Source organism: Amblyomma mixtum, chromosome 7 (genome assembly GCF_055824585.1).
Source record: "Amblyomma mixtum isolate Tamu chromosome 7, ASM5582458v1, whole genome shotgun sequence".
Lineage (NCBI taxonomy): Eukaryota > Metazoa > Arthropoda > Arachnida > Ixodida > Ixodidae > Amblyomma > Amblyomma mixtum.
Window position 1 is genome coordinate 75,128,433 of NC_143018.1, and position 72,089 is coordinate 75,200,521.

Genomic DNA, 72,089 nt, shown 5'->3' on the forward strand with positions numbered 1-72,089 from the left:
GAGCTTCAGTCTTCCATTTGGAACCAACCGTCTCCGACGGGGCACCGCTGGTGCAATAAGGAAGACGAAAGAACCTGTGAAACTTTACTGTCCAGTTTGCTTATAGGCGTTCTCGACATAATCCTTTACTTTGAGTTTCCCGAGCTTCGATATATCCCCAACCTATGCCCCGCTGCACTTCCATATTTGTGGTGTTGCCGTGGGCACCTGGTGCTAATCCGAACTTCTGCCCCGATTGAACTTCTGCCCTTAGGCACAAAACTGCATCCCCAAAAATAAGCCTTGGTGCCCTTATTCCTTTCCAAGTGCCTCTCAGTTCATACCTGTAGTACCCTTATAATTGGTGTTCGTCAAAATTAGGGCCGCATTACCTGCCGGCAGCTACAGCTGGCAGGTGGTTGACTACAGATGGGGGGAGCGTACGCTCATATGTTTTGATTACAACCTACTGGTAGCAATTCACGGACGTAGAAACTGAAACGACCATAGCAGAGTGAATTAAAAGCGTCGGCTACGAACATACTAGTTGCTTAGTTAGTCAACAGACACGGGATAATCGACAGCACAGTGCGCGGTTTGATTACCAACGCGCGTGTAGTTTTTCAGTCAGATCTGGCGCTGAATAAAATACTCTAGAGCGTGACTGCTGCCTACATGCTTTTAAAGATACCTAGTAGCTTACGTGTACGCTTCACGACAGCACACAATAAACCCGAAGGCCACACGCTCGCGTTATCGTCAGCGATCTATACGCGCGTGAGCGCGATCAGCGGCTTGTTCTGCAGTCCATGACTGCAATGAATAACTTCAAGTAGTTTCTTTTGCAGCCGCGGAACCTATTTGAACCTATTTGTCACGGAAGCGGCGAGCTGCTTTTGGTTTTTTGGCGCGTTTCAGGTCTTTGGAAGTGGCGCCTCTGATTTCGGAGAGCTCCATTGCAAAGGCATCATAGCAGTGACGTCATGGCAGTTCATTTTTTTACGGCATCGAGGAAAGAATAACTGAAAAGGTAGCGCGACGACAAGCAGCCAGTCATATCAAGCCACGTGGTCCTGAAGCCACTACCTACCCTCTTTTTCGCTTTCCCACTCAGTCCTTTATGTTTCGGTTCAGGTATGTTTTAGTCTGCGCGGCCCGAGGCGCCGGCGTCTACAGCAAGGAGGTTGATCTACGGTCAGTTTGCCGTGCTGGTCCGCGCATGCGCGCGCGCAGCGGAGATAGATATCACCGCACGCTATCACGTGGCGTGATCACGGGGGACTGACGTTCTCTTTATTACTATCTTTTTTACTTTTAATGGCTGGCTTCAAGGCTGTCGCCAGACGCTCCCACCTTAGCTTTTATTTCCTCCATGCTTCATGGGCTCTTTGAGCGTGGAAGGGCTTCGGGATTTGTGGTTTTAACGCGACAGCGGTGAAAAGCTCGTGTCGCAGAAAAGCCGGTGTCGGCGTGGTTGGCGGGGTAACATGAGAGCGTCTAAATAAAGAGACCTTGTGGGGATGCGGGGGAATCGAACTCAGGTTTTTCAGATTGCGCGGCCAGCAAGCGCAGAACACGCTAAGAGGACTAGTTGGTTCTGGCTGAATAAGAGTGGACCTAGTGAATGCGTTCTGGTCTTTGATTTCGTGATGTGTCAGTGCGTACTGATGCTGGTTTGGTCTGGTTTATGACAGTTTAACGTCCCAAAGCGTATCAGGCTATGAGGGACGCCGTAGTGAAGGAGTGAAGTTCGCGGTGCTGTACATCGTTTGTCGCATCCGGTTCGCGTTAGTGGAATGCCCATTACATTCTTTCTTGCGTAATCCGCACAATCGCAGAGAAGGGGCTGAGCTCAACCCAGCGGGATACGGGGGGCGCCGGCTAGCGGAGTATTACGGGAAAGGTCAAACTCCCTTCAGGGACGTATTCATTAGGTACTTGCGGCGAGGCGGTATCCACGTCACAGTGCGTGGCGTTTGTCCCGTGTCTGCAGCGGCGTGCGTTGACAGCTTCAAGTGCGGTCAACAGGATATTGCCATGCTAGCTGCAGGCATGAGGAGCCACGATCTGGAACAGATGGGCTGAAGCCACTTTCCTTGAACTTGGTTCAACCGGACGTTGGGAAAGTGAAAGGGTTCGCGAAGCTCGCAGCAGGAAAGCATAATTCTCCAAAATCGTGATGGTAGAAAGTGTACATATGTGTACAGGGCTTGTCGTGATAAGTTATCTTCTTTCCCCAATCATTGATTGGTTGTGTTATCCTTTCCGAATTGTTGATTGGTGGTGTTTTCCTTTCCCCAGTAAGTTATTGGGTGGATGTTTCTGCATTACCTGATTGGATATTCTCCCCACCAAGGGTGGGGACATAGGTTTTAAAACCAGCTGTTTCGGCAAGACCGAGGGCTGGTTTCGTCACGTAGAACTACGAGTCAGTCAAGTGTATATATGTTTTCTCCTTGCTTGTATCTTCCTTTGTGCTTTTAATTGTTATAAAAAGTTAACCTCTCCAGAAGTGTCCTCTTGCAATGTGATTGAGCAATTAGAATGTGCAAGACGTCAAGCATCCTCCAACAATTATCATCAACCCAATTTCCCTCTACGAGATTCAGAGTGGGGATATCAACTGGCGCAGTCGAGACAGGATTTGCTACGTCTTTCTGCTCGAGGTATCTGATGGAGGGGCGGAAGATCAATTCGGTGTACAAGCTGCAGAACGGTACGTCCTAAAGGAGGAACGTGAGTCAGCATCACAGAGTGACGTTGGAAGCTTCGGAGACAGCTTGTCAATGTCAACGGGACGTAGGAGGCTCAAGTCAGCGAGGAGCGAAGGAGCCAGGTGACCAACGTGTCGTGGAGGTGCCAAGTCCGTGAGCTGCGGAAGGAACCAGGCGTCCACGTTGAGGTTCAAGACGAGAACCAGGTGACCAGCGAGTCAAACGGGGCAGACGTCAGCAAGCTGCTGAATGAACCGGGCTGTCGCATCGAGAAAGTTCAATCTGCAAGGCGACATCATCAGGGAGGTTCAAGTCAGCGAGCTTGCGTGAGAGCCGGGGCTCAACTCATACACATCGAGGAGCCCGCTGTCGTCACTGAGGGCGTCGAGATTACCGTGGCAGAGGAAAGCAACTAGTGACAACGTAGGAGACCTTTCTGCTTTCTCCGAATTCACCAAAATGATAGCGCGGAAAAGGGAGATGGCTGCCGTACGGTATGATCAGGAGGGCATGATGCGACGTTTGGAGATTAAAGAGGTTGAAAAGCTGCTTGAAATTGAGAATTTGAAACTCGCAATTGAGCTAGAAAAGGTAAAGCTTCCACAGATGCAATCGAAATTAAACCAGGGAGCGAAAGCTGACAGCGAGATCCAATTTGCGACAGTTGAATGTTTTGACTGCATGAAATTTGGCCATTTCATGACTGACTGTCCGAACTCAAAGCAAAAACAGGATGTTCGCGTGGTGAGAAGAGACGTGTGCAAAATAGCAGGTCATGTGGAGATGCCTGACAAGCTGTGTTCCGAATCGAAGATTGTTTATAAGATCAGTGAATCAAATAAGGCGGAGGACCAGGCATGCGGCGACATGTATAGCGAAGTTCAATGTTATGAAGCCTTTGTGGATTCGGGGACCGAAATAACGCTAACGGGAGAAATAATTTATTCACTTTCTAGGGGCCAGTGACCCGATGAACCGAAACAGGAAGGGGTAGTTCTCCAGGCAGCGGACGCTGATCTAACGTGTGTTCCGATGTCTACAGCTGTGGGAGTGGCTTAGGTTAGTCAGTGGGTCCTAATGTTGTGTACCCTGCCAGAAGAGATATCTGAAGGCATAGGGGCGTTAGTCACGCCTGTGAAACACTGCCTGTCACAGCAAGCTGACATAGAGCAGGCCCGTGAGGCACATGAATATACTGCTCGTGAACAAGAGCTCAGCTCCGTGCCACAGCTCGTGTGCGCTAACTCAAAGGCAGCCGTAAGGGTCGAGGACCAGAAGAAGGATCTGTTAGCGGGAACACTATATGCAAGTGAGGGTAAACCGGCGGCCAAAGATGAGATGGTTGGGCAGCCGGTGCTGACATGGTGCGCAGTGATGGCAGACCTAGCTGAAGGTGTAGGGAAGCTGGTGACCCACGAAACGCACTCGCTGATAGAACCGCCAGATAGGGAGCAGCTGCTGGAAACGCGATGCAAAGCTGCACGTGAGATATCCGATGACAGGCGTAAACCTAATGTGAATTCCAAAGGGGCGGTCGCAAACGCGACGTCAGCAGTTTGCGTAGAGCGCATGCAGCAAGTGACCTCTGTCAATTTTGAGGAAAGTGAGAAGGTGGACCGAATAGCGGCGGCTCCCTTTGCAACCGGCGCTGTGCCGGACAATCCGGAATTTTGGTCCAGCCTTCTGGACAAAGCCCAAAAGAAACAAGTTTTTTTCGAGATGTAGGCGTCTAGAAGTTATTTCTGCCAGTTTGGGGCACCGATCTGACATGGTGGATTCTGGAATGTGCAGATTGGTTTCCAGCCTTGTGTGTTCGGGTTGAAATAACCGCTGTGTGCGGCACGTGTGCGCGCTGGTGTACTGAATGGAGAGCCGGCGCACGCGTGCGTGTGTGCGTATGTAGTTTTGTTGTCGGACACCGAGGCTCAACTTTAATGTCCCACTGACAACAAGTGCCCGTGTGACATTCTTGGTTGGGAGGAGTGAAGTTCGCGGTGCTGTACATCGTTTGCCGCATCCGGTTTGCGTTAGTGCAATGCCCATTACGTTTTTCTTGGGCCCTCCGCACAATCGCAGAGGAGCGGGTGAGCTCAACCCAGCGGGATACGGAGGGCGCCGGATAGCGGAGGATTACGAGAAAGGTCAAACTCCCTTCAGGGACGTATTGATTAGATGCTTGCGGCGAGGTGGTATCCGCGTCACAGTGCGTGGCTTTTGTCCCATGTCTTCAGCGGCGTGCGTTGACAACTTCAAGGGCGGTCAACAGGATATTGCCGAGCTGGCTGCAAGCATGAGGAGCCACGATGGGGAACAGATGGGTTGAAGCGACTTTCCTTGAACTTGGGTCCACCGTACGTTGGGAAAGTGAAAGGGTTGGCAAAGCTCGCAGCAGGAAAGCATAATTCTCCAAAATCGTGATGGTAGAAAGTGTATACATATGTATACAGTGCTTGTCGCGATGAGTTGCCTACTTTCTCCAATCATTGATTGGCTGTGTTATCCTTTCCGAATTGTTGATTGGTGGTGTTTTCCTTTCCCCAATAAGTTATTGGGTGGATGTTAGTGCATTACCTGTTTGGTTATTCTCCGCACCGAGGGTGGGGACAGAGGTTTTAAAACCAGCTGTTTCGGCAGGTCCGAGGGCTGGTTTCGTCACGTAGAACTACCAGTCAGTCAAGTGTAAATATGTTTTCTCCTTGCTTGTATCTTCCTTTGTGCTTTTAATTGTTATGAAAAGTTAACCTCTCCAGAAGTGTCCTCTTGCAATGTAATCGAGCAATTCGAATGTGCAAGACGTCAAGCATCCTCCAACAATTACCATCAACCCAATTTCCCTCTACCAGATCCAGTGTGGGGATATCAACTGAAGGGCTCCGGAAATTTACCCAAGCACCTGGGGTTCTTTAACATGCACTCACATCGCACAGTACACGGTCCTCTAGAATTTCGCCTCCATCGAAATTCGACTGCCGCGGCCAATATCGAACCCGCGTTTTTCGGGTCAGCAGCCGAGCACCATAGCCACTGAGCCACCGCGGCGGCAACGTACTGATGCATACATGAGTAATTATTAGTATGTGAATTTTGAAACGGGACCCGATAACAATCGCGTTCTGCTCTATAAAGCATTTCAGTTGACTGCCATTAGCTGTGGCAGATCAGCGCCATCTATGTTGTAGATTAAAGTAAATGTGAAAAGGTTGCGCTGAGGTACGATATGTGGTGTTATGACCGTGTTAGGTTTGAGTTCGAATTTAGGGAGTTCCACGTTCTAAAGTGACTTAGGCTATGCGGGACGCCGTAGTGAAGGGCTCCGGTAATTTCGGTGGCATAGGGTTCTTAACGTGCAGTGACGCCGCACAGGGGTTTTAGATTTGACTTTGGAGAACCGGCAGACGAAACCTTTGAAGGCCTCAACTGGTCCGAACGCGGACCCCGGTAATAACTCGACGGTATCGCCCCTGCGAGCGACAGCGTAGGTGCAACCCTTCACGACCTCCTCGGGCTTCAGACGGGCGGGCAGCGGCAACGGAACCTGCATGCGTCATGTTTTGTGCGGGTGTCAAGCATTGCGATGTCACTGAACCCTTACCGCCCGAGCGCCTGTGACGTACACGTCCGCGTGCTGTTGAGGTCAACGAATGCGACGCCAACGGAGACGCACACCTCCATTACGGCCTCTCTTTCTGACTCTTCTCTTTCACTCAAAACTTCCTCCCTTCCCTCACGGCGTGTTTGCGGTGTCCACCGATATGTGAGAGTCTTTAACACTGTGGTTCAGGTCACTGGAGGCATTTCATAGTTCACATTATTACCCCATGTGTCTCGTATTCAGTATCTGTCGCAATTTGCGCTTCTCGAAGTTTTTCAAAATCTTTCACAGGGTACAATATAGGAGTATCTTTATAATCACATGCTCAAAGTCCAGAGTAAGTTCTTTAGTTATGAACTCGGTATTCCAAATAAAACGCGAAATAAATGACCATGCCCAGAAACCGGCTTACCTTTCCTGAGCCTGCTGACTCCATGGTTCCGTCCCCGCTGTCTCCGGCACCTCCTAAGTCAGCGGAAAGAGGAGCAGTAGTGGGAGTAACAGTCAGTAAAAGACAAATGAAACAGACCAGTCGTCTCAGAGCTGTAATATCAGTGACCTATGATCGCCATTCGAAGCCAGAAGAAGAGCTTGAATTTATACCACGCGGGCGTTGCAGGAGTGCAGTTGCACAGAGGCACTAAGCCCTATTCGCATTTGAAACACACGCACGCGAAATAAACGTCCAAGTGTTCCTTATGCACGCAGACGTTAGCTGTGGGCAGGCAACTGGAAGGAGCTTGCGGGACAAAAATGGCGGAGGCTTAACTTGGTTAAGCCTGGAGAACGCGAAGCATCATCGTGTCGCGTAATTTGGAGGCGCACAACCACAGCGACGGCGCGAGGTGGGCCCCCGTTTCTCCACTGTCGTGACGTCATCGTGTCACGCGGGGTGACGTCATGTATCACGTGATTTGGAGGCGCACAACCACAGCGACGGCGCGAGGTGGGCTCCCGTTTCTCCACTGCCGTGACGTCATCGTGTCACGTGGTGTGGCATCATCGTGTCACGTGATTTAGAGGCGCACAACCACAGCGACGGCGCGATGGGGGCCCCCGTTTCTCCACTGTCGTGACGTCATCGTGTCACGTGGTGTGACGTCATGTATGACGTGATTTGGAGGCCCACAACCACAGCGACGGCGCAAGGTGGGCCCCCGTTTATCCACTGTCGTGACGTCATCGTGTCACGTGGTGTGACGTTATGTATCACGTGATTTGGAGGCGCATAACCACGGTGAAGGGCTGAAGTGGTAGCTAAAGTAGTATGCTTCGCATAAAACAGCAGCCAGTTCGTGCCCAAAATTTCTCCCTGTTTAACAGTTCTGGATCTGAATATGTTGGGATGGCGGTCTTCAGTTGCCTGCAATCTCCGAACCCACTGTCCGCGTGTTCTCCGCAGAACACCGGCGGCTGACCGCAACGTATATGCCTAACCGTGTTCCGCTTAGCCAGATATGAACTAAGTAGCGCGACAAGCGGATCCGGTAGAAGCCTGCAAGTTTCCAAAATCTGTTGCTCACACACAAAAAAAACTGTAAAAACAGCGTTCCACTCCATTATTTCATGGCTGGGTAGAGTTCCAAGTGGTATGCTTGGCTTGGTCACAGTGCAGCGTAAATGGCTACCACCCATCAGAAAATGCGATTTTGGAACACGTGTCTTGTACGCCAGAGTTAGACACTTCACAAGTGAACGGAAAGTGTCTGGAACACATTGCACTGCGAACATATAAGACAAAAAATCAGGATAGTTAGTGCCGCCGCTATGCGCTGCTAAAACAGCACGCCATCGCACGCACAGGTACCCCTTCGGTGGAAATTGGCTTTGTAATTTTACGGAATATCAATGACGTCAGATAGGCGATAACCCAGTGCAGGAACCCAAGCCTATTTGCCGCGCCACTGACGGCAAAGTTCTGCACGCAGACTTAAATAATTCTGTGGAACAGCAGCTTTGCAAACTACAGAAGCGAAGCCTCTCCAGGTAAAGAATCATCGAAGCCTCCGATGCCGTTGATGTGCATAGCGGCTGGTGCTGGTAAGGTACCGGAGGCTCCTTTCCCTGGCACCGCCTGCCTGGGAGGCGATCCACGGCTGGCGGAAGCCTTGCGTGCTGGCTCTTGCTTCGCGTATACTCTGACGTATGAAACGGCAGCTCACAGCAACCAAAACTTGGCACGAGCAAGTGCCATACTTCGCTCACTTCGGCGTCTGAAGAGCAGGTTGTGGTTTAGTTTTTTTTATGTAAACAGCAGATGAGTTTGGAGCCGCAATCGCTCCCGACTGCAAGTGGCAGTTGTGTGATCTACCGCCCTTAACAGCCTCTCGTTCATCCACGCTGTTGTCTTACAACCGTGAGCCACGACTCTAGGACGAGGTTGAGTCTACGGTGACTATATGGGTGCTCTAATAATAGGCTCCGCAGTTTCAGCCGCCGAGTGACTCGAGTACTAAAGTCTCGGTTGGGCTGACGCTCTTCTGGCAAACTGTAAATTCTTCTGGGAGGAATGGTGCGGCATGGGAGGAATGGTGCGGAGGAATACGCGGCGAAATCATGCGCTCAGTGTTACGAAAAAGAACCTGCGTTTGTTACCAGGTGAAGTGAAACCAACCTGGACATGAATCCATCGCAGATTGCCAATGGATAACTGGCTGTAGCTTGGAGGGCCTCTGCGAGAAAAAAATGGTCAGGTTATCGACACACCGCTTTCCCTCGCGTCAAGAAAAGACTGCTTTTAATTATTCGTGTATTGCAAGGAGGCGATCTGGTGGCAAGCAATAACCTACGCTGCGCCCCAACGCCGAACCCGTGCGGCGGCTGTCCAGGCGGGCTTGGCCCGCCGCAGATCGCTGTATCAGCTGACGACGACCGTGCCGGCGAACGATGCGGCCTTCTTACGGCCGACACCTTTGCCGAGCACTCGTTGCTGCGGTCGTTTTAAAGCAGAAGCACGGATATTTCGCACGCAGGTTGAGGAACTTTTATGCTGAGGCTCAGCTCTTCTAAGCCTATAGTTATACAGAGCGAAGGCTCTCTTCGAATGTCTAGCTTACCGTTGCTCCTCGGTTTCAGCGGCTAGTTTAGCTCGCGTCCACTGCTGTAGCCCTTCTCGACTAGCTGCACCCAATGGATGATCGGACGCCGCCTGACGGCGACGCCGAGGAACTGAAACACTCGGTCTGGCGCGTGCCTTACCCATGCCGAAACTGAAGGAGAAATCGCTGGCGTAGCAACTGTTACACCCTCTCCTAATCACGTGCTATCACAGCAGCTTAGCTCGCGAGCGTGCGCAGGTATGCCTATTCATGGCAAGCCATATGGTTTGCATGAGCTCCGGGGCCTCAAAGTCAAACGCCTGTTAAGATTGATCTTGGTTTGGTTTAGTTTAGTTTATTCGGGTTTAACGTCCCAAAGTAACTAAGGATATGAGGGACGCCGTAGTGAAGGGCTCCGGAAATTTCGACCACCTGGGGTTCTTTAACGTGCACTGACATCGCACAGCACACGGACCTCAGGAATTTCGCCTCCATCGAAATTCAGCCGCCGCTGTCGGGATCGAACTCGCGTCTTTCGGGCCAACATCCGAGCGCCGTAACCACTGAGCCACCGCGGCGGGGCTAAGATTGACCTTAGGAGACATGTAGTACTAGAACTTTCGCCCTAATATCAGACACCTAACCGCCAAAGGCCTAACTGCATGTCTATGTGTCGATAGCCATATACACTCTTTACAAGATCGAAGCAGCCTCCAGCGAGCGGCTTTAGCTGAAAGTGTCAGTAGATGGTTCCGATCGCCAGGAAACGCGGCAGACAATCGCGCCCGCTTTTGACGCGTTGCTGGCCTCTCTTTTGCCAAGTGTTGGCATGGCCAGAGAGCGCACGGGTTTACTGTAATGACCACGCAGCCGAGCAGCGTAGATCTGCCACGGCAGCCCAGTGCATAACGTGTGGTTCTGTTTGGTTGGTTTACTGCGGTTTAACGTCTCAAAGCGCTCAGGCTATGAGGCACGACGTAGTGAAGGGCTCCGGAAATTTCGATCACCTGAGGTCCTTTAACGTGCACTGACATCGTGCAGTACACGGGCCTCTACAATTTCGCCTCCATCGAAATTCGGCCACCGCGGCCCGGATCCAACCAGCGTCTTTTGGGTCAGCAGCCGAGCGCCATAACCAGACACACCACGGCGGCGCGTGTAGTTCCTTGACTGTGTGCGTCAACGCAGTTAATAGAAAGATTTAGAATAGGGGGCCCAAGCCATAAAGATACTCACTACATTCTAGAAATCACTAGAAATAAACAAACTAAAATGTTTTCTTTTATATAATTGGTCACTTATTAGCAATACCAAACTCGCATGTTATAACCCTAAGTAAGAAACGCAACTTAAAAGAAGCGCTTTTTACATTTTTTTATTGTTTGCCACGTGCAGCATCATCTCGGCAGGAGGGCGGAGTGGTAACTTTCGGGAATGTAATTATTTTTTCGTTCTGTCGCATCCCACCGAGATAAAAATTATTCAGTGAATAAAAAAAAAAACTGCACGGATTGATAATTTTCTGTGATTGCTTTTTGGAACAAACTCCTTATTCTGTTTGAACCTCCCACGCTTTCTGACGTCAGACGATGCGCACGCAAAGCCTACCAGCCCTGTAAACACGGAAGCAGTCTGAAAATTCGGAGAATTTCATCGCTAAAATTTTGTGGTGCAGGCATTTTCAGACAAAGCGAAAGATTTGTGTGCCATATGTTTGCTGTGAAAATAAGAGAGTAGCGGCGACAACGAATCGGTTGTGAAGCGAGAGGCCCCGTTCGAACCCGCCGCGGTCACTCAATAGATACGACGCTCGCCTACCGAGCAGGAGTACCCGGGTTCGAACCCGTCCCCGGCGGCCGCGTTTCGATGGAGGGGAAACGCAAAACACGCCCGTGTGCTGTGCGATCTAGGTGCATGTCAATGATCCCCAGTTGGTTGAAATTATTCCGGAGACCTTCACTACGGCACCTCTTTCTCTTTCTTCTTTCACTCCTACCTTCCTCCCTTCCCTTACGGCGCGGTTCAGGTGTCCACCGAGAAGTGCGAGACAGATACTGCGCCATTTCCTTTCGTCAAAAACCAGTTTACCAATTCACCCCACTTCAACAGGCGCCGCCAGGCTTGCTGAACATAGAGCGGCGTTGCGTTGAGGCGTTCGCCGCTAACGTTGATGAAAGGGGCGCTTTGCGTTCTGCGCATGCGCATCTGGGCACCCCAGACGTCTTAGGCGGGTCCCAACGCTTGATGCCCCCGATTCTAAATCTCTCTTGTATCGCGAAACTTGCACGAAAAAATTACGTTATGGCTTAGCTCTAGTTAATCCTGGATATACAAGCGAAAAGCTGCAGTTTTGTTCGGTTTGACTTCATGGCTGTCGCAGTTGGCGCACAATGCATTGGGAGCAAGCACCACTATAACGGTGGAGGCGTTCGGCCGTCCACACACTGCCAGTACGGAGGCGGAGGAGGAGACGCACGTGTAGTGAATACGGTGCTGGTTTGGTTTGGTTTGGTTTATGAGGTTTAACGTCCCAAAGCGACTCAGGCTATGAAAGACGCAGTAGTGAAGGGCTCCGAAAATTTCGACCACCTGGGGTTCTTTAACGTGCACTGACATCGCACAGCACACGGGCCTCTAGAATTTCTCCTCCAAAGAAATTCAACCGCCGCGGCCGGGATCGACCCCGCGTCTTTCGGGCCAGCAGCCGAGCACCATAACCACTGAGCCACCGCGGCGGCTGTCTTAGAAGGTTGCTTTAGAGACATGTACTGTGGTGTCCATTCCTTTCGAGTGTACACAAAGATATGAGAGACAGGCATTTCCTTTCCATTAAAATAATTTTCATTTCATTTTCTTTAAGGCCGTTACGGCGCGGTTCGGGTATCCACCAAAATAACCCTTACGAAAATGGCAGATATGGGCCAGATATATTTTATATATGGCTGTATATACTCATATATGGGATCATATAAAGTTAAATAGGTCCATATATGCTCGTATATACGGCCAGATATGACCATGGGAAACCTGATATGCCGCTATATACTGCTATATATGGGCGTATAAGACCACAAATGCGGGCAGATACGGCCATAAGGTACCTTATATAGTGCCATATACTGTTATATATAGTCGTATTTGCGTCCTTATATAGATGCTCTTTCTTTATATGGGGACCTTCAAATCCTTATATGGAAACAATCTCGCAGATATGGAACATATCCTACCTCATATATGGGATGCTTGTGCCATATACTTCCGAACTTAAATAATTAACTTTGTGTCAAACATGATATTGTTGGTCAATTAAGATGGTGAAACACACCGCACAACAAGGTACTAAGCTTTGTATGATTGAGGCTTCAATCAAGTTAGACTGCTATTACATAGCGGTGTTTAATTAAGGTGAATTAAAGTACAGTGCTATAAATCACCTTCAACTTTTCTATGATTTAAATGCACTTATACATGCATATACGCGCTTTCTATCTTGGGTGGACTTCGAACCTTCCTGACGAACTGAACCTTCCTCACTGGGTCTAAATAAGTGGATTACAAGTCCAGCGAGTTGGTTGCGATCGAAATCATAGTTTTTAGGAACATAGATAGATTATAGAGTCCCGAACGTACAACAACCGCTTGGGGATCGAACTCAGCCCCTTCGCAAACGTGATGAATACTCAAACCATCAAGCCGGTGGTGCGGTGTACGTTCCTTCTTTGGGCGCTGTTCCCCAAAACTATGTCGTTCTGAAGGACTGGGAAATCTGCATTAATTGTTTGCGGTAATGCCGTACAACAAACGTTTGCAAAACCGCTGCAGCATACAGCCATTTCTTGTCCAGGAGCGTAAATAACACATCGCTCCTTGCGGCACAGGGATGAAGATTAAAACGCTCTAGTATAATTATCAGAGAAAAAATACAAAATGTTTGTAAATTAATCTATCTAGAGTTGCCAGCAAAACGTTTACAATGCAGACGAGAAAAACTCTACAGCTACACGCAAATCTTTTACCTATCGCCTTTTCCGCGCCACCGAGTCTCCGTGGTGTACTGACCAAGCTCGCCATTCTACTCCGACTGTTGTGCCAAGCTGAACAGTTTGTAAAAAAACTTCTGCAAATAGTTCTTGATACTATGCGCGTTGGTCTGTTTCTTTTCGCCTCAACTTTTTCTTCCCTTGATAATCCAACCTCCCCTGCCGGCCGATATTCAGATGCCAGTTCTGAGACCGACCGTCACGGGAACGCAAGACATCCCTTATTTGCGTAATAAATGAGTCGCCGCTGTGTCCACGGTCAGCCACCACTCACGGCAAAATGTTCCTTACCCTACTGAGCGAGAGATGGCGTTGCTGAGGCGGTGAAAAAGCAGACCTTCGAGACCCGCCCAGAATAGCAGAAAAGCGACACATTGCCGCCTTCGGCGGTGCTCAGAAGGTAGCTGGAGGGTGGGTAGTCCAGGTCCGTGTCACTTTCCCCCTTTCTTTCGCTCCGAAAGGCACGCCGAGGGTACCGAGGGAAAGAGAGCTTTGCAGAGGGGCGTTGCAAGCGCGAGTGAAAAGCACCATAGCACCGTCTCCCGCGACTCCCCACAATTGACCGGACAGACCTGTCACCCCTCCCATTGAGAAGTTGCGCGTAACGCCCTTTCTCTTGAAAAAAACCAGTTCCGCACATACTGTGCACGTGTTGGACTAGCTGGAAATCTGTTTGCGCTGACGCTTGCTTTTTCCTTCGTGCTAGAACGCTGACGAGATTAAGAGGATTAGGAAAATGTACAAGGGCGATAGAAAATAATGTGAACAGCATGTTGCCTACGCACTGCGAAATTGGAATTCATGTCTGTAGCGTACTTGCGTTCGAATTAGGCGCCGCGCTGTTCGCATTTCTTTCTATCGCGACAGTACCCTCTTAGGTGCAGGTTCCAAGAAAGAGTGGTCAGCGATTTTTTTTTTCTGCGCCGAACCTGAAAAAAAAAAAAGAGAGACAACTGGCAGTGCATCAGGTCCACTTCGTGGAGCAGATTGTTGACGAAACCGCCGTTACCGTTGCGGCGAAATGTGTGTCGCAAGTAATTGGCAAGTTCATTTAAGACGTGTAATTCGAGCCTAATACCTTTTTTTTTGTGGCCGGGACATTTTCGCAAAATACTTAATTTTTTTGGGTAGCTGAGCAGTTCGATGTACGCAGCTTTTTTTGCCAAATAGTTGGAATTTCTTTACGTTTTTCGCTGAATAATAACGAGTATGTGTTTATTTGGACGTAAAATGAAAATATTCGAGGCTGAAAAGAAAAACGAAAATACGCGCGAAATGCGCTTACCAGCTGCTCGCTTACGGCTAACAGAAAAAAATGCTATAGTTTGGTCGATCACTACGCAGTGGTAGGTACATTAAATTTAATGCCGATTGCAGCGCACGTGCATTCCCAAAACAATTTATTTGCAAAGCCATCTCTTATATTCAAATGCTCACTCATGTGCAAGCTAATATCTTTACTACTTTTACTTTGAGACATTTTTTACATCTAGCAAAATAACTTCGGAAATTGAGCCGGGCGTCACACAAAGGAACAATGAGGCGATCACTGACCTTGCCTCACACGCGTCTGCCTAACGCAGCTGTTGATGTCAGCCTCCAAAATATTTGTTTGCATTACCTTACCGGCGGAGGGCTTTAATGGCAAAAAAAAAAATAGTTTCGTTAGCGCGAGCTCTACGACTAAACACTGCATGCTTAGTGAATTACAATGAAAGTTCCTCAGAAATAATATACACGCGCAACATACCAAACCAATTTAGCAAGAGAAAACCGCCTACTTCAGCTTGCGCAAAGAAGTTATCCAGGCTTGCCGTCTCTCGTTCTCAATCATTTCACTGACAGCAATTCCGGGGAGAACCTATTCTTGAATGGGAAAAAGTGCATGAACGTATTTTTTTTTGTACACTCGAAGATTTCATCAAACATGGCAGTTGCGCGAAACGCACACACACAAGACAGGTTACTGATTTTATTCAAAATGCAAAGCACATATTTAAAGGAAGCAAATAGAATGCACTAGAATGGAAGATTTCACTACACCAACTTCCCGTCGACATAATTGCATTGTTTTTTTTTCTCTTGCTATTAATGTTTTTGTTATCGCTCGATGCGAGCGATGGAAAAGTTCTGCAAGATTTTGCTACACATCGATAAGATTCACCATTACCTCCAAAATTTCCTTGGCAGGTGGTGACAAATTTTGAATATTGAATTTTTTTTCCAGGAATGTGGGACATATGTCCAGGAAATCTATAGAGTTGCACGGGCTGCTCTTGGCTGTTGATGTTGTGAGAACTATTTTGGCAGCACCCGAGACAACAATACGTTTCTCCACTCTCTCAACGTCGCGGCATTCCAGTCATGACTCACAACGAGCGGCAACCCCTCTTTTGTGCACCCACGAGCAGGAAGGCACGTGTTCACAATGAAAGAAAGAGTGTCAGCAGCGCGAGCAGCACGCGGGTACCAGTCGAGGCGTTGCTGACTCCATGCGCTCCGCCGGCGACGTGCCCACACAGAATTTCGGAAATGACCAGCAGGCATAAAAAAAGTGCAATATAATCGCTGTTTTACATTCCGGATACATTACAAGTCCGGATAGCGAAGCTGGTTGACTGGCTTTAGCATTGTAGTGAATTAAAACGAGGACGCAGGGATTATATTGCAGTTTTTCGTGCCTCACTCATTGACGTCCCACTCATAGTTAAGTTATTGAAATTTAAACAGCAAGAGAAAAAATCGATAACAAATTATTTAGCAGTTGTAGGAACACCACGTGGTACTCCATGTATAATAATGCCTCATGCATGCAAAGAAGAAAACACGCATCCAAAAGTTAGGTGTCCATACTCCTTTAAGTGCCCTTACAGTTTGAAGAACAGGTGTCTAATTGACTCACATAATGAAATCAGCCGCATACCTAACATGGTCGGCTGGAATTGCGAAAAAAGCATCGTTACTATACACAGACAATGGTAGTGCTATATACTGGATGTCTTCAGGATGAACACTGCTTTGCTTTATGTAGATGTATCCCGCTCAGAGAAGCATGGGTGTAAGGAAACAAAAAGTCTAAGCATTTCTTGCTGAGTATGTTACAGGACTTTTGTGTTAGGTATTTACTCAGGGCTTAGGGGACAGCAATTAGGGACAGCAAAGGAATTTTGCCGTGGTGTACCGCATTGTGATGGTAAACTTCAGGAAGGGTTTAGCGATGTGACATGCAATAAATTACTTTACAAAATGTAATGCACTTTCTAGTTTTCTTTCTATTGATCCAGAAAAAGGTTTTACATGGCGGGAATTCACCAATATCAATATAAGAATTTTAAACCGTTCTATGCAACGTGATAAAAATCAATACAGAAAAACTTATAAGCGAAACATCGTGAAAAACTACGTAAGCACACACAGAAAAACGACATCGTACCCACAACGCGCACGCACGCATGTAAAAAAAACTGCCCTAACCCGCTGAACCACACAGATGTATAAAAAACCGTAGTCTGAAACTACAGATGCCCGCTCCAAGAACGCCCCAAAAAACTTTCTCTTTACACAAAGAAACAAAGCAACTCCTAGGACTCCTACCAGTGATGGCTCATTGAAAACACCCCAGACTATGTAAATCCGTTCCCATATTGCTCTCATGAATTTAGTTCCAAAATAGACTCTGTCTCCATAGAAAGAGATGAAATTTTATCTTCGATATATAAACACAGCAGCAGGTCGAGCCACCCATAATTAGCGAAGTTTGTTTTCGCTTTCGGAGGGAATATTTTGGCGCTCTCCTAGCTGACTGCAAACTGAACGAGAGAGCGACGTCCATCTCCCCCCCCCCCCTTCCCCCTCCCTCTTCCCTGTTACCCAGATGACGTCACTCGTGCTCGCCAAACTGCAGCGCATGGAGCCTATACCTAACTTCGACACCACAGCTGTCGTTCGGCTATTAAAACCCTATTCGAAACTCCATGTGAAAAAAAAATGCAATGTAAATTATTTACTGGTCACATGTTAACAGTTAAGCCCACTTTGTTCCGTCTACAGCAAGGCAAGCGAACAGCGCATGGGAACAAAACAAAATATTTTGCCTGTGACCTGTCTACTTTCAGCTGTCGTGCAGAACTAGCCTGATTCCTGTGTCTGGGTGAAGGGTCTACCGAAGTATATATTTTTAAACTGGCTGCAAGTGAATACCTCTCTGCAATGTAGAAAAAGAAGGCGATATGCGTGTTCGCGTTTCATTCCGGCTGGATTGTATAGCCGATCCTACTTATAATGAACCTGACGCTCACGCTCATTATGTTTGCTTCTTAGTATGATGACTCCCCATATTACCGCAAAAAATACTGAATCAGAGAAAGATAGCTTTTGTCTCTTGAATTGAAGTCCATTGTGCACGCAACCAGAACATATCACGGCGCTTTCCGAGCTCTCCAGCGCCGTCATGAGCTGCTTCGATGAGACCCTTGCTTTCGACGAATAAGCGCTAGTCCGCATTGTTCGCGTATGTGGTCTCGGCTTTTGTGGAGTGTGAACACACAAGTTTTGGCGAATGCAAATTGTCACAAGTGAAGTTTTGGAAACTGTAACCCTTAGCGGAGGATTGCTGATATCGCAGGACGAATAGAACGAGCGGGAAGCGCCGGTGTCACCCGGCATGCCGAGCATTGCTTTAAGGAGCCGTAAACAGTCGACCACTGGCGCCGCTCGTGGATAACAAATGAGATCCTTTTCGTTGATGCGATCAATCGTCGAACATGCTTCTGGATAAAGCAGTTCAGCACCGAGTATTTGTGGTATGGAAGAAAGCGGATCTGCCACGACCGAGAAGCGCCAGTTCTCCGGCTATCAAGTGTTTCGTCGCAATCATCCGGTCTTCTTGCAGTGATCATGCTGTGTAAACAAGTATAGTTACAATCCGCGCATCAGAAAGAGAATATTTAACATAGCTTGCGTTTTATGCCATACAAACGATCACAGGCAACGGTGGTACTGCAGTGCAGTCGTCATTTGTGTATTCCCGCTGAAATTTCACGCACACGCTGTAAATGCTGAATGACGAGTCATTAACTTGAAGCACTAAATTAGCGACAACGCAAGCAGTGTGCTAAACAAAGAGGAGAAGAAACAAGTCAGCAGCAGATGTCGAAATCAAGAGGGCCGAAGCAGTTGCGGGACGCGGCTCTGAGGCAAGATAACGGCCACCGCCAATGACAGGGGCGGTCTCTGTTCGCATTTCGTAAGCATTTGAAACCGTCGAATGTCGGCCGGACGCCGAAGAGCCTCTGAGTGCTCAACTTTCCGCTAAGATATCTTTTTCCCATTTTCCGCAAAGCTCTGTCGACTCGAGTGGCGATCGGTTCGACGGGATTTCAAGCAGCCGTGTAGCACGCATTGGGCATGGCAAGGAAAATACTAGCGATAACGTCAAGGGGAGCGATTAGAGTATTACTGAACAAACTGGTGTCATCCATATCTTAGCACTAACAAAATGCGGAAAAATGAGCTTAGGGTGGCCAAGTAACGAGCCGAACAAAGGTCGGCGTTTAGAGTGGCAGAGTGGACTCCAAGGGCAGCGAGTCACAGTCAAGGCTTATGGAATGTCTGATGAGCAGATGTGACAAAAAACAAGGGTAGCCTCACCCTGCCCGACTGAATTCAACAGCAGCTAATCGGTGGTCGATGGGAGGGTTCTTTGTCTTGTAAAATTGATCACGGATGACGATGATGGCGATCCCCGTCCTCAACTTTGGAGTGAAAAGCGACCCTCAGATCAGGCAATTCGGTTCTTATAGCCGTTGCAGCCTTCTGCTTCTCCTTAAAGAACTACAACATGTTGTTGTGTGCTGCAATGGAGTACAGCGCACACAAATCCCCCCCCTCAAAAAAAAAAAAAAAAATCCGACCAAATCCGTGCAATAATGCATGCAAAACAGTATATACCAGCGATCTAATTTTTCCAATGAAGTATGCTAACTGCTGTTCCCTGGTAGAAGGCATTTGTTGCTGATTTTTGTGTGTTCATGACGACGAGCACTAGAAGAAGCTGAAAAGTGTTTTGTTTCATTCTAGGCAAGAGAAATCGAAGGAACATCACGAGATGTACCTGGTCATCACACCAGGGAAAAGTTTGGCGCCCTTGGTCACTCTAGTCAGGTCGTCACGTCGATTTAACCGGACATTGAAGATACCTCAGAACGCCGTCGTTTTTTGAAAAATTCAGGCAAAGATAACGCACTAACACAATGACTGCCTGTGTTTTCACAAAAACAAGCACTTAAGCCTCAAAAGTAATTAGAATTTTAAGAGGTTTGTTAGGAAATTAACGGTGATAATTCCACCACACTATACGGCCGCTTGGCCGAATAACTTGCATACAGAAACCGCTGTGGTGTACCGCTAATCATTTCTTAATATAAATTGTGAAACCGCACCTTCACAACATCATTTATGTGTGCAAAAAACACATGAAACCTATTTGTCCAAAACGGAAATTGCCGTTTGACTAGCTACATATTTGATAGAGAAGGCGCGCCGTTACCTTTGATAACCAGCTGAAACTTTCCCGTAATCTACCCTGTCCTAAAGCAACAAACATGTAAAATGACGTGATTATGTGCTTCAACGGGCAGCTAGTATAGGCATTCAAGAAGAGAAGACCGCTCACGCATGGGGTGCCGAATCTGCGGAACAAGCAGATGCTAAATCTGCGAGCGAATGCAAACGTCAAGCTGCGCATCGTATCAATCTCTAGGAAAGGCGATTGGGACCTTTGTGATGTATCTGACGTGATGTATGGTCGAATTCATTGCGCAGTGTCCAGCACAAGGAGCAGAGAGCTAGCGATTTTCGAAATTCGCTTTAACAATCACTTCGAATATAACAGGTTTCAATCAAGCCTCTCTTTGGTTTATGTAGATAGGACGAAATATTTATTCGGTTCAGTTTACATAATACGTCCTACAGACTGATCCGAAAACACGACGCAGCAGGGGTATCGTTAGTTATATTTATTTTGATAAAGATACACGCGATATAAAGCCCCATCTCGATGGACACTTCCAAGGCATACACGCGAAGCGCCTGCGCGCCTAGCACGCACCGCGACGGGCGTCGAAAAGTGGCATGAACCTCCATGCTCCTGGTGCTGGCTCGCTCTCCCTCGGGAGCCGACTAAAAAAAAATGTCAAGCCGTGAACAAGAGATGGTTGGGGAGCTGCAAGGATTCCAAGAAAATTTATTGGAGGAGAGCTTCAAGCCATGAAGAAAAAGAGTCCCCGACAGCCCCCGCGGTCCTCCCATTGTTGTAAACCGGACCCCGCTTCTGACGCGCGCGCAAGCGCCCGTGCGCAGGTGCCGATATCTGACATGCACAGATATGCACAGATATCTGCTAAGGAAGGCATTGGTGGCGCCACCCTTGACTGTCGTCTGTTGCACAGAGCTAGAAGCCGGACTCTGCAGTGTGCTACGCACTTTCGTGCCGGGCGAGCAATTTCCGGTTATACCCGTTGTTGCATCCACTTGTTTTTCCTTTGAAATCATGGTACAGCGCCACACTTGTGCGTTTTGAGGAAGAAGACACTTTTGACGTCGTGAAAATGACCTGCGCCAAGCATGCATGGGATGATGAGCCATCGGAAGGATCCAGGGTGCAAGTGAGCGGGAAATACCAAGGTTTCTGTGAACCTGCAATCATCAATATTTCAGGTAAGCGTGAACAACCATTTACTGTTTTTCCCGTATTGCTTTGTTGGTTACCTTTGTCAATGCCGTCGGCAGTTTTCGATGATAGGGCTATAAATTAAGCTAAATGCTATCATAATGCATGATTTATTTCTATGTGCAGTCGGAGAGTAATCTCTCATTTTTCAGTAGCTAAATTTTTACCGCCACCGAGTTGCGTTCCTGCCAGCGGTAGTTCAAGTGCATGATATGAATTGTGTAACGCAAAAAACATAGACTAACCTCGCTAAGCACATTGCGGGGCTAGTTAGGGATGTATTTTCTAAGTAACGAGACGTAGACAACAACCTGTCATGGATTCTGTCATATGCACGTATCATTGTCGTAAGTAATAGTGCTAATTCTATTTTAACATGGGATCAGCATTGCTGCGTTCTGCGTATCCAATTAAGCTACAATGGCCCCATTACATTTGCCACAAGGCTTGCGCTCTACAGCTAAGCAGGAGCAGTGGAATGAAGAGCTGGTACGCGTTTTATTTCGCGTGGTTAGTGCGAACGAACGTGTTTCAGAAACAATTGGCGTATACCTGTTTCCGTTCGCGGTTGTGCCAGGAAACTTTAATGGTAAAGCCCGAAAAAAAAGCATGAGGCTAAGCTTTTAAAGGGGCATCGCGATGATTTGCTCTGTACCAGTTAATATTATTAAATAGATTCATCATGCGTTCCCGAGACAAGAGCAAAAAGAATTATTGAAATCGGAGCATGCAAGCGAAAGTTATTCCACTCTAAAAATTCGAAATGAAAAGCTCAGACGAAAACGCATTTCCCTCTCCCATTTCACTCACCCAGTACCGAGATTGGGCGCTACAAATCAGAACCGCGCCTAGCGCCCACGCAGCGGAAGCGTGCATGCAGTTGTTGCTTTGTCGGGGCTGTAGACAGCTGCGCATTTTGACGGCGTCTTCGCCCCGTGTACGCGACACCGTAGTAAGGGCAGGGGGGACTAACGACAAAGGAAGCTTCCCGAAGTTTCTTTTTTAGTCGGACTCTAAGGCTGTCAGCGGTAGCCCCCCTCCCCCCCAAACTCGACTCCCGTCTCCTGTCCCGCCTTTCTCTTCACATTTTGGGCAAGGTGTATCGACTGGCTTTTTTTTCGCTGCCGTCTTGGTATGGTCACGGCCGGTCTCGACGCGCGCGCTTTCTGGTCTGAGCCAACGTTTTTTGAACAGCGCTGGCCGCCATGAAGGTTTGAAGCGGAATGGAAAGTGTCGCCCCTAGCTGCATTCTTGTTAGTTTTCGTTCGCTTTCCCTGCTTCTTTCCAGTTTTTGTGGAATGCGAAAAAGCTTTCAGTACTCAGAGACATAATATTTTGGATTCATTTCACAAGTATGAAGGAACAATATGCAAACTGGACGCCCAATCAATGAGAAAGGCAGCGCTCTATCTAGATGCCACCTCATTTCCGCTGCCGCAAATGGCCGCCGCGTTGCGACACCATCGGCTCGAAACAAGCATTTCTAGCGAAGATTAAAATATCAAATATTATGATTTCGGTGATCTCATTGCGCGTTCAGGACTCACAATGTCCCTTACTCTGCATACAAAGATTAAAGAACCCATGCTTTATGTACGTCGCAGGGCACCTTTAATATCCCACAATGGATTTTACGGTAGGGTGTCTCGGATTCAGTGCATAATTCTTCAACTTATGCTACTGTGGCCATGTGCACAAGTTCTGCGCAGATTTATATCATGATCGCTCTAAATTATCTCCCACGCAGCCTACACAACGGCCCTGCCGACCAAGAAGGGGCGGGAGCTCTCCGGAAAGCTGCTGTTGCTGGCCGTGGGCACTAAACTCAGCGAAATAAGGAGCGAGAAAGAAAAGCATCGACGATAAGAAGCATACAGAACTATAGAACCACAAGAGCATTAAATGTACCCCAATAAAATTTCCTGCGCAATTTCTATGTGGTAATTGTGTTACTTGTGTTACCTATGCTATATGATTATCAGGAGCTTTAGAGCAGCATAAAACCGAGTGGTTTTTCAATTTAAAGCAGCACTTAGAGATATGTATTGGATGACATTTTTTAACGTTTACAGATTTTTATTTTACAAAGTGCGAGAGATGTCGGTTTGGTCAGTGAAGGTGGACCGTACAGCAAGACGGGCATTATGTGCGTAATAGAGCTCAATAATCTGAAAAATGATTAATTATATTTAACTAATCAGCTTTCATAATTTTGATTTTGGGGCGTAAGTCTGTATCGCGAAAATGAAGGCCGTCAGTAAAAAAAGATAACCTTAGCTTTTAAATTTTCGTAATCGTTAATGTGGTTCGAAATACTGAACATACACACTTGCAAGCTCAATGAATTGCCTTGTCCGCTTCGGATATTCATAAACGCGTCGCTGCGCGTCGTATCGTCGCCGAATTCAAAGAAACTTTTTCTACATCACAAAATACACAAACGGTGTCCGTGTTTGATGCATAAAAAAAGTGACCGACAGTTTTATGCATTTTCAATGCGGGTAAACCAACTCAGCGAGCTTTGAAATGCGCAAAATCTGGCGCTCGATATTTCAAACCTCTATACCAATTAAAAAAAAGTTAGAAACTGGCCTCACCTTTTACGATGACGGCCTTTAATTTGGCAACATAATATTGCCCCTTAGAATCAAAATGAAAGGTTCATTAGTTAATGTTAGTTAATTAATCGTCTATTAAATCAGGTTTATCGCTTACATAATGTTAACCATCCTGTATAACCCCCCTACACAGCACCAACGTATCTCTCAAAGTTTTAAAATAAAAATCTGCGTCAAAAATTTAAGCTGTATTACATATATGAAGTAGCAGCGGTAAGGACGTACTGCACAGTCGCTTACGTCAGCATGTGGCGATAACGGCATATGTATGACAGCATTCTGCAATGGTTGTAGCTAATTTCATTACATATTTTGTTTGGCCGCCCTCCATCACTGTTTGGAGACGCCACGCCCCAGGCTCACTCTTTATTGGCTAATGTGATAGAAGGCCGCGTCGCTGTTGCAGGCAGTCACTGAGAGCGAGCAGTACAGAACTCGAATGAGAAAAGTTTTACTGGCTGTGATGCTGGTGTTGTTCTAAAGTAGCAGCCTGCAACATTGGAGAAGGGGAGCCTAGGTGCTTGCAGAGATTGCAGATGAAGCGCGCCGCAAATCGTTGGATTTCTTCAATTTGTTTTTTGTACCGTCTCCTTCGGTAGATCTCGCCGTATGAGGGCACATATACATAGGCTGCCATTTATTATATATTTCCATATGAAAGCTTATAAGGTTTTAATAAGGGAGTAATCACTCATTTTCATTCCGCCAAGCAGTCACACGGCTACAAAGGGACCCGACACAGCTTCCACAGAAACTTTTGCTCTTTCGTAAAAAGATTCGTCCTGGTCTGGGGACATGGTGTATGAGTGTGCTTGGATGGATGCGAATAAGTAATTAATAACTTAATGAAAGTCTGCTCCGCCTTAGGGGAAATTTCCCTTCAACATTTAACCAAAAGTATATAAGGTTATGTGCAGATCTGTCAGTATATGTTCGTATATAGAACCAGCTCCATATATAAGCTCTAACCAAATATGGACATATACAGATTTATCTATATTTGGCCATATATGGCCCATATAAGTATATTCATCCATATATGACTGTTCGCAGATATGGCTATATACGGATTTGGCCGTATCTGGGTATATAAAGACCATATATAGAAATCCCATATATGGGCTCCATCAGATATGGTCATATAAGGATAGGACATATCTGGCTATATAAGGACCATATATACATATATTTCCATATATAAGTTCAATCCATATATGAATATATAGGGAATTGGGCATATCAGGCCATATATGCCAGATATATCCATATATGAGTTCAATCATGATATGGATATATAGGGAATTGGGCATATCAGGCCATATATGCAAGATATATCCTTATATGAGTTCAATCATGATATGAATATATAGGGAATTGGGCATATCAGGCCATATATGCCAGATATATTCATATATTGTCATATATGAGTTCAGTCATGATATGGATATATAGGGAATTGGGCATATCAGGACATATACGACCATATATACATATATTTCCTTATATGAGTTCCATTCAGATAATGGTATATAGGGAATTGGGCATATCAGGCTATATATGCCCGTATATTCATATAAGACCTTATATGCCCAATTCCCTATTTGTTCATATCTGGATTTTTTCATATCAAACCAGATATGACATTTCCGTACGGGAAGAGACGGACAGGCGTCGCTTCCTTTCCTTAAAATCAATTTTCTTTTATTTTTCTTCTGTTACGGTGCGGTTCGAGAGTGCACCAAGATATGAGTGTTTCCTGGCGCACTGTGTCTTTTAATTATTTTTTATTTGTGCCGCGTGTGACGTCACTCGGTTTCGCGCATGCGCAGCTCTGGCAAATCTTGGCTCCGACGGCTCACGCGAAGCGCGGCCGTGGTGCGGGTAGTGAAGCTTTTCGCTTCAAAATGAAAAGGCTGCGTCGGAAGCGTGCTCCGGCCAACACACGATGCTTACTCAGAACGGTTTCATGGCACTGCACTAGCAAGATAACTGACCACACGAGTGAACGCTGTGCAATTTGGAGCCTGAGCCCGGTGATCGTATGACACCGCTGTGAGTATCATTTGTCGCAAACGTTAAAATGACGGAACTCACATTATCCGAAAGGAACTCGAGCAGTGTTAGGTAGGAGGCCGCAGGCGACCGCAGGTAAGCTGTAATGCGCGTCTACGAAAATGTTGCGGAAGAACAAGAAAGCGGGTGTTGGTCTTATTAAGGCGAAAGTCTTTAATGCCTCATACTTTCTTGACCAAGACGTGTTAGCAAATGTGTCCTCGTTGCAGATTGGCTGAAATGGTCATGACGTCACTGCGCGCGAATTTCAAACGGGGATAATTGTACTTTGCACACTTTCTTTAATCCGTACATGTACTCCATATGGTTCCCGGAGCAGTACAGCCCCGTCTGTTCTCTCTGTGGGCACCAAAAGGCAGACGCACCGCACATCCTATACTCATGTACTCAAGACAAGCCACCGCACAGTCTGCAGCTCTCTACCAAATCTCAGTGGGAGGCCGCGCTGCTCAGCTCGGACCCGGATGTTGAACTTCGAGTCACAGAGCGAGCCGAAGAGGCAGCCGAACGACATCGTCTGTCGGCCACCTGGCGTCCGGCCTAGAAGAGGAGCCCACCGCGGGGAGGGGAACATCACCCCAATCCGAGCCTTTAATAAAGTTCCCCTCTTCCTCCTAGTAACCATGCGACCAATTAAATGGATGGTACACTGATGATCCATGTAAGTGGTACTGAGTTTTGTTAAGTAGTTAATTAAACAGTTAGCCTAATTAACCTTTCTAGTAGGACCAGATAATAAAACTGACTAGGAAATTGGTCGAGTTGGGGAATCGAACCAAGGTATTCGGAGTGCGAGACGATCACGCTAAACCCTCCGCCACGCCAGCTCCATGCTTTGGAATGAGCAAAGGCGCGTCTAGTGAATACGCTGTCTTCGTTCACCCCCATCTTCCTCCCTTCCCTTACGCCGAGGTTCAGGTCCCCACCTAGATATGCGAGACAGATACATTTCCTTTCTTCAAAAACCAATTTAGCGCCGAGCAAGGTGTAGAGCCGAACGGGCGATGGCGTTCTGTTGACTCCATGGCAGTGTTGCCAGACGCTGTCGCGTTCCACTCCTAAAGGCCAAGCTTAAGCGTCATTAATTAGCAGTTAATCAGTAATTTGTGATTAACCAGCAATTAGCCATTATTTAGTAATTTGTCATTAATTTTGTGTGACGTTATGCAGTGGTGACTTCGCCAGTGCCACAGAGGCAGTAAAAGTGGTGCGGAAAACGCTTTTGCCTCCACGCAGTATAGACAGCCAAAGTGCCCCCTGAATTTTTCTGACAAGCTGAGTCTGCAAATGAGCCCGCTAAAAAGTATTTCGGTCGCGTTAAAGACCCGTGCGCGAGCCCTACAATCTACCGATCATTTTTCAACATACAGCGATAGGTCCATCCATCGCAGCGACAACACTGCGCCCTTTTTCAGCGGCCCCCGTGGCCTTCACTTGAAGGCGCAGCTCCGAAAACATGAGAACTAGGTAAACAACAACACTTACATGCAATCGGAGACCGCAGACTACGCTTATCTAGGGGCCAAGCTCTTAAAAAGCAAGCGAACAGAAGCAAGTAGTCTCGAAATGGTCACTAACCGATCGATGTGGAATGAGCTCGCGCTCGCGCTCTTGTCACGTTCTGCGTGTTCTGTTCGATGATGATGAAGCGATATCTATTCTAAAAATGTCGAAGATAAAAAAGGAGGAGCGCTGTGAAAAAGAGAAGATAGGAAAAGAGACAGAAAAAAAAAAAACTTTTATTTAGAAGAGATTAATTGGCAGGGGCCGGGTGGTCGGGGTCCCTAGAGTCAGGGCTCCGCTGGGGGCAGCTGTCTTGCGGACTAGATGGATGGTGACCCAGGGTTGCTGGTCCAGGCTGTCGCTGGTCAGGGTTTCCTCCCACTGCTCGTGTGGCGGGTGTGGCACTATTGGTTGGTTCATTGGTTTATGGGGTTTAACGTCCAAAAGCAACACAGGCTATGAGCGACGTCGTAGTGAAAGGCACCGGAATTTCGACCACCTGGGGTTCTTTAACGTGCAATGACATCCTTCAGCACACGGGCCTCTAGAATTTCGCCTCCATCGAAATTCGGCCGCTGCGGCCGGGATCGAACCCGCGATCGATGTCGGCGAACGACAGTATCAAACCATGTCATTGTCGACGAGATTGCAAGGTGGGCAAATCGGAGTGGCTGAGAAGGTCATACCAATACCTTTATTTCGTAGGGGAAGTATATAAATCGAAGTGCTTCCCCCTTGATATACCTATAATGTGCGTTTTCGCATGTGGGTCTCGTATTACGTCTGCAAAGTGTTGTGCACAGGTTCATATTCTAGAGCCAGCTAATATCATCTCAATAAACAATGCAAGATAGTCAAGACGACAAAAGGACTAGGGGGTCGCTTAACGCATCTTAAGAGTGCATTCCAATGGGCGTGTGTTCCGGATTCATTGCGCACAGATGGGAGATGTGGGGACCCGCCTCGCGTCGACTCCTTTGGTTTGCTTCCCCTCGATGGCTCCTCTTTCTCCATACTTTCTAGATACGCCAACGATATCACCGTATCGACCAACTCCGGATCCGACGGAGAGATCGCAGAGCAATTACAACGAGCTATCGACACGGTGCAAACTTTTATGCAGGGTAATGACCGAGAGATTTCCCTTGCTCAATCGGAACTCTTAGTTTTAAGGAACAAACAAGCCTCGCAGGCAGAATCCGACCATCGGGAAGCCATCGAGATGCACATTGACAACTATCCGATACCCCCGATAGCCGTTGTGGACTCAGAATTGAAAAAAGATTACAGAGAATGTTTAATACATTCGAATCGGAGCGAAATCACGAATTTTCCCTCGTAGAAGACCACGGTGAGCAGGCAGTGCCGCGGGACGGAGCAGATGGCCTGAGGACATCATCATCATCATCATCAGATGGAAGTTGACGAAGACGACGCTCCCCAGTGCACAGCGCCAGTGTGTGGCGCTGTTTAACACGAGGTGCGTTGACTGCGGCGATCGCCTAGTTCAAATAAACGTCTCAATTATACGATGGAAACGCTGTACGTAATGTCTGGTGCAGTGAAGAACCTAGAGTAGGTAATAAATTCTTGTTGCCAGAAAGGTGTTGCAAGCATGGGCTCGAACAAAAATTGAAATACGATGCGGTAGAAACGTGTGAGCATAACGCTAAACGGCCGGAACTCACTCTCTCCAGTAATACGCACTTGATTGTTTATTTGGACTTCCGAATTTGAGCCCATGCGGTGTGATAACCTTTTCAGGCCTGTTTGTGCAGGAGGGCTGGGCCTAAAGCACCAGCATGTGAAACAGTTGGTTGCCCGTTTCTTCTTTTTTCGTGATTCTTCCCATCCGATTATTAGATCATTCTTGAAGGTTAACTTCATGAGACTACTTCTGAGCTTAGTAGTTTCTTCCAATTTTAATGAGCGCCCACGTTTACTAGGTTTTATGCAGGAAATTTATGCCTCCGTGCGTTTTTTGACAGCTTGGTTTTTAAATTAATAGTTATATTCTGTTTCGCGCAAAAATATGTAGAGGGCATTGATATCGAGGCTCTTCCCGCCCCCACTTTACCGTTCTGTCTACTTTCTGCTCGTGGGTCATGATGTTTTAAAGCAACCCAACATTCTTCTATAAATTACACACCGAAACTCTACCTGTCAACACGTGGCTCGATGGGAAAAACATTTCTGTGTCTTCTGTAAACTGCCGCTTTTGCAATGTGCCTGAAGCAATTGAACATTGTTTTATAGACTGCAAAGACGCGATTTTGTTTTTGTTTTTTTTTATTTCGGGGGGGGGAAGCGGTGATCGCCTAGTGGTCTCGCTCAGCGGCCCTTAAGGAGATCTGTTCTCACAGCCGCGAGTTCGACTTATTGATTCAATTTCTTTTTCTCTTTTTATCGTTTGACCTCTAAAACCGCTGAAGGTCAAAACTAGGCACCCGGCGATCGGAACACGAGGTGCCGTAGTGAACCTTTCGCTCCAATACAACACGGATGCGCTACACCGGCTACGCGTCACGGCACACCAGAAAGGCAGCCTTTCTGGCTGTGTCGACGGTTTCGTGTCCGCAAAACGCGTCGGCTGCAGTTGCGGGGAAATGTAAAAAGATATCGTCTGGTTGGTCATAATTGAAGAGAGTTATGTGAGGATGCCGGGCGAAAAATTTGGTACCAATCGGATCGTTGGTTAATTACATGGAGAGAAAAAAGCGACCAAAAGTGGCGTGGTCCGGGTTGAGTAGGGCAAAGTTTCAATCGCCGGAAGTGTCGTACCTGGGGTCGCTCCCACGTGACCTACCACGTGATTAGTCCACGTGACCCTTAAGGTGTGCGGCGCCAACAAGCATCGCGAAATTTAGATGTCCGAAATTATTATTGAGGTAAAACGATGGGGCTTTCGAGTTAATAGAAATCTAATCAATAATAACAAATTATATAAACGCCCGTAGAAAATTAAGAATAATACGGGTGCATTGGAATGAATTAAGGTTAATTAATTATAAATTAAGGTATATGAATGTGGCTATTATGTGGCAATGATATATTGCAATGAATTAAAGCTGAGTAGGAGTAAATCAGTTGTGAAATAATTGTTAATTAGGTGTTGATTAAATGAGTCAATTCCGAAAGAAAGGAATTAAGTGTGAATGAAATGAAATAAATTTGAATTAGAAGTAAATTAATTATACAGTAAGTTGCATTAACTGTGGTTTTAAGGGAATTATGTGATTCGATTGTCAGACGCGACCTCACAATCGACATAGAGGCTGAGAGGAGCAACAAGAGGCAAAGTGGAGGAATTAAAGGCGGCGAGGAGGCGTCATAAATGCATTCGCAATACTTCAATGGGGTTTCCGCAGTGCCCTCTAAGCGTTTTCTTTTTCGAAGCCCTCCACTTCGGCACCTCTTTCTTCCTTTCTACTTTCGCTCCCTCCTTTTCCCTCCCATAACGCGCGGTTTGGGTGTCCACCTGGATAAGTGGGACAGCACAGCGAAAGGCCGCCACCTGCCATGGAGAGAGCGGAGGAACGGATTTCAGCAAGGTGGTGGCCACGGGAAGATCCCGGAGGGCGGCTGGCACCGCAGCACGCCACCTTCCAGCTGTGGCGCTTGGCGTGAGAAGAGCTGGGCTGAAACTTCGCATTATCGACTATCGTAGTCGTCTGCCAATTTTTGTGGTTCATTCATTTAACCTTAACGGGTGCGCGGACGCGCTTTGCTTGTCCCCTATGGCTGGCTTCCCCGCAATGCACATTCAGGTCCTTCCCTGTGGATCGCTTCTCTGTTATGCACGCTCCGTAGGAGTTACTTTGTTTAACTAACAAAGCAAGGTGGCGGCGTCGCAGCGCCACGAGCGCCACGGATGGCGTGTTTGCTGCGCGCGCGTGGAGGGAGTCGGCCCTTCTTCGGCTCGGTAAATCGGAAGCGCGCTGGCGTTCAGGCGCAAGGCTCCACTCTGCGCCGGCTGGCGGCCACGTGGTGGGGACACTCTCCCGCCGGCTCGTCCCGTGCGGCCTCGGAGTTTAACCCTTAGCCCGGCGTGGGCGAACGTTTGCTCGTAACCATGCTGGTGAGTCGGACGTCCTCGATTCCTCAGTGTATTTTGTTGCTGGCTGCGTTACTGATCTTGTCGCAATAAATGCCTTGGTTGTGAGAGCCAGAGTGTCGTTCCTTTATTGCCTCAGAGCAAGGCCCGCTGTGGTCGGCGTGCACTCGGTAGCGTACGCGATCACGGGAGGGGCCAGGCGGTTTAGAACTGAATCAGCAGCGATTAATCAGGGAAAACATATTTATTTCCCCCAATGAAAACCCCACACGGGGAGTCAGTTGTACGCTTTTAACTGGCTCCGCGAATAAGATAGCGGATAGATGTGCCGGATATGCATAGTGTACTGAAGCAAGTTTGAAAACTGATTTATATCCAACCAATGTCGAGTGGTCAGATGATTTCCTTGTAACACAATTTTCAGGCATGTACTAAAAAACCTGTTCTTTATTTCAACGTCGAAGTGCGAAGGAGCACCTTAGATACAACTACAGACATCATAGGATGAACTCAACACACGGGTCTCATGGCGAACAGCTGTGGCAGTTTTATTGCAACATGCAGATTGTCCACAGCTCAGCTTCCTCATTCTCGCTGTAAGCAAGTAACTGGAAGCGAGCTCTGCCTACCGGCACTCATTTCGGCTGCAATGGTCATAGATCTTTTACATCAATTTACTGCCTCTTAGAAACGAGGCGTGTGCTCAGCAGCCAAGTCAGCTGTAACCTCTGCTGTTTATCGATGCGAAAGCATCATATGGCGCATCGAGAAGGAAACGTGGTGTCACCGTTGAACAGCAGCAGTGGTCACAACACTGCCAGATGAAGTCACTGTGGTGTACACAAAAAACTAACAATTCTTCCAAAGATGCAGGGGATTGAACCCAGGACTTTCAGATTATGAGGCGAGCATACAACCCATAGGTCGCAAAACCACATTGCTTCTAGGCGAAAATAGGCGCGCGTAGAATACGCGTTGCCTGACGACTGTATGGTAACGAGTAGGTATCCAATTACAAAGGAAGATAAAATGACAAATACATATATATATATATATATATATATATATATATATATATATATATATATATATATATATATATATATATAAATGAATAAAGATACAAATATGGATGCTTATAAATTCTAAGCAAGCAAGTAGTCTTAAGTGCCCTCCGTAATTTTTGCTCCATACCTCCTTCTGTATACCAACTTTTACACTTGGGACAAAAATCAAAGCACTGATGCTGTGTCCAGTTCTAAAATATCACTGATCAATAAGACAATGCAGCAATGCGCAGAGCGAATAAAAAATAAAAGGTGCGAGAATCTTGCATTTTATCTCCCTCCATTAGAAACCGAGTAGTACAGTACGGATGTCCATCGGATTTTAGGAACAATACGCCTCACGTCACGACTCATCGAGGGGTCTCATTTATCTGGGAAGAAGCATAGGAGTATACTCCATCGGCAAGTATGATCCTGAAATTGGCGAACCCATCTGAAGATTTGAATGCCTATGACCGGACACGTGCTCTCTGAGGCTCTCCTTATCTGAACACGTGAATGAGCACAGGGTACAGCGATAGCCCTCTGCGCTAGCGTGCGTCAGCTTATGGCGCTTTAAATGCCCTTTCTGAGACGCTGCATAAGGGCATATGTTACACTTGAAGGGTTTTTCCCCAGTGTGTTTGAGCTTGTTCCGAATTAAGGTGCAAGATCGTGTAGTCGTAAAAGTGCAGACGTCGCACTCAAAGGGTCTCTCTCCAGTGTGAGTTCGCATGTGCGGAGTTAAGTCTGAAGAATATGCAGTTGTAAAAGGGCACATACTGCACTTGAAGGGCCTTTCTCCAGTGTGAGTTCGCTTGTGCCGAGTTAACCATGAAGAATGTGCAGTTGTAAAAGGGCACTCATCGCACTTGAAGGGCCGTTCCCCTGTGTGCGTATGCTTGTGCCGAATTAAGGTTGAAGATTCTGCAGTTTTAAAAGTTTCCAAATCGCACTCTGCGGGTTTCTCGACGGCGTGTGTGCTATCATGTGGAGTGGCATTTGTAGACTCTGCACGTGCAGAAGGACACGTGAGGCGAATCAAGGAGCTTTCTCCAGTGTACGTACTACCCTGTGGAGTGACATTTTCGGAGTGTGCAGTTGTGAAAGAACAGGTGACGCAATTTAAGAGGCTTTCGCCAGTGTCCGTACTACCCTGCGAAGTGATATTTCCGGAGTCTGCAGCTGTAAAAGAACCGGTGTCGCAATTTAAGAGGCTTTCGCCAGTGTCCGCCCTACCTTGCGAAGTGATATTTCCGGAGTCTGGAGCTGTAAAAGGACAGGTTTCGCAATTTAAGAGGCTTTCGTCAGCGTGCGCACTACCCTGTGATGGGCAAGTTCCGGACTGTGCAGCTGTAAAAGGACAGGTGTCGTAGTTTAAGAGGCTTTCGTCACTGTGCGCACTACCCTGTGATGGGACATTTCCGGACTGTGCAGCTGTAATAGGACGCGTATCGCGACCGATGAGGCTTTCGCTAGTGTGCGTACGATTGTGCCGAGTTAGCGTTGTAGGGTCTTCAGTTGTAAAAGGGCTCATAAGACACTCACACAGTCGTCCTCCTAAATGGCGCTGCATATCTCCCTTACAGTCACACTTCTCTACCACAGCTCGGTCCTCAGTGCATTGAAATGGCTCTCCTCTTGTATGAAGGGGCAAGTGTCTCGTTACATCGGCGAAATTCGGTGAAACGTAGTCGCAGGAGGGCCAGGGGCAGGTGAACAAATTTCCTTTCAATGCAGGTGGCTGCCGCCCGAACGAATTCGGTTCCATGAGCGAATACGGCGCTAGGGGTTCTCTGCTGGTTGTGTCCACCGCCTTTCCGTGCTGGTCCTTGTCTTCGAATGAGCCCAGAACACAACCTCCGTCGTGATAGTCAGCAAAACACACCGCTTCTGCGAGAAAAAATTAACAGAATGTGTGGCGTTAGGGGAAACCAGCTTTTATTTTTTGTCGCGCTTACTCTGAACGCAATATTTTCTTGCGATGGTTCAAAATATGCCAGACTGTTCGTTGCATCGAATAATAATTCGATGCAAAGATTGATGCCAAAATAACACACAGGATGTGGCCAGTTTTAGGAAACGCACCGCGTCATAGACATCCTGAACAGTAAGGAGTGCATTCATGCAAGCTTTCAAAATAGTGCCCGTAGTGTGTCTGCCGTCGCATGTTGACGTACGTGGTTTCTTGCGGCGTGTTAAGGCAGCTCGCACATCACAGCCAATGTAGGCAACGTTATCTTATACCTTGTGCTGAAATAAACCACAATATTTGGTGGAGTTTGACGCTGACGTCTCTCGTAACGCTCTAGTCCTTAAAGATTGAAACGATCAGTTCTTCATGTGTTGTGCAGAACATTGTGTGTATTCTTGGGTGCATTGATACGATGAACTTGAAGCTATTAAGGCGGAAGCCTTTAATGCCTCATCGTTGTAAGGAGCGGTTGTCGAATGAAATGTCACGCTTTTGAATTGGCCAATGTCACGCTTTTGAATTGAATTTCAAACGGGGCAAATTGTACTTTGGCTAGTAACCATGCAACCAATTAAAGGGATCGTAGAGTGATGCTCCAAGTAAGCGGAAATCAGTTTAGTTGATTGATTAATTACTCAATTAGCCTAATTAACCTGTCTAGTCAGGCCAGATAAATAAATAAAACCGAGTAAGAAATTGGTCGAGCTCGGGAATCGAACCCCGGTCTCTGGAGTGCGAGACGAGCATCCTAGCCACTACGCCATGCCAGGTCTTTTTTTTTCTTTATTGCATGGAAGAACTTCCGTAAAAAGGGGGAAAAGTCCAATCAAACTGGTTGGCGTCTCAAGTTACCGGGCTTCTTAATAGGAGCCCGCCATAGCCCTAACTCAGCACTGCATCCCCATCAAAACATCAAAATTCAGGAAGGCACACACATGCATATAGGCACGGCAGCCAGCTTGGAGGTTCTTCGCGTGCAGCATATACACTCCTCACCAAAGCACACTGTTCACGAAACACAGATTTGGACGATCTTGGTGGCTCGGCATGTCTGTTCATCATACGGCTTTTCCAAAGACTGAATAGTCCCATCAACACAAAGAGATCATAAGGCACAATAGAGTTTTTGCCAACAGGCAGAAATATAATAGTGTATGGTGTAATTTCAATGTCCTTCTTAAGAGTTCGTTGTAGTATGTCCCAAAAGAACATGGCATCAGGCACAGGATGAAGCAATGATCAGTTGTCTCAGGCACGTTACACAGACGGCAATTCACATTCCAGGGTACAAACATCCCCTTGTCATTAAGGAATGTCTTGACAGGCAGCGTCGCTGAGTGTAGTTTGAAAAAGAACGTTTTAGCGGTTGCCTGAATGCACATCCGCCTTACACGCTTGAGAACACTGATGTCCAAAGACACCAGATAAGGCTGCCGATACAATGCTGTAGGGAACAAAGACTCAGTGAGAGCCTGGGTCATCTGTTTTCTCGAGAGGCTATAGAGGTAATCTAAAGAGAAGCGTACAGTGAGGAAATTGAAAGTGTCAGCAACCACCTGAAGGAATCCCCACAAAGTCCCCTCACGAGCCTGCATAGTCGGTGCGAATAAGTATGGCAAATGAAAACAAAGCCGCCTAATGAGCACAGCTACCAGAAACGGGTGGTTTGCAGATTTGAAAAAGAAAAAAACGGGAAACAAGTTGATGCACGAACAGGTGAACAAAGCCCACTCCACCACCCACTAAGGGAAGGAACAAGTTGTCAAGCCTCATGGACTCCCATTGAGAGCGCCACACGAATGTTGCAAATATCCTGTGTATTGCTTGCACCTTCCTCCTCACACAATGCAGGACTTGAAGGACATACGCGAGCCTTGCAAACAAAAATATGTTACAGACCTGTGCCCTCGCAAGCACTGAGAGTTCCCTACCCATCCAAGCCTCTGTTTGCCGCCGTAGAGTTACAATTTGTGAATCCCAGTAGGCTGTACTGTTGCGAACTTGGTGCAGCGTAACGCCTAGGTACTCAAGAGGGCAACAGTCCCAGCATATGCCTCCGAACCGGCTTGGCCTAGTTCCCCAATGACCCAACCAAAAGCCTTTGGATTTCTCTAAATTAAGAGCCGCGCCTGATACATCGCAGAACTGTTTATTCAAGTGTAAAGCCTCAAGTACACTCTTTTTGTCAGAAAAAAAGAGGGCGACATCATCAGCGTGGGCTAAAACCTTAACTTCACATTGAGCCAGAGAGAAACCGCGGATAGCTGCGCTGTTAATTATACTGAGATAGAGGGGTTCCAGATATAGGGCAAACAACAATGGAGACAGTGGACATCGTTGACGAACAGATGCTTCTAGTGGTATTGGTTTCGTTAGCTCCTGATTAACAATTAGCCTTGTATAGGAGTTCTTATAGCACAGCCTTATATGTCTTTGAGCAAGACGTCACCAATATTTGCATACTCCAAGACCGCGAAGCGTGTTCGCCAAATGCAGCCGGTACAGCCAGCGATGACAGCGCCGCCCACCGGCAGGTAGCAGCCACATTAAGGCTGGTTATAAATATTCATTCAGAACGACGGCTTGACATCGCCGCTATGGCGCAGTGGATTAGAGGCACGTGTCGCGTATGGAAGGTCGGCCGTTCGACTCCGCTCTCTGTATTGTAATTTTACTGTTTTTTTTAATTTCATTTTTTTTCATTTTTTCCCTTTTAGGTCGCAAATCGTGATGCTTAGTGGCATATAACGCCGTTTAAGAGGATTTATTATCCCTTTTAGGTAAGCCGTTGTGACAATCTTCAGTCACCGTGATCAATTCACCGTGGTTTCAAGCCTTGTGGCTGTACAGGCTGCAGTTGGCGAATACGCGACCGCGAACAAGAAATCATACCGAACTTTATCGAACGCCTTCGCCAAGTCAATCTGAATCACAGCTACTTGGCCGGTCTCATCTGATACTGTCTCTAATACTGAACGTGCAATGTGGATATGTGTTTGAATCCTGCGGCCTCTAATACCACAGACCTGATGCGAAATTATCAATCCATAATGACGAGCTGCAGACGACTGGAAAGAACCATGGCAAAATTTTGTAATCAACATTGCAGAGGGAAATTGGACGTTATCCCTCAACAGTTTTCAACCGATTAGTGTCTTTGCTTTTGGGAATTAATATTGTGTGCCCAGAATAGAAAGTGGGAGGCAGGACACCCACATCATAAGATGCTTGGAAAACTTCCACCAAAACAGGCACTAGGCAAGGCGAAAATGTTTTATAGAATTTGCTAGTAATACCATCTGGCCCAAGAGATTTCTGCCTCTGCAGGGCAGAAATGGCTGATTGAATTTCATCCAAAGTGATAGGTCCCTTGACTATAGCACATTTCGCATCGTCAAGTCGAGGGAGGTTTCCGAGTAAGGAACTGTAATCGAACCCCTGATTTGGATCTTCGCAACTGCCAAACAACTTCCGATAATAGTCGAAGAAAGCAGCAAGAATACCAGGCGCAGCGCTGTATGTGTAATCACCATACTGAATTTCCAATATTTCCTTCGCAAGAGCATTCTCTCTTTCATCACTCAGGGCCCGACGAGAAGGTTGCTCGTCAAGAAACCTTCGGGGCCTAGATCATATCAAGGCCCCCTTATATCTTTCTGTCGCAAATTGTTGAAGCTCTTCTTTTACGTTATTAATCTCTTCGAGATAGGCACCCGGGCTAACCCTCTCTAGCTCATGTAGCTCCGTTAGGGTGCGCCCAAGCTCCATGGTTTGGAACGAACAAATGCGCGTCTAGTGAATACAATGTCTTCGTTAACTCCCATCTAAGGCCTTAGGGCGAGGTTCAGGTGTCCACCGAGGTATGCGAGACAGGTACATTTCCTTTCCTCAAAATCCAATTTACCGACGAGCAAGGCGTAGAACCGAACGGGCGATGGCGTTCTATGGACTCCCTGACAGCGTTGCAAGACTTTGTCGTGTTTCACTCTTAGAGGCGAAGCTTAACATCTTAACAACACATCAGTGACACAAGCAGCAATACTGCGCTTGAGGCTTTCGCCTCACCACACTTTAGGTGAACAAAGTGCCCCCCAGAATTTTTGTTCCTCTTGCATGTCAACCTTAACAAAAGGAAAACAGCTCGCATTTAGGATGAGAAATTTTTTTCCGAAGAGAATTCACAAATACAATAGGCACTTAGCGATACCTATCTGCTCATCAAAAAACTGAGATCAAGCTTGATCTACAAGAAATTTCTGGAGGTCATAATCCCCACGTACAACAAAATACAACTCGTCAGCGTTCGTAGAAGACAGGAAAAATCTGAGCACATATAAGCAATGATTAGATCAAAAGTCGCTTTAAATGATTGTGAAGAATGGAAAGATTAAGAAGGAAAGAACTGAACATCGAAAGAACGGAGGAATCATCTAGCATGTTATCATTTATGTGTGCTATCAATATATCGAGAGTGGCTGCCAAAGAACGTGAGAATTAAAACTTAAGCTCTCGGTAAATGTCGCTCAGTTGCTGTCGCAAGTAAGAACCCAAACATAACTGATTTAAAACTGAAAACAAGCTCTCATGTTGTGTGAGATACGAGGGCGTTAGTTTTGTGAAAAATATACAGAAGCACGACACCCGTACAAAAGCTGTGGTGGTTTATACTTAGCTGTGTGAACAAGTTTGAACTTGTGATAATTTTAGTTCATTTTTAGCCATCTTCGCCTTAACTTGGGATAAGGCGAGTTGACATGTTAAGTTACGACTGGACCACCTCTAGCTTGAGGCTTTATTTCGTGCGCTTCCTTTGCGTGTGTGGCGGGAAAAAAAAGGGTGGTGGGTCGGGGACAGCAAATTTGCGCAGAAGCATTACCTTACGATATTCCAGGTGTTGGAGGGAACCCGGGGATACGAATATGCTTCAGATTTGCTTTTAACCCGTGTAAATATTACAGGCGCTCATGACCTGTTGTCTTGGCGCAGAAGCTATCTCAAACCCGGGCTCCGTGTGGTAGGGCGATGAACTTCGGGCTGAGAAAACACTGAAGGTTCGAAGTGTGGGAAAACGAAAACAATCGGGTATAATGGCACAATAACGAAACTTATTTATATACTGAATATAGAAGAGCAAATAAGCAAGAATTAAAAATTCACTGCATCGAGTGACTGGATGAGCCTTTTCGAAAGGGCCGAAAGCGTCCTTTCGCACTGAGCACCACACCTTACGAAACGTCTGCTATGGTACCGCCCCTCTATGAAGCGCTGGTCAATCCAACATGAGGCACGTTTCCCTAATATCCGCACTAATGAAAGTTGCACAGCATCGTAGCAGGCGGAGTCACTCGTTGCAGAGTCAACTCGTGGGAACGGGAGACGAGAAACTGCAAGTCCGCTGCTAATTCCTGTAGTGGAGGAACCGTGCTGCAAGCGGCTCCGTGTCACCGAAAACACATGAGGTCCTTGCGACGCCGCGGCCCTCAACTGCGGCGAGCTCTCTACGCTGGGGACAGATCCTGAGGGAAACGGGTAATTGATGGCTCCGTCCCTTTATTTCCTCCAAAAAAAAATTACCGACGATTACGTTACTTCCTAATGCGAAATTTGAGCGCAGCAAATAAGCTGTTTCCTCTTTTCGATAGATTGAGGCAAAGAAATCGAGCAACACATGTATGCGCTATCACAGAATTTTTTTTTTTAATTTTTCACACGTATTCGCAATTTCGGCTCGGGCGGTGCACATATGCAGATCCACCGCCACCGATCTGGCTCTCTGATTGCCAACGCACAGGGGTTGCATTGGAGGAGGAGCGAAGAAAGGAATTAAGTTCGAGCCGGCGCTTTGACAACCGGAGACTCGCAGGAAGAGGGGGGAGGGGGGCGGCGTGTACACCCAGCGGCAAACGATGGGGGCAGAAGCGCGCGCAGCAAGCGGACAACACGATAAAGGGAGGAGGGAAGAGATAGCAGCGACTGACTGATGCCGCTGACGCCGATAGCGCTGGGGGGGATGAAAGGGGGGCGGAGCTGGTTACGAGGCCGACGCCGACGACGACGCGAAACCCAGGAACGGACGCCAAAGAGCTGCGCTCTAAAACTGATACGGCCATCAATAATGGCCTGTTACAAATCTTTGCAGTCAGGTGGCTATCGGTCACAGTTAGGAAGTGAACTACAAGAGTTAGTTAAACAATTTACTGGTGAACACGATTCGAATAATTTTAGACATACGCCAACACTGATACTACTACACAGCAAAGAGCTAGCCTTTACACAAGAACACTGCTTTTAAAAATTAATAGCCGGCTTCCCTGAAACGCCTAGTATGACTCCGGCCGCGACATGGTTCACAAAGATGAGGAAGAGAGCGGTTAACGAGAAAATTCTCAGCTGGCTGCCGCAGACTCTGGGATGGTGACATGGGAATTGAATACTGTATTTTGATGCATAGGATGCCGTAGATCTCTAGATTCAATAAACATCTTTATCGAGCTGTGCGCGGCATAGCCTGCGTAAATAAATCCCAGATGATTTTTATTTAACAAATTTTGACAAGTAAGTCGGTGCCGTACGTGCAGGTAGATTGTAGAGCAAAACATATTATGGAATCAGTAAAAGTAAGTACACAGCTAGCTAACGTTAAGTAATCACCTTTTTTAGATTATAGCAGAAAAAGTCAGAATTCAAAATTGATTGATTTGGTTTAGTGGGATCTATTGTCCGAAAGCAACCGAGTGTATGAGGGACGCTGTAGCGCAAAGCACCGGATGATTTCGACCACGTGGGGTTTCTTAACGTGCGCTTACGTCGTATTTTGGCTCCATTTAATGGCGACCGCTTTGGCGAGGATTAAACTCATCCATCGCTCAGCCCTCCTCTCACCGTACGTACTAAATGACACAGTTTCTGAAGAAAAGGCTCTCAATCTCTGCCTTCTCGATTTAAAGCTCAGCGGTTGCATCGGTAGCTGGTGGACACTTCGGTGTGTGTTCCGGCCGCCGGCTTGCGTCGGTGGCCGGTGTGTGACCTTTCGACGTGCTGTTTTCTTAAGGTGTCCTTCGGCTGGCGGGCGCCTCATTATGGTGAGCCAGCCACCTACAAAGGCTCTGGCCTTTGATGTTGTCGTCCCTGATGGGGGCTAGTCCGGAGGATGTCGTCGATGCGACAGCCTCCGTAGTTGGATTGGAGGAAGTGTACTGCGTCCAGCACTTCGGTGGACGCAACTACCAAGTCACCGTGAAAAGTGAAGCCGCCATGGCTAAAATCGTTGAAGCTTCCTGCCTCACCATCGGCATGGAACGCGTCGCCATCGTTCCCCTGAGCCCGCAGGTGACCCAGGTGACTGTTCTTTTTCTGCCCGCACGTGTACCCAGTGACGCCCTTGCCAACGCTCTCTCCCCTTTTGGCAAGGTGCTGCACATTAGTCGCGGCGTCATGGGATCGCGTCCCACTGTCACCACCGGGACCCGCTACGTGCGGATTGAAATGAAACCAGAGTCACCCGTACCCAACTACATCAAGGTCGCGGGCCACCGCGTGACGGGCGACTACAAGGGCATGCAGCGCGTTTGCCGGCGTTGCGGGTCCACTGCGCACTTCAGGGCACAGTGCACGGCTCCTTTCTGCGCCCGCTGTGGGGTCTTTGGGCACCAAGGCCAGGGTTGCGTGCTGCCATGTCGTCGTTGTGGTGATCCGCACGCTACTGTGGCGTGCGCTATCAAGCCCTCGTACTCGGAGGCTGCGGCCCGCCCTGCGCCCCCGCAGGCCGCTCAGGGAGCGGTTGAAGCCATCAAGGAGACCGGCGGATCCAACACCGCCGCCGTTACGGGTGCTTCCACTGCGTCTCAGCGTCGCTGCGTGGAAGAGCCGGAGTCTGCTGTTGATGCGTCCAGTGCTGCACCAAGCGAGCAGACAGTAAAGGTTCCTGCTGCGTCAGCCTCAGTCTCTCCGAGCGTCCCTGATGACACAGGGGCCGAGCCTACTGTGTCCCTGGAAAAATCTGAGGCTGAGAACGTGCCACCCTCGGAGCCCGCGCTAGAGCCCGCAGCCAGCGTTGCGGTTTTGAGCAGGGACGCCGACATAGCTGAGGTCGACGGTGACGACAGCAGCTTGACGTCCTTGGCCTCTTCAGTCAACCTCGTCATTGACGAGACTGTCATCACGCCTGAGGAGGACCCGACGCCGCCATCGACGTCTTCGTCATCGCTTGTACGAGATCCAAGATCATCTCCAGACGCTGACCCTGTGCAGTCGCCGTCCTCTTCAACATCGAGGATCAGCGCTCTAGCACTTCTAGCGAAGAGTCGTCGGATATTGAGATGGTCGCTTTAAGTTCGAGCTTAAAGCGTCCACATGCGTCGACTACGGACTCGGACAATTCTGCCGGTCGGCCAAGGAGGCCTCGTGCCTCCTCTGGTCCGACCCTCCGCAAAAAGTGAGGTGGTTTAGCGCCGTTCGCGGCGCGCTTTGTATTGCCTAAGCATCACGACTGTTCAGGTTTCATTTTTCATTTCCAAAATGACTAACCTTCAAATTATTACTCTTAACGTGCAGGGGTTCCGCAGTGTTTTGAAGCAGGCAACGGTGGTCGCATTCGCTCGTTCCTCGGGTTGCGATATCGTCTGCCTGCAAGAAACCAATTTTTTTCGTCTCAGTGACGTGTTGAAATTCAAGCGTAGGTTTGGCGTCGATGCCTTCTTTTCGTACGCCAGCACGCGTTCTAGTGGCGTTGGCGTTCTTGTTTTGAACCGCTCACTGTTGCGCGATCATCATGTTACCTACGATGCGCTTGGACGCGTGTTGGCGTTCGACTGCACGTTTAACGCACTTCACCTGAGAATTCTTTGTATTTATGCGCCTGCGCATTCCAATTTGGTAAACGCATTCTTTAAAGATTTATATGTGTATTTTCTTGGAGGGCGTAATGTTGTGATGTTGCGCGATTTCAACTGCGTGCTCGATACGGTCGCCGATGTGCAAGGCCCTGGTAGGGGTAGGCCAGGCTGGAATGCGCGTGAGTTGCGCCGCTTAGTGAACCATTTCATGCTCACGGACGCGTATGAGCTCCTCTATGGCAACGTCTTTGTGTGGACTTGGCGTCGCGGGTTGTCGTCGAGTAGGCTAGACAGGGCGTACGTTCCGGCGAGCCTTTCGCGGTCAGTGTGTGTAGCTAATGTACTGACGCTGCCATCCTCGCCGGTGCACATATCAGACCACCGCCCTTTTCTTCTATCACTCACGGTTCCGGCGCCTGCAGTATCACCCCATAGACCATGGCGGTTGGATGTACGCATACTTCACGACGCCAGCACTAAAGAGGGGCTCACACGGGTCTTGCGTTTTTCGGTTGTTGGGGCGGTGCCTGCTGACTGGGACCGTCTGAAGGAGCAGTGGCGTCACCATTGCGCCGCATCTGGTCGAGCCCTTAGGGCTCGCGTGTCAGATGAGGTGCGTGTGGTGACGGCGAAGCTACGTATTGCTCAACGCACCCCGTCGCCTTCGTCGCTTATGTGCGCATGGAAAGAGGAGCTTTCGGAGCGCCTACAGCGTATTTTACGTGCCTCCTCTTTGACAGCGGCTGCATGGCGTTGTCGACGCAGTCCAACTGCTCATCCTGAGGTGCTTCGGTTGGCCCGCCAAGAGCTGTTGTACACTCAAGGTGCCCCTGCGTTTACATCTTCCGCCGGGGCTATGTCCCAACCAGGTGGCAGGAATTTCAGTCCGTTTTTTTAGCCATTTCAGGGGTATTGCTCAGTCGGACATTCCAGTTGATCGCAATGTCGTTTCCGCAGCCCCATTTTTAGCAGGCTTGCCGCAGGTTTCAACTGAACTCCATGACGGCCTTATGGCTGTGCCAACAACAGATGAAATCAAGGAGGCGTTGGACTCCATGAAACGAGGCTCAGCGCCTGGTCCAGACGGCCTTCCTGTGGAGTTCTATTTAGAATTTTGGGATATTGTGGGCCCTATTTTCTCGGAAGTATTAAAAATATGCTTTACTGAGCACGTATTTCCTGAATCATTCAAAAGAGGCCGCATTGTCCTTATTCCTAAAACGTCTCCTATGTCGACATGTCCGGCAGATTGGCGCCCTATCACCCTGCTAAATTCAGATTACAAAGTATTAGCAAAATTACTCGTTCGTCGTCTACGAGCTCTCCTCCCGTCACTTATTTCCTGCCACCAGGTTTGCTCCATCCCAGGCCGTGAAATACACAGTTTATCTTCTGTAACGCGAGACATTCTAGCGTATACTTTACGACGGCGCGCACAGGGTCTTCTTGTTTCCCTTGATCAGGAAAAGGCGTTCGACTTCTTAGAGCACGAGTACATTTACGGGATGCTGGATGCTTTCGGCTTCCCACCTTCTTTCGTGCTTCTCATTAAAGAGATGTACAGAGATATTTCAAGCACTCTGTTCCTCGATGGCCGGGAAAGTACCGCATTTGATGTTCGCCGCGGCGTCCGTCAAGGTTGTCCGCTCTCCCCCCTTTTGTTTGTCTTAGCATTAGAGCCTTTCCTCTTGGCAGTCAATCGCCACTCCTTTATTAGAGGGCTGGCTTTGCCAGGCAGCGAAGCGGTACGCGTCACTGCTTATGCAGACGACATCACTCTGTACTTAGCTGATGAACGCAGCCTGCTTGAAACTTTAAATGTTTTCCGTGAGTACGCCTCCTTGTCTGGGGCTGCTCTTAATTACTCAAAGAGTTGTTACTTTTTTGTGGGGTCTACCCAGACTCGTATTACATCTTCAATACCTTTGCAGTGGTGCGCGCAGATGCGCATTTTAGGTGTGACCTACGACTGTGCTGGAATATTGAATGGTGTGTGGTCTTCGGTCGTCGAAGACATTACAGCTCGTGTGCGAAGGGCGCAGACATTCGATTTGCCTCTGCTTGAGAGACGCTACCTGGTTCAGTACGTCATGCTCGGTGCCTTCTGGTACCTCTGCCACACTGTTAAACCACCCCTCCGTGTCATAAGGCGAGTGCAGACTACAGTTTTTTCGTTCTTTTGGTCAGGCGGAACCGAGCTTATGGCCCGTGCTGTTCTTGGACAACCACGGGAGAGAGGAGGGTTTGCCTTTCCAAATTTGTCCGTCACGTCCTCGCTGTTAGCGTTGAAGAGTATTTTGCGTATCCTGCTAGGAAACGCGTCTCCGGCGCGAATCCTGGCTCGGTACTTTTTGGGCCCTTCTTTACGCTTTTTGGATCCGGCGGCCCCTGTTAATCATGGACCCCAGTCAGAGCAACCTACAGCTTTCTACGCTTCATCAGTGGCCTTTTACAGGCATGTTAGAGCAGTAGCACCTGCTGTCAACATCGTTGCAGACCGTGTGGTGGACATTATGGGCACGCTATTGTTACCTGTTGTGCCGGCGTCTCGCCGCTCACCTATGCGCCGGGTTCAGTGGGCGCGTTTAGCGTCGACACCTCTCCCAGATCATCTACGTGACTTTGTCTGGAAACTTGGCTGGGCAGTGCTCCCTACTTGTGATCGGTTAGAACGGTGGGGTGTGTTACGCTCCAGTACCTGTCCGAATTGCCCGCTCCCGGAAACTAATCGCCACGCTACAGTCACCTGTGTTGTAGCGCGTGTCTTTTGGCGCGCGGTTCATGCAGGATTTCGTGAGCAGGGCATTTCGTGCTTCGTCTCCCGCGGCCGCTTCCCCAGCGGCCGTTTTGCTCGCCTGTTAATAGTTGCAGGTCTTTTTAGTTTATGGCGCAGTCGATGCGCCGCGGTCGCTAGTGGCTTTCGACGCCGCGCTGTGTGGCCAATTCTCGGCCGTCTCCGACGGGAGCTGATCAGTTTTTTGTCCGAGGAACTCTTTTTCTTGGGTGAGGAAGAGTTTCTCCGACAGTGGTCATGCCCATTTATTTCCGTAAATAACGGTCGTCTTGTCTTGGTTTTTAGGCCAAACTGGCGCTAAAGTATCCTTTTCAATGTTTCAATATCCAGTTATAGCCTTTTCGCTCTTCTGACAATCGGTATATATGCATTCCTATTTTACATCGCCCATTCCTGTTAGTTACTTAGAAATGTTTATGGTACCTCTTTAATTGGCTCGCCTTACATGTGTCATGTGTTCTTGTAAATGTGAATGTATCTAGTAACCTTGGTATGTGTACATATGTAAATAAAATTTTTTCTAAACAACTCGCGTCTTTCGGGCCAGCTGCCGAACAACATAACCACTGAGCCACCGAGGCGGCTTGCAGGAAACAAGAGTCAAGCCCACTTATAACGAACACAATAGTTGTGCTCATTGCGTTCGTTGTATCCGATGTTCGTAGTAAGTGTACTTTTAATTTTCAGCCATGAATACGAAGTCCGACCAAAGAAACTTTCGTTTCTTAGAAACGTCCAATATGCACGTCGCCTTCTTCGAAGTAGACGATATCGCGACGCTCTCGAAGCTCTGAAAAGCGTGCGTACGTAGGTTTCCGTCCGAGGCCAAGCACGAAGCTGCTTTAAGAACGTGCTTTAAATAATCGCGGATAAAGCGTTTATGGAAACCGGTGGCATCTCGGCATCCTCCTCAGCAGATTCTTGCCATTCGGGGAGCGCCATTTCGCGCCCAATGGCTTCGGCACTGTATGGCTTTGCAGCGTCGGCATCATGATTCGCATGTCTCTAAGTCATCCCAGGCGAAGTCATGTCCAGCCATCTATGCATCAAGAACGCGCTGTTACAATTCAACATGTGGCAAATCACGCGCAACTTCCACCGCGTCTTCTGTCGCTTTTTGGCCTATGAACTGGATTTTAGGGAACCAATTTCCTATGCACGCCGCTTCATTCATTTCCACGGCGGTGAACAGAAACGGAACATAACCACCTTCAGCATCGTCTGGTATGAGCACGCGCTGTATGCAGAGCCGATGATGAGACATACTTAGCCTGTGAACGACGCGCATGTACGGTGGCTGAATCCTGCACTTCTATTGCGAAAGCAATACAGCTCGCAGTTTGAGCCCTTCAGCGTCGTCCCGGCGGTGCAACCACGTTTGACCTTTAGCATGACCCCCGCTGTGACGTCGAGCCAGACGGAGAGAGACAGAGCCCCAACTCGTTTCGTCGCGGTCGTCCCAGCGTAACCACGATGCGGCGAGCAGCAGCTACGCGTCGCTGCCGCGAGGAGGCGCTCGCTATGATGACGCCACGCCAGACAGATATATCGGGCTCCGACCCGGCTCGTCGCAGTCGCCCGGGCCTAACCACGCTGTGCATTTCAGCCAGGCCATGTCATCCGACATGCACAAGGCAAGGTTGCAACGATTCGCTCAAGCTAGGAAACGACGGCGGGCTGAAGAAACTGATGAAGTTGCTTTCGCAATTTCCGGTCTTAACCAAGCTGAGCGTCGGCCAATTTTTTATTCCGTGGAAGAGGTTTACGCGGCCATAAGAAGCACCGCCAGAAATTCGGCAGCCGGAGCGGACAGAATCGACAACGCCCTAATCCGCAACCTAAGCGACGACCTCATACAAGAGCTCGTCAGCTTTCTTAACAAACATTGGGAGGCGGAGACGGTTCCCGAAGATTGGAAACACGCCGAAGTAATATTGATACCTAAACCTGGTAAAAAGCTACAAATTGAAAACCTCCGGCCCATATCACTCACGTCGTGCCTTGGCAAGCTTCACGAACGGGTTGCAACTTTAAGACTGCAAAATTACATGGACGATAACGACTGTGTACCACATACCATGTTCGGCTTCAGAGCGAAGCTCTCGACGCAGGACCTTCTCCTTCAAATACACGATGTCCTGCGAAACGTACCTCGGACGGGAGAAAATGTCATAATGGCCCTGGACATCAAGGGGGCATTCGATAACGTCAGCCATGAAGCGATCCTTACGGGCCTAGACAACCTGGATTGCGGACGCAGAATCCACGGCTTCGTCAAAGCCTTCCTTTCAGATAGAACTGCCACCATCGGCATAGGAGACCTTCGATCAGATAAAATTCGCACTCCAAACAAGGGAACACCCCAAGGGTCAGTTAATCCACCCCTACACTTCAAAATAGCTATGATAGGCCTAGCTCGAAAACTACAGAACATCGAAGGCATCAGCCATGCAATGTTTGCTGACGATATAACAGTCTGGACAAACACGGGCTGTCTCGGAGAGAAGGGAGAAAGGCTACAGCAAGCGGCCTCTTGTGTAGAGCAATACCTCGCATAGAGAGGACTCGCATGCTCGATCGAGAAATCGGAACTGCTGAGAGTCTGGAGAGGCAAGCAAAACCGGACCGTCCCAACCAACGAGGACATAAAACTCAACGTCTACCTAAAAGGGACGCCCATACCCGAAAAGACAATAAGAATTTTGGGCATATGGGTTCAGTCCAACCAGCGCAGTACTCACACTTTTACCCTACTGAAAGTAAAAACGCTACAAGTCGCACGCATGATCCCCCGCATCACCAACAGGCGACATGGCATGCGTGAAGAGGACACACTAAAACTAGTCAGAAGCCTAGTAGTTAGTCGAATCACGTACAGCCTACCCTACCAGTGCCTCAACAAAAATGAAATACAACAAAAGGATGCCCTGCTACGCAAAGCGTTTAAGACAGCGCTCCGACTACCACGCAAGACGTCTGCAGAAAAACTCATGGCCCTGGGATTACATAACACCTTTGAGGAGCTACGAGAGGCGCAGCTTGAGTCGCAAAAACTCAGGCTGTTGCAAACAACGACTGGAAGAGCGCTCCTGCAGAGGCTCGGATACCGCGAGCAGATGCGAGAGATGTCGAGGACGGCAACGATCCCCGACGAGCTTTGCAAGACCCTCAAGGTAGCTCCAGTACCAAAAAACATGGATCCCAACCTCCATCGAGGCAGAAGAGAAGCGAGGGCCGAATTCATTGAGAAAACATACGCTGCTCAAGCCACGACCGTGTATACAGACGCGTCTTCGAGAGGAGGAGATACCAAAATCGCTGTAGCGGCGGTGGTCGATTCGTCTTTACGCGAAATGACCAGCGCGTCTCTCCGAGGCTGCACAGCTGCAGAGTCCGAGGGAGTAGCCGTTGCTCTAGCGGTGGCGGAGGGCTATAGAACCGGGCGGCCACTAACAATACTCACGGTACCTCAAACAGCCTGCCGAAATTACATGAATGCCAGGATAGGTCATCACGCGCTCCGTATACTCCTCGCAGCTAGCGAGAGAATTAAAAACCAGGAAGAACAAAACCACAAGATCCCACACAAAATTGTGTGGGTACCGGGGCACACAGGGGTGGCAGGGAACCAAGAGGCCGACAGGATAGCTCGAGGATACATTACTTTCCGAGCATCCGACGAGACCGCCGAACTCACTCCAGCACCCAGGGAACACTCGGCCATACTACAAAACTATAGAGGCAGAAGAATGCGACATCCCCCACCGCACACATCTCTCAGTAGAGAGGAAGCTGTCACTTGGAGACAATTACAAACAGGCTCTTTCCCAAACCTACATACGAGGGGGTACCCAAAAGAAACCGGACTAAATTTTTTGGTCGGCAAAGCTTCTGCGGTACCGCGTTTTGCCACTAGGAGCGCATAGAACGAACATTCCAGAGTCAGTAAACCGAGTGCCGTCGCTGAAGGAGGTCACACTAGTTTAGGCAGAGTTTTAGAGTGACGACTGTTTTGTGTGAATGTCGTTTTCGCAATGACTGATTTTCGTGAACAGCGTGCGCCGGTGAAATTCTGATTTTTGCTCGGAAAAAAAGTTGAATGGAAACTCTTGAAATATTAAGAAAGACGTACAAGGACGATGCTATGGGGACAACTCTAGTGTTCCTGAATCGAAACCTGAATCAAAGCAACAGTCATGCCAATGGAAAACTTCAAATTCACCTCGCCTCAAGAAAGCTCGTCAGGTGAAACCAAACCTCAAAACAATGCTGATTTGTTTTTTCGACGTGAGAGGAGGCGTCCATTGACAATTTCTTCCGCAGGGTCAGACAGTTAGCCAGGCTTTCTACTTGGATGTTTTGAAAAGATTGAGCAACAGTGTGCGGTGGAAGCGGCCAGATTTGTGGCGGTGGGGTGACTGTTTTTTCCATCATGGCAATGCCCCTGCTCACACAGCCCTGTCTCTACGAAAATTTTGGACCAAAAATGGCATGACCCCTATTCCTCAACCCTCATACTCTCCCGACCTTGACCCGTGCTACTTTCTTTGCTTCCTAGAATGAAAAAATAGGTGAATGGAAAGCGTTTCGCTGATGTTGCTGAGGTGAAGAAAAAAACGACGGAGGCACTGTCAAGCATCACAAAACATGAATTTAAACAATGTTTTAAAAAATGGAATGAAAGATTCGACAAGCGTATCATTGCAAGTGGGGAATACTTCGAAGGAGATTGAAGGTCTGTGCTTAAGATGTAAACAAATAAGTTCAAACAAGAATAAGTCCGGTTTCTTTTGGGTACCCCCTCGTATACTAAACAAAATGCACCCTACGATATACACGGACAAATGTCCCTAGTGCGACGAAAAACCTACTCTATACCACATCACATGGGCCTGCCAAAACATACACGTGGTCCCCAAAATACAAAACCCGAGTGCGGAGCAGTGGGAGACTGCTGTCGAGCGACCGCTGTGAAGAACAACAAGGTCTGGTACAGCGAGCTCAACGGGCGGCAGTGGCAAGCGGAGCCCTGGACTGAGGGCAACCGACCACTGATTAGAGGCGGACGACATCGACAGAGAAGGCTCCGGGGGGTAGAACCAAGACGTCTCTGACGATGCCCCCAAACCACAGGAAAAACTATTAGTGTAAATAAAGTTTTCCCTTCCCTTCCTTCCCTTGCCTTTTGAACGCGACGCTTTTTGGCAACCCGTGGTGCGTACCAAATTTGTGAAGAACGAACAGAAGCTCCTATATTTTTCGCCACGTCACGGATGATTTCATAAGCCACTCGAGAAGATAATCTGCGTCGCCCTTATGAAACGCCTTTCTTGTTGCACACTCGACAAATAACAACATAAAATCAGGCATTATGCAGCACTTCCAATTCGGCTCGAAGCGTACGATAGCGCACGCCCAAGAATATCAGTTGGCTGGACTTGCCAATGAAAATGGAGAGCCACCAGTCACAGCCCATATTGCTCGCTAACGCGAAAGTTTGCGGCCTCTACCACCAGCGCAGGTGTCGCCTTTTAAGGCATTTTTTTTTACTGCTCGATTTGGTAAAATTGTCGGTTCGTTGTCAATTTGTCGCTTTCCCTACTGCATTATTTGGTAACGCAATCGTTCAGAGGGCGGGAGTCATTAGTGGTCGGAGCCAATTTCAAACTCCATGCTTAGCAAATAAGCGGGTTATTCGACTGCGCGGCCGAATTCGCTGCTCCTCTCCGTTCGTTACGGTGTCCTCAGTTACGGTGTCATGGTTGTTCGTTGTATTGAAAATGTAGTCCCCATTGCCCTAATGCTTATTATAACTATAGCGCTACTACCCTCGTTCGAAATCAGCAAACGTTCGTTATGATGCGGTCGCTCGTGCAGGCTCGACTGTGTCTACCGGCGTAAAATTTTCTCAATCGATACGTACGGCACGCACAAGGTAGGAGTGGAGGTACAAAGACGTCTGCATGGGGCGAATGTTCAGTCTTTCGCGTTAGCTGGCGCAGAACGTAGTTTTGCCATATTTTGCCACAGATCCTCAAGTGCTAGTATATTGTGACCGCCACTGTAGTGAACAGCTTTGCAACGGCGATAGCAACAAGCATGTTTAGCGGTCCTCGAAGAAAACAACGATCGCTGCTCTTAGCCGCAATAAATTTAAAGCTGAGAAAGAACTGTTTAGGTAACGTAGTACCAGCAGTGCTTAAATGCGATAATTCGAGATAAATACGGTCGCGCTTCGCGACACAAAGTTATGAGATTCGTACCGAGGTTATGAACTAAAAAACATTACAAAACTTCACGGCAACATGATCGATATGCTAATAATGGCACAGCTTCTTTCTTCTGTTCATTCGCGCTTTAGAATTCGACCTGCCGCAGCTGAAGATATACGCTGACTTTGCACTACCCGAAATGGCTCGCTGAGGGACAGCTGATGACCCAGTTCTTTAAGTGAAAGAATGCATATTTCAGGAACTTTCTACTTCTATTCCCACACCGGATTTCTCGAGAATATTCTTTGCAGAAAACGTGATATTTGATGAAGACTGCCTTGATATAGACCACGCGTGCTGCTAGTATGGAGCACGTAGGAATGCATGCGGCTTTCCATGACACCCGCACAAAAAACTTCAACCGAGCCATGTGCAAGAAAACAAATGTACTCACGTGGGGTCTCCCCAGAGTTGTGTCGTCGACGTCCCAGTCCTACTAGGGCGTGCAAGGTAAAGTGGGCGTTCTACAGCGAGGTAGAACAGCTTGAGTTGGCTGCCAGTGAAGTGTCTAGAAAAATTGCGAGGGCGGGAAATTTCACTATTTGAATGCTGCAACCAGTACGTTTTCTTATTAGTATTGTCATGCTTTTCTCATTACATTACATGTGCGTCGCGATGCCAAGGCCACGTAAAAAGAAACAAAACTGCGGGAGGCTTGCTGGGCTACATCTCATTTTGCAGGTGTAGATTGTGTGGAAAATCTAGTATTTCGTTTTAAAACAGAGCGCGAAGCAACGGACAATCGAGCATATAGAGATAAGCTACACTGAGTTCGACAAAACCATTCAAGTCAGGCAATCTGGATTGCATATTAGCGTTGAAAATATTGATATAACGTGACTCGTGCACAAAAAAAAGGAGGTGTGCAATGCGTAACAGAACAGTGTTACTCACACGAGGTCTCCCTACAGTTGGGTCGTCAGCGTTCTAATCCCGCTTGGACATTGAATGGAACATGGACAATACACAGCGGACTAAAACTGAGTGAATACGCAGCCAGTGAACGCCTGGACGCCGGCAGAACTGTTAAAAACTTCGCTGATTATCTGTTACGCCCCGTTCCGATTGTCTGAACCCCACGCCCCCGGTGTCTGAAGTATTTATGTGGCGCCACCGCGCGGTAACCACGAGGAACCCGACTGCCTGGAGCCTTTTTTTTCTTCTTTTTCTTTATTCAATAGTGCCATGTGTCTTTTTCTGGCCAAGTCAGGATTGGATACGCTATGTGCAAAAAAAAAACAAATTCTTTGGAAGCACTTAGATATCTCTTAGGTACGGGGAGGCGGAAGCCGTTTGCGACTCATTGCTCTGATTTGAATTCGCCGTGCTTGAATTCATTTCACGCCACAGCAAAGAGCGTGGCGAGAGAAAGCGGTGACGTCGTGGTGGTCATGCGCAGCGTGTCGACATTTGTTGCTTGGCGGCGGATCAGACTGCTTCGACGTCCTTTCTCTGATGTGACGTCATCATGTAGTTTTTTCTCGTTTATGGGCAATATTTACCCAAATTATAGGTGTTTCGGTGATATTAAGGTTTGGTTCGTTTGCTTTATGTGGTTTAACGTCCCAAAGCTACTGAAGCTATGAGAGACGCCGTAGTGAAGGGCTCCGGAAATTTCGACCACCTGGGGTTTTTTAACGTGCACTGAAAACGCACAGTACACGTGCCTCTAGAATTCCTCCTTCATAGAAATTCCACCGCCGCGGCCCAGGATCGAACCCGCGTCTTTCGGGTCAGCAGCTGAGCACCATAACCACTGAGCCACTGCGACGGCGGTGATATTAAGTGCTATTTAAGCTTAATTACCCATTTGAAATCTAATCTGACACAAATTCGGCGCTTCCCCTCCTATATGTATCAGCAGCGCAAACACAAACCAGGAAGGAGGACAAGATAGTACAGAGCGCTGAACTTCCAACTTTTATTTCAGCAAGAACTGAAGCCGCACTAATATACACACACCGGGTAAAAGCCCACCAGGGGGTGTAATCAAGGCGCGCGATCGAACTGGTACCCACACAATGTCCAGGGCATCAAAAGATAACAAGAATCACACTGTACACTGCGCTGCATGAAATGAAGCACGAATGAAATGCGGAAAAAAAAAACAAAAAAAGGAGGTGAGGAAAAAAAACAGGGCTTAGTGTGCACGAACGACAAAGAATATGGGAAAAATGGAAAAACAGGGCTCAGTGTGCATGAATGTCAAAAAAGATGGAAAAAATTGGGAAACAGGGTTGACGGCGCGAATTTCACTAAAAGCATGAGGAGGCGAGAAGACCATGGAAAGGTCAGCGATATGAAGGTTGAGCGCCAATAATTAACGCGGCTAGAAGGAAAAGCAATATGTGAAATGTGCCTCTGAAGACCAGGTAAAATCAGACAAAACTAGAGAGAAGGGTGATTTCTTTTTCAGATAGCGAGATAAATGGGGTGCTTACGCAACCTTCCTTAAGCCCTGAGAGGTAGGCGGCTTCAACGATTTCGCACTTCAGTTGGTTTTTATGCTTTTTCAAGACGGTTGCTTTCTTAAAATTAGGAACACTTTTCTTTTTGCTGTCACATACTCGGCATGGGCAGGCATGTTCCCTAATGGCGCCCCAGTTAAATCATTCTTATTTTTCATTAACCTTTCATTTTGACAGCTTCCTGTTTGGCCTATGTACGCCTTACGCAAGGTAAAGGGATGGAGTATACATCACCCTCGCACAAGGCACAATAGGGTGTCAGTGCCTGGTTGTGCAGCTACTGTTCTTTTTCTTTTTGTTAACTTTGTTGCACAGGATTGACAGGCGCATAGGGGCTGGAAAGATTACGTGCACCTCTGCTTTTCTACCAATTTTCGTCAGATTACGCGATATCTAGTGCAGGTAGGGCAGAACGGCGACCATTTCGTTCCGCTGTCGCGTATCATCCGGGGCTTTACTTTCATGCTTTATACCTATCAGGACTTTTTTTTGCTACAGATGAAAGGCGGGATTGCGGGTACCGTGTTTGCGTCAGCCTCACCACTTGGATCAAAAAGATGTCTTGCAACTTGTGTTCACAAGATTTTGTGAGTGCATACTTAAAAGTTGAATTCACGATGTTCCTCTTTACAAGCTTTGAGTGGGCTGAATCGTTGGGTAAGATAGGCTTATGGCCTCTTGGTTCAAATAACCAGCCCACGTAGTTCTCCACGATAAGCACCTTTAACTCTTGAAACCGTAGAGCATTTTGCTCTGGGAATTTATGGGTAACCTCAAGAGGTGCCATAGTATGAGAAAAAAGCTGGAGGATTTGAATTGCTTCTGTTTTAGATGCTTCAGTGTCACAATCTAAGAGAACCAAGAAGTCATCACCGTACCGGGAAATTTTGAGAACGCTTGAAGTCTCGAGCTTGTCTTTGGGGGATCTGTCATGCATAGCTAGGAAAAGGTCGCTCAAAATAGCGGCAATACATGAGCCTATACATATGCCTTGCTTCTGTATGAACCTCTAACCGTTCCACAGAGTTACTGTTGATTTTAGGTAAGCGCACAGGAATGAAGGCGCCCGCAGACACGCCACACTCATTTTGGAAGGCCACCACGCCGTGTCTGTTGATCGCGCCACGAACACACTTTATGAGGACATCCTGAGGAATGGAATAAAACAGGTCCTTCATATCAATAGAAAAGCCATTGAACGACTTTGTTCTGTTCTCGTGCAGGAATCTGAGAACTTCTTCGGTAACTTTTTCGGTAACTTAGTGGAACAGTTCGAGATTCATACAGAAGCGAGGCATATGTATAGGCTCATGAATTACCCCCCTTTTGAGCGACCTTTTGATGGCTATGCATGACAGATCCCTGAAGGACCAGCTCGAGGCTTCAAGCGTTCTCAAAATTTTCCGGTACATTGATGACTTCTTGGTTCTTCTTAAATTGTGACACTGAAGCATTTAAAACAGAAGCAACCCAAGTCCTCCAGGTTTTTTCTTATTCAGTTAGCCATTTCGGGGGGCGCCAGGGATTCTAGTAGCAGGTGCAACAAGAAATGTAATTTTACGCTATGAGAGACCGACCAGCGCAATGAACAACGGTTTTCGAGTGTTTTTCTATCAAAATGGTACGCAGTTAGGGCCCATCATGGTGCCAGCATTATGATGCATGTTTGCTTCGTAGCGCTTTATGAAACGTATTACCCCAAGCAATGTCATGATCGGATAACGAATTATGCTCAACTTGCATTTTTAAACCGCAGCTCTTCGCTCCCTTCCCCCCGAAGGCGATCATCTAGTCAGGCGGCGTACCCGGGTTCCAACCCTACCTCAACGGCCGGCTTAGGATGCAGGCGACGCCTGTGTGCTGTGCGATATCAGTGAACGTTTAAGATCGCCATGTGGTCAAAATTATTAAGGCGAAAGACTTTCTTGGCTAAGTCGACGATTTCGTGTCCGCACAAAGTGAATTAAGGGACTTAAATGTGAATAAAATTAATAGTGAATTAAATGCGTATTATAAATTAATATTGGTTTATTAGGGCTTAACATCCTAAAGGGACTCGGGCTATGATGCACGCCGCATTGAAGGGCTCCGGAAAATTCGACCACCTGGGATTCTTTAACGTGCACTGACATCGAAAAATACACGGGCCTCTAGAATTTCGCCTCCATCGAAATTGGGACGCCGCGGCCGGGATCGAAACCGCGTCTTTCGGGTCAGAAGCCGACAGCCGTAACTACTGAGCTACCACGGCGGGTCAATTATTTACGTAGTTAGGTGCCTTCACTGTGTTTAAGATGAAATATGTGATTCCTTTGTCACACGAGCCGTCACAATGTGTCCAGAGGAGCAACTAGAAGCAAAGAGGAGTAATTAGAGGCGGCGAGGAGGCGTCAGTGCTTTCGCATTACTTCAATGCTGTTTGTGCAGTGCCCTGTGAAATTTCTCCTGGGGCCCTCCACTTCAGCACCTCATTCTTTCTTCGCTCCCTCCTTTACCCTCCCGTACAGCGTGGTTCGGGTATCCACCCAGATATGTGGGACAGCAGAGCGAAACGCCACCTGCCAAGGCGAGAGCGGAGGAACGGAAATCCGGAAGTTGGCTGCCATGGGAAGAAGTTCCCGGAGGGTGGCTAGCAACACGCCACCTTCCACGGGCGGCAGGTGACGTGTGAAGAGCTGCGCTGAAACTTCGCATTGCCGAATATCGTAGTAGTCTTTCTGTTTTTGCGATTTTATTCATTTCGCTGTAACGGGGAATCACTTGTACACTTTCTCTGTGACCCCGCTTAGGCTAGCCGATTGATGCGCTGGCCATGAAGTGTGGGCTCAAGCAAGTTTCAGAACTGTGCTCCGTATCCAACCATTGTCGAGTGGTGACACTTTTTTCTTTGAATACATTTCTGAGGCATGGACTGAAAAATCTGTTCTTTATTTGAATGTTGAAATGCAAATGAGCAGCTTAGATACAAGAATAACTCCATCTGTCGGGCTAGTTGGTTGCGATCCATATGTATCAGCAGCGCGAACACCACACAGGAAGAAGAAGGAGAAGAAGGTAAAGAGCGCTGAGCTCTTTACCTTCTTCTCCTTCTTCCTGTGTGGTGTTCGCGCTGCTGATACATACATTTAGATACAAGTACAGACATCATAGGATGAATTCAATATACGTGTGTCGTGGTGAACTACTGTGGCAATTTTATTGCAACTTGCATATTGCCCGCCACCCAACATTCTCATTTTCACTGTAAGCAAGTATTTGGAAGATAGCTCTGCCTTACGACATTCCTTTCGGCTGCAGTTGCCATGAATCTTTTACATCAATTGGCGCTCTGTCAGAAACCGGGCGTGTAATGAGTGGCGATGCCAGCCGTAGTCTTTGCAGTTTATCAATGCGAACGCATTATATGGCTCGTCCAGAACGAAATGCGGTGTCAGCGTTGACCAGCGGCAGTGGTCACAAAACTTCCAGATGACGTCACTGTGGTGTACACAGAAAGCTAACAATTCTTCCAAAGATGCAGGGGAGTGCACCCAGGACATTCAGATTGCGAGGCGAGCATAAAACCCATGGGTCACAGAACCACTTTGCTTGTTGGCGAACATACGCGGGCGTAGAATATGCGTTTCATGCCGACTGTATGGTAACGAACAGGTGTCCAATTACGGAGGAAGCGAAAATGATAAATATATAAAAATAAAAATGAATTAAAAAATCGATGCTTTTGAAATTCTAAGCAAGAGAGTAGCCTGAAGTGCCCTCCACAATTTTTGCTTCGGGTAAAAATCGAAGCACTGATGCTGTGTCCAGTTCTAAAATATCAATTATCAGCAATACGCATCAAGGAATAAAAAAATAAAAGGTGCGGGATCTTGCATTTATCTCTCAATTAGGAACCGAGTCGTAGAGTACGGATCTCCGTCAGAATTCAAGAACAATACGTCTCACGTCAGGTCTCATCGAGGGCGCTTAGTTATCAGGTAAGGCGCATAGGACTGGACTCAAGCGGCAAGCGTATTCCTGACATTTGTGAGCCCATCTGAAGGTTTCAGTGCCCATGACCGGATACGTGCTCTCTGATGTCCTCTCTATTTGAACTTGAGAATGAGCACAGGGTACGGCGATATACCTATGCACTAGCGTGCGTCAGCATATGGCGCTTTAAAGTCCCTTGCTGAGACGCTGCATAAGGGCCTATGTCACACTTGGCGGGTCTTTCTCCAGTGTGAATTCGCTTGTGCAGATTTATATTTGAAGAATCTGCACATGTGAAAGGGCATGTATCGCACTTGAACGGTTTTTCGCCAGTGTGCGTACGCTTATGTCGAGAGAGGTTGATAGACCTTGAAGCTGCAAAAGGGCACATGTCGCAAAGGAAGGGTTTCTCGCCAGTATGCTTTCGCATGTGCAGAACTAGATTGTCAGAGCGAGCAGCTTTAAATGTGCACAGGTCGCACTTGAACGGTTTTATCCCAGTGTGCGTGCGCTTGTGACGAGCTAAACTTCCAGAGTCTGCAGTTGTAAAAGGGCAGACATCGCACTTAAAAGGTCTTTCCCCATTGTGCCTTCGCTGGTGTCGAGTTAAAGCTGAAGAATATGCAGTTGTATATGGGCACATATCGCACTTTAACCGTTTTTTGCCAGTGTGTGTACTTTTGTCGTGAGTTAAGGCTGAAGAGTATCTTGTTGCGAGAGTTTCCATATCGCACTCTGAGGGTTTCTCGCCGGAGTGCGTACTGCCATGTGGAGCGACACTTCTAGACTCTGCAGGTGTTAATTGACCCCGGTCGTGATTCAAGGGGTTTTCGCCAGTTTGCGCACTGTTTTGCGAAGCGACATTTCTCGAGTGGGCAGCTGTAGAAGGACGCGTGTCGTGATGGAAGGGGCTTTCTCCAGTGTGCGTACGATTGTGCCTAGTTAACGTTGTGGAGCCTTCAGTTGTAAAAGGGCACATAACACTCTCATACGGTCGTCCTCGTGAGTGGCAGCGCATATCTCTCTTACAATCGCACTTCGCACACACCGCTGGGTACTTGGAGCATTTAAATGGCTCCCCTCCTGTCTCAAGGTGCAAGGGCGTCGTAGCATCGGCGAAGTTCGCTGAAACGCATTCGCTGGATGGGCAGCTAAACACATCTCCTTTCAATGCAGGTGGCTCCGGCTGAACTGAATTCGGTTCCATGAGCGAATGTGGCGCTAGTTGTCTGCTGGTCGTGTTCACCACCCTTCGACGATGGTCGTTGTCCGCCAATGAGCCCAGAACACAACCTCCGTCGTGGTAGTGAGGAGAGCACACCGCTTCTGAAATTAAAGTTAATAGAATGTGTGGGGTTAGAGCAAATCAGTTTTTTTTTTCGACATACTCACTCCGCAATATTGCAACGGATAATCTCCGTGCAGACGAGGCAGAGGAAGTGCCCGGTGTGTGCGCGCTTGCCGCTCGGGGCTAGCTGTGATCTGGACCCTGTGCTCCGGTCGTCCTTGTGCCGACATAGACTTCGGGCCACGTAACATCTTTGGTGGACGTGCCGGGTAAACGATCTCCACGCCACGCAGCTCCGAAGCGGTCGTCAGGCCGGGGCTACTACCATCATGGCTCCACCCGGCGAGTCACGAACCACTCCCTCTGCTCCCTCTGCTCCCTCGGCTCCCTTCGTGGTCATGGCTCCTCCCCGTGACCCTGGTACCTTTTCTGGGAACGACGGCACCGATGTCGACGACTGGCTCAGCCTATATGAGCGAGTGAGCGCCTATAACCGGTGGGATCCCACCGTGATGCTAGCGAATGCGATCTTCTATCTTAGTGGCACGGCCCGGGTCTGGTACGAAACCCACGAAGAAGAGCTGACGAGCTGGGACACTTTTAAAGAAAAGCTCCGTACTTTGTTTGACAGACCCGATGACCGGAAGCTCTCCGCGAAGAAGCAGCTCGGGTCGCGCGCCCAGTCGTCAACCGAAAGCTATGTGGCATATATCCAAGATGTCTTGGCGCTTTGCCACAAGGTCGACGCCGCCATGACCGAGTCCGACAAAGTGAGCCATATTCTGAAAGGGATTGCGGATGATGCTTTTAACTTACTGGTTTGCAAAGACTGCACCACCGTGGACGCAATCATAAAAGAATGCCGTCATTTCGAACAAGTTAAAAGCCGCCGAATTCCACAGCAGTTCTCTCGGCTCCCTAATACTGCCGCTACTTCTTCCTGTGAGGAACACCGATTACCGTCCCGCGCCTCTTCCGATGATGACCCCGTTACCGGCACTGTGACCCGCATCGTTCGCCGCGAACTGGAAGCCCTTGCGCCTGTTCTGCCCCGTCCGACCACACCTGATAACTCTCTACCCACCGTGTCGCTGATTCAGGCCGTCGTGCGTCAGGAACTTGCTAACCTGAACCTTCCTCCGGCTGTGTGCACCATCAGAGGCCCGGACATCCCCCAGCCACCTCTCTCTGCTTATCGTCGCACCTATTATTCTCCGCAGCGTTATCGCAATCCAAATGAGTGGCGTACGGCAGACGACCGCCCCATCTGCTTCCGGTGTTCTCGCATTGGCCACATCGCCCGACATTGCCGCAGTCCATGGTCTTCACCAGCCCGCAACGTCGGCCCCTCCTTCTACAGTTCTACCTCGACCCGCACCTTCTCGCCCCGAGCCCCGTCCGAACCATCTGAAGCAGCCGTTCCCCCTCCACGCCGATTCTCCCGCTCTCCGTCGCCGCAGGGCCGCCGCTCTCGCTCCCCACAGTCGCCTTCAACCAGCCGCTCCCATTTGGAAAACTAAATGATGCAGCTCCCGGAGGTGACGCTGCATCAACGACCCGGACCACAAATCCTCTCTCGACCTCTCGACCAAATCTCCTGGACGTCCTTATCGACCGTGTTCCTGTGCGCGCCCTGATTGACACCGGTGCTCAAATATCAGTGATGAGTGCTGCCCTCCGCCGTCGCCTACGCAAAGTCCTCACGCCCGCAATGTCCCGTGTGCGTGTTGCGGATGGTGGCACGCCTGCTGTCGACGGTACGTGTACCGCGCGCGTTACCATTGGCGGCCACAGTATACCGGTTCAATTCACCGTGCTTACCACCTGTGCCCATGACCTCATTCTTGGCTTGGATTTTCTGACTGACCATTCCGCCCTCATTGACTGCTCGGATGGCGTCCTACACCTTGAACTTCCACTGCTGGATTCAGAACCCGTCGATATATCCCTGCGGCTGTACAGTACCGATTATGCTCGCCTGTCATCCCGAACCGCCTCTTTCGTTCCACTGACCCCATCTCGCCCAGTTCCTGATGGCGACTATCTCGTTACGCCCAACCTTGACCTCCTGCTGACCCGTAACGTTGCCCTACCTCATACCATCGCCACCATACAAGCTAACGCCCTCTCTCTGCCTTTCCTCAACTTCGGCGTCTCTTCTCAAGTGCTCCCGTCCGGCATCTGCGTGGCTACACTATCTCCTCTCGCTCCTTGCCACGTCGCTCAGTTGGCCAACACCCCTGTTCAAGACACTGCCACCCCGCGCCGGCAGTCTCCTCAGTCGCCCGACGCCTTCACGACCATGATGGCAACCGACCTCAGTCCCGACCACACTGCCCAGCTTCGTGCCCTTCTCGAATCTTTTTCGGATATTTTTGATGTCAACAACACGACGTTGGGCCAAACTCTCGCCGTCAGGCACCGCATTGAAACCGGCGATGCCCATTATCGACCGCCTCAACACCGCCCCATTCGACCCTCCGCTGCGCCGCTTTGTGCTCCGTGATGGAGTTTTATACCGCAGGAGCCTTAGCCAGGATGGCCCAGACCTCCTTCTCGTTGTCCCCGAGCACCTTCGCACTGTTGTCCTCCAAGAGCTGCATGATCTTCCCACTGCTGGTCACTTGGGTGTCTCCCGTACTTACGACCGCGTGCGTCGTCGATTCTTTTGGCCGCGCCTCTACCGCTGTGTACGCCGCTATGTTGCTGCCTGCGATGAGTGCCAGCGCCGGAAACGCCCCACCACTCTGTCAGCCGGTCTGCTTCAGCCCATTGACGTCCCACCCGAACCTTTCCATCGCGTCGGCTTAGACCTTTTAGGACCATTTCCGGAATCCGCCTCGGGCAACAAATGGATAGCTGTTGCCACAGACTACGCTACCCGTTACGCGATCACACGCGCACTGCCCACCAGTACGGCTACTGATGTTGCCGACTTTCTTTTGACCGACCTTATCCTACATCATGGAGCTCCCCGTCAACTTCTGACCGACCGAGGCCGATGTTTTCTGTCCAGAGTTGTCGCTGACATTCTTCGATCGTGCTCTACGAAACATAAGCTCACCACCGCCTACCACCCGCAGACGAACGGCCTCACAGAACGCTTCAATCGCACTCTCACCGATATGCTGGCTATGTACGTTTCTCCGGACCATCGCGACTGGGATACCGCTCTCCCCTATGTGACCTTCGCCTACAACTCCTCCCGCCATGACACTGCCGGTTACTCCCCTTTTTATCTTTTGTATGGCCGCGAGCCCCTGCTGCCTCTGGACACGCTGCTTCCCACTTCTACTGCTCCGCCGTCTGCATACGCCCACGACGCCATTACCCGCGCTGACCACGCTCGCCAACTCGCACGCTCCCGGCTCCTCGCTTCCCAGACCTCTCAGCAGGAATTCTACAACCGCCGTCACCGTGTGGTCTCCTTCAACCCCGGCTCCCTCGTCTTGCTTTGGTCGCCATCTCGCCGCGTGGGGCTCTCTGAAAAACTTCTGTCCCGCTACATCGGCCCGTACCGTGTCCTGCGCCAAGTCACCGCAGTCACCTACGAGATCGCTCCGGCCTTCCCCGGTGCCACGTCCTCTCAGCATCAGACCGATGTTGTGCACGTCTCTCGCCTCAAGCCCTACGTCTTGCAGTCCCCCTCACTGCCCTGATGAGCACCGAGACGGTGCTTTTCCGACCGGGGGGCCATGCAACGGATAATCTCCGTGCAGACGACGCAGAGGAAGTGCCCGGTGTGTGCGCGCTTGCCGCTCGGGGCTAGCTGTGATCTGGACCCTGTGCTCCGGTCGTCCTTGTGCCGACATAGACTTCGGGCCACGTAACAATATTTTCTTGCTTTGGATCAAGCATGCCACATTGTTGTTTGCATCTAAGAATACATCTCGCAAAGATTGATGTTAAAATAACACGCAGGACGCGGACATTTTAAGGCAACTCACCACGCTAACGACATCTCAAGCATTAAGGAGTGGACACATTTAAGATTTCAGAATAGTGCTAATAGTGTACCAACTGGCATATGCAGATGTACGGGGTTTCTTCAAGCGTGTTAAGGCAGCTCGGGTATCGCGCTTTATCATAGGGTTTATTTCATGTCGTTTTTTGTGTATGTGGCGGGGCAAAAGGTGGTGGTGGTTCGATGAGAGCGAGTGGGCGCAGAGATAGATGCAGAGAAAGGGAAAAGGCAGGGATGTTAACCAGAAAGGTTTCCAGTTGGTCACCTCGCACAGGGGAAGGGAATGACGGGATTAAAGAGGGAAGAGAGAAGGAACGGGAAACAGACACAATCTGTCAATCAAGGCAGTCTCCCTCAAAAAACAAAACAGTGCCGTGTAAGCCTTGATGGCAGTCGACTGTTGTGGCCACGGACTGAGCATCTTGGCCTCTGTGAAAGGGCGAGGATCAAGGCTGCGCAGAGCACAACGCAGCTTACGTCTTTCGTTCACAAAGACAGGGCACTCACACAGGAGATGACTGACGTCTCTGTACAGAAGCAGTTTACACAAGAAAGGCTGTCGGCCTCCGCGATACGGAAAGCATATTGTTATGTGAAGGCAGCACCCAGCCATAGACGCCACAGTAATGTTTCTTCACGACGCGCTTTATCACATGGAAGACGGAGGCGCAGTCCAGGGTCCAATGCCCTGAGACGAGGATTGCAGAACTTTCCCGTGTTCCGCGCTCAAAATGTGAGCTCTAGCCTCAAAAAACGACGTCCACACGCTGCGTCAGCTCTAATTTGGTGCACAAGCTTTCACTTAAGATATACTGATGGTCAGGTGCTGCAGCAAAACCGGAGTTATGAATATGCTTCAAATTTGCTTTTAACCCTTGTAAAAATTACCCATTCATTATCTACCCAATGCTTTTAACATTCAGCGTGTAAATTCTTGCTGTTCCGTAAAAAGTGCTCTGGCTAAAGATTGATTGAACAATGTCGGCGCGCTCCAGTGGAACTCTTTTGCAGCCCATCCTTGGCATCCTTTGTTGCAGATTGTCCTTGTAGAAATGCGCCCGCCGCCACTTCTCGGAACACAGTATGCTGCACATCCTACGGCTGTGACCTTCTAGCCTGGGGTCGGTATAGCCTGGGTTCGGTCCTGTCAAAATCATGCTTTCAGAGCATGCAGTTTAGCTTTCAAGAACAAATAACAAGGCTAGTGATCGCAGGGTTTCCCAGTGACGTCATAATAAGAAAGTGCGACATGTTGCTGAAAAAAGTATAACAATCGAGCGCAGTTTTTCGGGAGCAAGAGGGGGTTGGGTAGAGAAAAGCTGAAAAACCTGTTGTTCTGCCATTTGTATATGTCCTATCACATAATTCGAAGAATGCAGCCAGAAGGTATGATGTTGGTGTGGTCTTCTCGGCACCAAATATGTTGTCGAAAATTTGAAGCTTGGTCGGGCGAAGCATGAATTTGCTTATGTTCCTTGTAAAGTGGGTGTGTTATACAGGATCCCGTTATGTTGTGACAGTGTATGTAGGTCAAACTGGAAGGTGTATCAGTGTTCGGTTACGGGAACACGAGAGATCACTAGAGATTGGTAGGTGGTCGATTCTGGTTACGCATTGTAAGGGGTGTAATGGCTGCATCCATTTCTATCACAGACAGTTGATTTAGATTCCCATTCGGCAAAGATCAACCGGGAAATCATAGAGGCCTAACATATCATGAGATTAGAGGAAGAATGTGTCAGTGTCCTTTTCATTGCTTTAACAGATAATGAGGTTAGATTTCTTGAACAATGCATGCATAGGGAGTTGTCAGGACATGGTTTCTGGTTTTTGATGATTGTGCAGTTATAGTGCTGCTGGGCTGGGATATAATTGTGTTTTCATCAATAAACTTTAGTTTCGAGACAGCGCTCGTCCTGTTTGCTCTTCATCCTCATCTTTAGCGCTGTTTATCCATTATGTCACCCTACCAACCAGCCCAGATGTCTCTTCTTTTACCCATCCTTGGGTTGGTTTTACTTCCCGGGAAAATTCAACTGGGGCGGTGGAACTTTCTCTTCTGACATGGCCTCGCCTACGGGGCGTTTGATATGAATGGAGCGGCTGTTCTTTAGGTTAGCTCTGCGTGATGATGTCATAACAACTGTGACACAACGTATACGGCGATGGTGGCGGAAGAGGGGTGAAAGGTTATCTCCTTCTATGCAGCTCGATCCAGCTTCTCTCATTTTTGCGATAACTACTCAATTTCAGTAGCTTATCAACCATGGCTACCTTTGGACCTTGCATAGGTCAGAAAGAAATATAGCGACGGAATATCGACAACCTAGCACCGAGACCTATGCATGCATCTATAATATCCCCATTCCAACTTCAGACGTCCTATTACCCCGGTAAGCCTATTATTATCGCGATTGCCGTTTTCGCCTCTCCTTTCCTTCTTCGCGTACAAGATCGATCGATTAAGTTTCGGGCATTTTGAGTAGATTGATACTATACGCCAAGGAAAAACGATTACTGAACAAACATTACAGCCTGAGTAGATACAATTCCATGTTCTCTTTTGAATTCAGGATACCCTCTCAAGGACCTTCAATTTGGGGGTACCACATGAGTGGTGAAGTACAAACTCATAATAGGAGTGTGCTTAGGCAAACATAAATGAAAAGGAAATGCACAGTGAATGTTAAACAGCAAGTATATTTTTAAAAAGGAGGGGAAAATAAATTTTCCGAAAATAAATCTGATTGTTGAGTAGAAAAGCGAAAAAAGGCTTAAAATGATAAATAGAAGTGCGGAAAGAAAATTTGAAAAGAGGGCAGAGCTAAACTTAGATATATAGATAGATATATAAGCAGATAGATATATAAGATATATATAAGATTTATATATAAGATCTATATATATATAAGATATATATATAGATATATATAGATAGATATATAAGATAGATATATAATTAGATATACAAGCAGTTAAACAAAAAGTAAAAAGCAAATAGATCAAAATTAGCAGTTTCAGGGTAGGCTGCGAAAAATTTTCGAAATAGTTAAGAGAAGCTTTTCGCGGCGTCGTAATAGCTAAGTTGGCGGATGAGAAGGAACCGGCGCATCATGTTAACTATTAATGTTGTTCAGTAAATCCTAATATTTGCCTTCGTAACAATTACCGATACACACCTGATTGAAATTAAAGATCTTTAGCCGGCCCTTAGCAACAGCGATATTAGTTTTTGGAGTTTTTTTTAACTTGATTTCCCTCGCTTGCTCTGCTCTTTTGGGCCACTTATCACATGATTCGAAACCCGCGCCCATGCGGGAAGGCGCATTGCAACGCCAATCAAATCGCGACACCACTTGACGCACGTACAACGTGACGTTCTCTGCCTCGCCTGCGCTGGAGCGGCGAAGTGCAGAGGAGCGGGCAACACTGCGGAATGGGCGGGACTGAAGCTATCACCTGGTACGCGCGTCATTTGATTGACGTCGCTTTGCGCTTTCCCGGAAGCGCATGGTTTTTTAACTGCGCGATAAATGGCCTAAATTTGATGAGCGGCAGCAGCGACAGTAGTCACATTTGCGAAATTACAAAACTGCCATGGCCATCACTAACAGGCTGCTACCAATCATTGATTGGAGTCAGGTGGCTATCGGTCACAGTTCGGAAGTCATCTATAAGAAATGAGTAATCACTTTAGTAGTTAGTATGATTCGCCTATATTTTGACATCCGCCAACACTTCTATAACTACCCCGAGAAGAACTTCCCTGTACGTAAGAACCGTAATTTCAAAAGTTGATGGCCGGCTTCCTTGGTGGATACGCTTCATTACAGAAGAAGGTTCACAATAACGAGAAAGAGCGGTTAACCAGTAAATTCCCTGCTGGCTCTCGTAGACGATGGAAGAGTGGCGTAGGAATAGGAAAGACAAGAGAAAAAGTTAAATTCCTTGTATTTTGATGCCCATGATGCTGTAGATCCTGCAGAGTAAATAAACACCATTACGGTTCGGGGCTAGCCATACGCTGACTAATCAAATGCAATACGATTTCTCAAACTTTAGAGATTTGATATAAGAAATTGTGATAAGTACATCGGTGCGGTATGTGCAGGTAGAATATAGAGCAAAACGGACATTATGAACTCATTAGGCATGAATAAGTACACAGCTACCTAAAATTAACTAACCACCCTTTTTTATATATTCAGGAGAAGACGTCATAACTCAAAATTGATTGGTTTGGTTTCATGATGTCTAATGCGCAAAACGACTCAGGCTATGAGGGACGCCCTAGAGGAGGGCTCTTCGACCCCATGGGTTTATTTAACGTGCACAGATATAGTTTTATGACTCCATTTAAATGTGGCCGTCTTGGTCGGGATCAAACTAGCGTCTGTTGGGTCAGCGGCCGAGTGCCATAATCTCTGAACCACTTTTAACGAACCTGAGGGTAGCACGGATATCGTTCGTTGCATCTGAGGTTCGTAGTAAGCGGACTTTTCATCTTCAGCCAAAGGTAAGAAATACGTTGAAACAAACGTTTGTTTCTCAGGAACTTTCAATATGCGCGCCTGCCTCTTAGAAGTAGACCGCATCTGACGCATTACAGGCTCTGCAGAGCGCGCATGCGTATGTTTCAGTCGAAGGCCACGAAGAAGCTCCTTTACGAGGATGATGAATTTTTATGGCGCAAGGGCATCTGTGGACAAAAAGAGCCATGGCACAGGAATGTTTCTTCAATTGAAGGGGGGGTCAAAGACCCACTTCCTAAGCCTTTCACCGTAAAGAAGGCGAGCGCCAGGCAGGGGAAAAATTCTGCCGATTGTTTCATCGGTGGGTACCCAGCGGCACAGGGGATCGAACCTCGCACCTCCCGGATGCGAGCCGCATGCTCAAACGACTAGGCCACCGCTGCTATCCCAAATAAGCTGCTTTATGAACACGATTTAACTAATCGTGGTTGAAGCGTTCATGGCAACCGGTGCAGCTCGGCATCCTCGTCAGCCGATTCTTGGCTGTCGAGGAGTGCTCATGCTTCGCAAACAATGGCTTCGACCGCGTCTCGCTTTGCAATAACTGTGTCAGGATCAGCACCTCTCAAAGACATGCACGGCGATGTCATGCCCTGCGCTCTGAGCATCAACAACGCGTTGTTACAATTCCGCATAAGTCAAACCACGTGCAAGTTTAACAGCGTAATCTGTCGTTTTTTGGAACATGAACTGTGCTTCAGAGAAGAAATTTCCTACGCACTCCACCATAAGCCGCATCCACAAGGCCTTATTCATTTCAACAGCGGCGGACAAAGTTATCCGAAACTGTACTACGCCACCTTCAGCGCCATTTGGTATGAGCATGCGCCGTATATAGCATCGATGCTGGGCCATAGTGAGCGCGTGAATGACGCTCATTTCCGGTGGCTGAATCTTGCACTTTTTATTCGTTGGCGAGAAAAGCATTGGCACCACATTCAGAGAAAACAACACGTGGTGCGTAGCAAATTTGTCAAGAACGAACAAAAGCTCCCATATTTTTCGCCACGTCAGGGATGATTTCACAAGCCACTCGACAAGATAATCTGCACCGCCCTTATGAAACGCGTTTCTTGTCGCACACTCCACGAATAACAACATAAAGACAGGCATTATACATGCAGGACTTCTAATTCGGCTCGAAGCGTACGGAAGCGCACGCCCCAGAATATCAGTTGGCTGGACTTGCCGATAAGAATGGAGAGCCGCCAGTTCGTAGCCGGTATTGCTCGTTAACGCGAAAGTTTGCGGCCCCTTCCACCAGCCCAGGTGTCGCCTTTCAAGGCATTTTTTTTACAGCTCGATTGGGTAAAAATGTCGCTTCGTCGTCAACTTGTCGCTTTCCCTACTGCTTTAATTGGTAACGCAATAGTTCAGAGGGCGGGTGTCATGAGTGGTAGCAGTCAGTATTCAAACTCCACGCTTAACAAATCAGCGGGTTTTTCGACGGCGCGGCCGAATCTGCTGCTCCTCTCCGTTCCTTACGGTGTCGTCACTACGGTGTCATGGTTGTTCGTTGTATCTGAAATGCAGTCCCTATTGCCCTAATGCATATTTTAACGATACCAATACCCTCGTTCGTAATAAGCGAGAATTCGTTATGCAGTTATGAGCAAGATCGACTGTTTGTGTACCGTCATAAATTTTTCACAATCGATACCTACGGCACGCATAAGGTAGGAGTGGAGGTACAGAGACGTCTGCATGGGGCGAAAGTGCGGGCTTTCACGTTAGGTGGCGAAGAACGTAGTTATGCCATATTCTGCGACAGTTCCTCAAGCGCTACAATATTGTGACCACCACTAAACTGAACAGCTTTGCGACGGTGATAGCAAGAAGCGCGTTTTGCGGTCGTCGAAGAAACGAACGATCACTGATCTTAGCCGCAATAAATTTAAAGCTTAGAAAGAACTGTTTAGGTAAGGTGCGAAAAGCAAGCAGCTACAATGTCGGACGACGTAGTACCAGCAGCTCTTAAATGCGATAATTCGAGATAAATATGGTCGCGCTTCGCGACACAAAGTTATGAGGTCCGTACCGAGGTTATGAATTAAAAACATTACAAAACTTCGCGGCAACATGATCGATATGCTAAGAATGGCACAGCTTCTTTCTTCTGTTCGTTCGCGCTTTAGAATTTCACCTGCCGCAGCTAAAGATATACGCTGACTTTGCACTAGCCGAAATGCTCGCTGAGTGACAGCTGATGAGCCAATTCTTTAAGTGAAAGAATGCATATTTCAGGAACTTTCTACTTCTATTCCGGCACCGGACTTCTCGAGAATATTCTGTGCAGAAAACGTGTTATTTGATGAAGGCTGCCTTGATTTAGACAACGCGTGCTGCTAGTATGGGGCACGTAGAAATGCATGCGGCTTCCCGCGACACCCGCACAAGAAACATCAACCGAGCCATGTGCAAGAAAACAAATGTACTCACATGGGGTCTCCCCAGAGTTGTGTCGTCGACGTCCCAGTCCTACTTGGTCGTGCAAGGAAAAGCGTTGTACAGCGAGACAGAACAGCTTGAGTTGGGTGGCACTGAAGTGTCTAGAAAAATTGCAAGGGCGAAAAAGTTCACTATTTGAATGCCGCAACCAGTACGTTTTCTTATGAGCATAGCTATACTTACCGGATTACATATTCGGCGCGAAGCCAAGGCCAGAACAAAGAGAAACAAAACTGCATGATGCGTGCTGGGCTACACCTTGTATTGCAGGTGTAAATTGTTTGGAAAGTCTAGTATTTTTTTTAAAAACGGAGCGCAAAACAACGGACAATCGAGCATATAGACAGAAGCCAAACTAATGTCGACAAAACCACTCATTTCATGGAGCCTGGAATATATATTAGAGTTGAATATATCGATATAATGTGAGTCGTGCACAAACGAAAATGAGGCGTGCAATGCGTAACAGAACAGTGTTACTCACGCGGGGTCTGCCTACAGTTGGGTCGTCATCGTTCTAATCCTGCTTGGACATTGAGTGGAATATGGACACTACACAGCGGGCTAAAACTGCGTGAATAAGCAGCCAGTGAACGGTTGGCCGCCGGCAGAACTGTTAAAAACTTTGCTGATTATCTGTTACGCCCCGTGCTGATTGTCTGAACACCACTCCCAAATTGTCTGAAGTATTTATGTGGCGCCACCGCGCGGTAACCACGAGGAACCCGACTGCGTGGTGCGTTTTTTTTCCTCTTATTCTTTATTCAATACTGCCATGTGCCTTTTGGTGGCCAAGGCAGGATTGCGTACGCTATGTGCAAACAAAAAACTACGGGAAGGCGAAAGCCGTTCGCGACTCACTGCACTGATTTGAACTTGCCTTGCGTGAATTCATTTCACGACACAGGAAAGAGCGTGGCGAGAGAAAGCAATGACGTCGCACTGCGCAGCGCGTCGGCAGTTGTTGCTTGGCGGCGGATCACACTGCTTCGAATTCCCTTCGTCTGATTTGACGTTATCATGAAGTTTTCTTCGTTTACAAGAACTTTTTACCCAAATTATAGGTTTTTCGGTGATATTAAGTAATATTTACGTTTAATTACACATTTTCAATCTAATTTGACACAAATTCGGCGTTTCCCCGCCCACATGTATC

At 48.1% G+C, this 72,089-nt stretch overlaps 1 long non-coding RNA gene across 1 annotated transcript; it reads right to left on the reverse strand.

Moving 5' to 3' along the window:
* Positions 1-6,696: 6,696 nt before the first annotated feature.
* On the reverse strand, positions 6,697-27,502 carry LOC149336539 (uncharacterized). Its single transcript, XR_016284571.1, has 3 exons — positions 27,269-27,502; positions 8,900-8,957; positions 6,697-6,750 (listed from the first exon to the last, which is right to left on the reverse strand). It is a non-coding gene; the product is annotated as an uncharacterized LOC149336539 (long non-coding RNA).
* Positions 27,503-72,089: the final 44,587 nt, after the last annotated feature.